This window comes from Electrophorus electricus, chromosome 8 (assembly GCF_013358815.1).
Source record: "Electrophorus electricus isolate fEleEle1 chromosome 8, fEleEle1.pri, whole genome shotgun sequence".
NCBI classification, from domain to species: domain Eukaryota; kingdom Metazoa; phylum Chordata; class Actinopteri; order Gymnotiformes; family Gymnotidae; genus Electrophorus; species Electrophorus electricus.
The window spans coordinates 1,312,759-1,373,706 of record NC_049542.1 but is presented as its reverse complement, the minus strand read 5'-3'; the positions used below and the strand labels follow the sequence as shown (position 1 = coordinate 1,373,706).

General features: G+C 41.1%; 7 protein-coding genes across 7 annotated transcripts; all 7 read right to left on the bottom strand.

The window, feature by feature from the left end:
* Positions 1–670: 670 nt before the first annotated feature.
* Positions 671–1,687, bottom strand: LOC113567760 (trace amine-associated receptor 1-like). The gene has a single exon (XM_035529039.1). It carries the CDS (start codon positions 1,685–1,687, stop codon positions 671–673), a length of 1,017 nt encoding a protein of 338 aa, XP_035384932.1.
* Positions 1,688–9,011: 7,324 nt separating this feature from the next.
* Positions 9,012–10,031, bottom strand: LOC113568317 (trace amine-associated receptor 1-like). Its single transcript, XM_035529036.1, has one exon. The coding sequence runs from the start codon at positions 10,029–10,031 to the stop codon at positions 9,012–9,014; it is 1,020 nt and encodes a 339-aa protein (XP_035384929.1).
* An 11,648-nt stretch (positions 10,032–21,679) lies between these two features.
* On the bottom strand, positions 21,680–24,063 carry LOC118241831 (trace amine-associated receptor 1-like). Its single transcript, XM_035529134.1, has 3 exons — positions 23,943–24,063; positions 23,701–23,835; positions 21,680–22,719 (listed from the first exon to the last, which is right to left on the bottom strand). Exons 1-3 carry the CDS (start codon positions 24,061–24,063, stop codon positions 21,680–21,682), a joined length of 1,296 nt encoding a protein of 431 aa, XP_035385027.1.
* Positions 24,064–26,008: 1,945 nt separating this feature from the next.
* Positions 26,009–27,031, bottom strand: LOC113568318 (trace amine-associated receptor 1-like). The gene has a single exon (XM_026996507.2). The coding sequence runs from the start codon at positions 27,029–27,031 to the stop codon at positions 26,009–26,011; it is 1,023 nt and encodes a 340-aa protein (XP_026852308.2).
* A 4,691-nt stretch (positions 27,032–31,722) lies between these two features.
* Positions 31,723–32,739, bottom strand: LOC113568315 (trace amine-associated receptor 1-like). Its single transcript, XM_035529133.1, has 2 exons — positions 32,430–32,739; positions 31,723–32,372 (listed from the first exon to the last, which is right to left on the bottom strand). The coding sequence occupies exons 1-2, from the start codon at positions 32,737–32,739 to the stop codon at positions 31,723–31,725; spliced, it is 960 nt and encodes a 319-aa protein (XP_035385026.1).
* Positions 32,740–39,254: 6,515 nt separating this feature from the next.
* Positions 39,255–40,277, bottom strand: LOC113568314 (trace amine-associated receptor 1-like). The gene is made up of 2 exons (XM_035529132.1): positions 39,958–40,277; positions 39,255–39,885 (listed from the first exon to the last, which is right to left on the bottom strand). The coding sequence occupies exons 1-2, from the start codon at positions 40,275–40,277 to the stop codon at positions 39,255–39,257; spliced, it is 951 nt and encodes a 316-aa protein (XP_035385025.1).
* A 12,504-nt stretch (positions 40,278–52,781) lies between these two features.
* LOC113569205 (trace amine-associated receptor 1-like) lies at positions 52,782–53,807 on the bottom strand. The gene is made up of 2 exons (XM_035529131.1): positions 53,485–53,807; positions 52,782–53,412 (listed from the first exon to the last, which is right to left on the bottom strand). The coding sequence occupies exons 1-2, from the start codon at positions 53,805–53,807 to the stop codon at positions 52,782–52,784; spliced, it is 954 nt and encodes a 317-aa protein (XP_035385024.1).
* Between the last annotated feature and the right edge of the window lie 7,141 nt (positions 53,808–60,948).

Below are 60,948 nucleotides of genomic sequence, written 5' to 3'. Positions count from 1 at the left end.
AGCCAGTGCATTTGATTGTTGTGGATGATAGGCCGATTCGTTTGAATGTACACCTGTAAAATGTAAATATAGGATTAGTATTGCTAATAAAGAAGTCTGTGAGCGAAGGTGCAGGGTAGGTGTTTCTAATAAAGTCAGCAGTGAGTGTACTATTCTCACATGTATACATGCTGTATTTGTAAACAAAACATTTCAGGACTATATTTTTAGACATCTTATACAGTACTGGACATTTTTTTATGTGTCTCTTCAGTTGATTTATGTAGATTATGCATGATTGTAATGGAAACACAATTTTATTTTTAAGGAATTGTTCATAAATATTGCACAAAGTAAAATAAAGTGAGCTGAGAGTGTACATCAAATACTGTATACATACCATATTTATAAGGTAAACCTTTCAGAACAAAATTGTTGTAATTATAAGGCAGTTTTATGCTTGAGCAGTATTTTCTATCAGTTTTACATAATATAATAACTTAGTAAAATAAAGTCAGTTATTATAATTATTATTCACATTTATATAGGGCCAAATTGAAGGACACCTTACAGACAGTTGAGAGTCTAAATCAAATTCTGTATACATGCAATATTGATAAGGAAAACCTTTTAGATAAAACTAAGTCATGCATTATTCTAATTCAAACAAGAAGGGCTTTAAATATTCTACTCAACACAACTTTATTCTGGAGGAATGTTTTGTACAAATTTTGCCTAATAAAATCACTTTGATGGCCTTTCTAAACCATCTATAGAAGAAAGCATACACAATAGGATTACATGCTGAATTTGAATAGGCAATCCAAGTAACCATTTCCAACAACTGTGGTGGACTACTGGAAACCGAAAATGTCTCAACTGTGCTGTAGATACAAAATGGTGTCCAAAATGATAGAAACGCCCCCATAACAACAGCCAGTGTTTTAGTGGCTTTTCTCTCTGCCTTACTAACGGTGGGCTGCACTCTGCATGTATTTAGTTGAGAAAGAGTGTTGTGGATTAATCGTGACTGTCTCTGGGCAACAACATATATTTTCATATATATGCTCACCATGATAACAGAGGGGATGTACAAAGAGAACAGAGACAATATCAAAGCTGTCACTGGTCCTATAACTATTGTACACCCCCCCTCACATATAACATCACCGTAGTGTTCAGTACCAAAAATGTTTAGTTCAATGACAATAATTCCCACTGAAACAGAATAGCTCCAGCAAACAACAATCATGAACAGTGTAGTCAGAGGAGTGATTATTTTGTGGTAGAGCAGGGGGTGAAACACTGCATAATAGCGTTCAAGAGAGATAAATGCTAGATTTATAACAGAGGTAGTACACAATATAGCATCAAGACTGCTGTGTATTTTACAGAATAATGTCCCCAAATACCAGCAGGTCTCCACAGAGCGTAACATACTGGGAGGCATCACAACCCCTCCTACAAGTAGATCAGTTACAGCCAGAGAGAGAGTGAAGTAGTTAGTTGTTGTGTGGAGCTGCTTAAAATGAAGGATGGCTATGATGACAAGAAGGTTTCCAACTAATGTAAGAAGTATAACAACAGTGAGGATAAAGTAAATCACGACTCTCATAGCCATTGGATAAATGACCTTCTGACACGAATTAGCATGATGTTCATAACAAAGAGAAATGTTTCCTGTGCTCCAATTTTGTTTCATGTCCATCACTCGCTTTCCTTTATCTGCAGAGGAATATGGCATCATCAACAAATATTATTTATCAATAAAGAAACTTTTAAATGCAAAGGTAACATGAAATACTTCTGCAAATTATTTTTAAAAACCACAACCATCATTTATCATGTCCCTTTAACTGTAAGGATTTCCCCATAATGCCTTTCATGTTCATCCTTACCTCTCTCTGCACACCAAGACAGTTCAGCACTGATCAGTGATCTACTTTCATTTATAGTACCACAGTCCAGCAGCAGGAACGCCTTCTACTTTATCACACCTCTGTGCTGATCACATGACTCCCTATCTGACATTCACGTCACATACAGCAAGAAGCTGGACCTGCAAATGTGGATTAAAGTGGAGGAGTCTGAAAGATTCACTTACATTTATGACATTTAACAAATGCTTTTATTCAGAGCCACTTACAAAAGTGCTTATTTTTCTACACCAGCTAATTCTAAAGAACAAAGAAGATTCCTAATAATATATATTTATTAAATTCTGGCATGCATCCCCTATCAATATGTTGAACATGTCAGATATAAAGTTGCACAATATATTGCATTCGAACCCATGAGTTGTGTCTCTGCAAATCGTGAGCTACATCCATCCCTGTTGCCTATGCAACACTGTGGGGAGGCGACATATTCAGGGAAATGTAACCTTTCCATAAGACAGCTCACTTAGATTTTCAGCCCAATCTTATCAATTACATCACCAGTTGTTCCTTGCATTTATGAAGAATTGGTCCCTGAAGGAGTGAGAAATAACTTGCATTTATGAAGAATGCTGCGTAAAGCCCTTTTTCTGCAGTGCAAGTTGCAGAGCGAGACCTGAACCCCTCGTGACAGTGAATTGAGTGCCTGCTTCGGGTGGGCACTGGTGCTCTTTAGTGAGTGGGTATATGGCACGGAGACAGTGGCAGAAGCTCTCGGCGTAACCTTCCCTGGGCTTGCTTTACCCCACTGACTGATGGTGAGGCTCTTGACCCTGCGGCTGAACATTAAGAAAAGCGGAGCAAATCCTACGCAATACAGTGAACAGTGTGGCACACTAGCAGGACTAGGGGCAGGTCATGCTGATGTTGAATGGTGAGTGTGTGGCCGAAGCTCTCTACCAGACCAGGGTGGAGCAGTCTCTGGGTCTCCAGAACAGCCATCCAGTTGCCGACCTCAGCCAATACTGCCGATTGGAAGGGATGTGACTGGTCTGGCAGCTCCTACTTCACTTTGTACTGGTCGCAGCCTTGCTCAAGCTGAGTGGCTCCAGCAACTGTCACTAGCACTGCCAGAGGTCTGGCTCCTCCCACACATGGCACAGCAGGAAGTTGTTCCACCCATTACCGAGCACCTTAGCTGTGGGCCTGTATGGTGTAACGTCCACCGCCCTGCCAGGATGAAACAAGCGCTGATTCTCTCTCCTCAGTATGTGCACCATAGGGGTATTTTTAGTTTCCACATGGGTGGTGAGACAGGACGTCAGTGTTTTTCTGCAGGCGTCCAGTGTGGTGATGTATATGGAAGTGCTTTTCCTGTAATGCCACGCTCCACATAGGCACTGACTCCTCAGGCTCTTTAAACTGCATGAACCCTGTCAGCCTGCAGGATGAAGGCCAACCCAAAGATTTAAAGCCAGAAATGACAGCTATCAGGCATGTATGTGACAATTGGAAAAGCACTCTCTTCATTTCAGTCATCCTAGTACTCATGTAGGTTGATTGCACCCTAGTGCACCAATCTGAGGACTCCATGCATTTTCCTGCAAGAAGGATAAACATAATAGAACAGCAAGATAAAAATCATCAGTCCACAAACGTGCACATATTTGTGTAGTAACTACACTGAGAGCAATAATACTGCTCAGTTGGTGGGAGGGATGCCATTGCTCCACTTCACTCTCCACTGCAGCACTAGCCATTCATGGCCATCTGTGTAGTACCTTCAGAGTATTTATCAGAGTATTCATCAGAGTATTCATCAGAGTATTCATCAGAAAAATGACAGAGTACATTTTGAAAAAAAATTATAATGCAAAAAGCAATGTCTGCAATTTACACTTATCAGTATGACAAACAGAGCATGTTATACTTAAAGCATGTCAAACGGCTCATTAAGAAAAAGTTGTAACCACATGGTCATCAAAATACCACAGCTGCACCACCCACAAAGACAAAAAAACCACACCAGCCAGAACAAGAACCAGAACATTGGCATGACAAAACCAAAAAACAAGGAAAACAGACAAAGAAAGTCAGATTGGGTAAAAATAGAGAACAGCTAATAAGTGTGTCCCGATTCAGCTTGACTGAAAGGGTGAGTGGATAAATAAAGGGTTGTCATGGACTAAATAAACTACTCATCCCAGCGCTGTCATACTCACCTCTTCCCACCGACATCTCCAATCTGGTTTGCCGGAATATTAATTCAACAGACCTGTTGTCTATTCTCTCCTTTACAACCCTTACAACCCAATTTGTCTTCCTGGTTGTACAGACCTTGTCTCCTGCTTGACCCCTGACCAAGATCACCAGCTAACCCCCACTTACCTGACTTGCAATGCTCAAGACCCTGAAACCACTCCCTTCAAATCCCCCCTCCTCTGGACACTAAATAAAATTTCTAGAAATTGGATCCTTTCCTTCATCTGTGTGTGCCTTCATTACAGAATACTTCGCCAAAGCATGGATCCAGCAGAGGTTGAAGCCAGACTCACCCAGTAAGAGGCGACCATCACTGACCTATGAGAAATGGTTCAGAGACTGTCCCAAATGGTTCCTACCTTAGCTGCAGTGTTGTCCTCACCGTCCAAAGCTGCTACACTGAGAGCAGTGATTTCTTCACATTCTAAAACTGCTCCTCCTTGTATCCCTGTAGCTATTCCAGAGAGGTATGATGGCTCAGCAGACCGTTGCAAGAACTTCCTCATGCAGTGCTCCATGTACCCCCCATCATGTTCCACAATTCATCTCTGAGGAACAATTCATTCATTTTGTGTTATCTCTGTTGACTGGTCAGTCAGGTGTGTGGGGACCATCCTGTGGGACAGTCAGGACCCAGTATTGCAATCTGAAACTGGATTCTACAGTCTTTCAAATCAGTTTTCCAACATCCTGCTGACAGAAATGAGGTAGGATCTGTTTTGTGTGAAATGTGCCAAGAGAAATACACAGCTTCCAAGTATTCCAGAAAATTCCATACAATTTCCGCTGGTAGTGGCTGGAGCACTGAACATTAAGTTTCATCATGGACAAGGGAACGTGCTTGCCGAGGGAAATCAGCCATGCTAGATGAACTTGCTCAGCTGTGTTTCTCTCTGCTTTGGTTGACTGTGGAGCAGCAGGCAAGGTTTTAGATTTTGGGTTATCTGCCCAGCTAGGAATCAATACACTGTAGACACCCTTATGTGTTAATTTTCCTAATGGCCAACCTATTGGAGAAGGTGTTAGCAGACAACAAACTTCCATTCACTCTTCAAGTTGACCTATTTCATAGTGAATTGATTCAATTCATGCTTCTCCCCATGTCTTGTAATTCTGTTATACTAAGCTTTCCCAGGCATTCTGCCCATGACCCAAGCAATTCTTACTGAACTGGTGTCCTGGAGTAAACACCATTTCTAACACTATATGTCCTTGACAGTCCTGTCAATTTTTATATAAAGCCCCGAGTCCGCAAATTCACAGTCCATCCCACCACCCTATAAGAACTTGTCAGATATGTTCTGTAAAATTAAGACCACTGAACTTCTGCCCCATCAACTTTGGGACTGGGTGGTGAAACTCCTTCTTGGGGCTCCTCTACTATAGAGAGTCAAGCCCTATTCACTTTCCCAACCAGAGCAGGCCTCTATGGGCAGCTTATGTTTCTGAGTCGCTTCAACACAGATTTATTCAACGCCCGCATCTCTCCAGCAGCTGCTGGATTTTTCTTTGCTGAGAAAAAGGGAGAAGGATTAAGAGCTTGCATTGACTACTGGGCCCACAATGAAGTGAACCTCAAATACTCCTACCCACTTCCTCATTTTTATGACTCGTGAATGTCTGCAAGGAGCCACAATCTTCACTAAATTAGATCTCCATAGTGCGTGCAATTTCATACGCAAATATGAGCCTGACGAGTGGAAAGCAGCCTTCGTAACATTGTCGAGACACCAGGAGTACCTAATCATGCCTTATGATCTGTCCAATAGACCCACCCTGTTTTCCATGCATTTATAGATGAAATCTTTCAGGACATAGTAAGCAAATTCCTGATTGTTTATATTGATGTACTTATATTGATGTTCTAATTCAGAGGTAGAACATGTTGAACATGTCACAGCCATCTTGACACATCTTAGGCAGCATCATCTGTATTTCAAAGCAGAAAAATCTGAATTCCATCATCAATCCGTCACTTTTTTAGATTGCATCATCAAGCCAGGCATCATCTACATGGACCTGAAAGTATCAGCAGGCTTGAATTAGCCTAAACCGAACACTATCAAGGAACTACAATTATTTTTAGGTTTTGCAAATTTTTATAGGAGGTTCAAACGGGAGTTGGTACCATCTCAAGGAGCAGGGCACTAAGATCTATCAGTGGACTACGGTTGCCAACCAAGCTTTCCAAACCTTGAAAAAAGCTTTCACTTTGGCACATGTCCTCCATCAGGCTGACCCTTCTCTGCCCTTTTTCGTAAAGGTCAATGCATCAGAAGTAGGAATAGTGGCTGTTTGTCCAAAAGACATAGCACCCCACCATGTCTGTACCCCTGTGGCTTCGACGCAAAGAAACCACAAGCAGCCAAGAGGAATTATGATATAGTTAACTGTGAGCTTCTCGCCATCAAACTAGCTCTAGAATAATGGATATACTGATTGGAGATAGCAAAGCATCTCTTCTTGGTTTATACAGACCACAAAAACAAGGAATACCTCAAGTCAGCTTGGCGACCCATCCCAAGGCAAGCCAGGCGGGTATTGTACTTCTACTGGTTTCATTTTACTGTCTCTTACAGCCTAGGCTATAAGAATCAGTAGGCTCGTGCCAGAATCCAGATTCCATTCCAAATAAGTTGCTTCCTAGCTCCTATACATGGGAATTCATCACAGACTTGCCATCTTCTCAGGGATATTCTCCCATAATGGTAATGTTGCCTCATTCCTTTTCCACACTTACCAATTTTTGTCGAGGACCCATCCTGTGACTTCAAACAGTTCAGAGCATCTGGGTTTCCACTTGCAGTATGTGGCTCAGACTCAGTCCCCACTGACTGACTGCGGGGGGGTTCTTTCATGGACTCCAGGATCAGTGCTCATCCCAGCACTGCTAGAAGTTCATGAAGATGCATACATTGATGATGATGCATTTTCATTACTTTCAAACGATCAGTTGGAGACCTACATTTGCTTTCTGCCCTTTTCTGCACATTCTTCACTCAAAACAGAAAGAACAACGGTTTTAGGAAGCTGCAATCTCCCATTTGTTTATATTCCCCTCAATTTTTGTTTGTGTGTATGTGCACATCTTCTCTCACCCATTTCAGCAAGGTCAGAATCCTGTCGTATTCATGTGATATTCCTTTGACCTCTTTGGGGTTCGCTTCATCCTGAAGAACTTGGTAGATGCAGCTGGAGGGTCGGGGAGGCTCCATGAAGCAGATACAATTCTGTGACATTATCATGCAATTTGTACCTCTGATGTCACTAGAAGAAGAGCCAGGAAGAGCCAGGTTTAAAGCCATGCACACTATCTCTGGAGCGACTAGGGATTCTGGAATCCCCATGGCTCTGGGAGTTGGGCTCCCTGCCGCAAGCACCTGTCAGTCATTTCTGAATGTGTACTTTTTTATTCTTTCCACTTACCCCATGTTTCCCTCTTACCCATGTAACAAAGACACACACAGACGCAGGAGAGGATCCAGTCGCTAGAGGTTTTATTTAGTGTACAGGCTCGGGGGGGTTAATTGGCAACAAAGAGTCATGTAGTTCTGGAAGCCTCAGACCTGAAAATGCCAAACAAAATGCCTTGACTGGAGGCTTAAACAACGAAGGTAACACGAGGTGCAGTTGACAGTAATGATCATTAAGGGTCAGTGAGAACGTGGAACTGATCAAGGGATGTGATTCATAGATAGGCTGGTAATTGACAGGTTGGAGGAGTCTGATTGATAGGGGCTGGAGATGTGTGGATAATTGGCTCTGTGTGTGTTTGAGTGCTTGTGGGCTAGAGCATGACAAACATAGGTTGCCATGGACAGTTAAAATTAGCCATTGTCTGTCATTTCAGTTAGTGTCTGATCACAGGACAGCTTCTGCCTAAATGATTAGAATGGCAGAGCACTGTCAACAACACAATGTCATGTACAAAACCTACCAAATTGTATTTGTTCTGCATATTTAGTAGAAACTGACTCAGTAGGGATGACAAACTGTAGGGTGACAGGCAGATGTACAATTAGCTAAAGGGCTGAATGTACAAATATCACTTGCTTTAATATAAAACTTATAAAGCACCCTGTGATTATATGTGATTATGGCTGGTTCTAATACAGTGAGAGCTGAATGGACAAATTTCACCTCCTACACACATTCCAAATATTTTGTTATTCTATTTAAGACAGGTGCCGTACTATTTTGGAAATAATAATGAAGTCAGTGCATTTGATTTTTGTGGATGATAGGCTCTTCTATGCCGATTCGTTTGAATGTACACCTGTAAAATGTACATATAGGATTAGTATTGCTAATAAAGAAGTCTGTGAGCGTAGGTGCAGGGTAGGTGTTTCTAATAAAGTCAGCAGTGAGTGTACTATTCTCACATGTATACATGCTGTATTTGTAAGCAAAACATTTCAGGACTATATTTTTAGACATCTTATACAGTACTGGAAATTTTTTTATGTGTCTCTTCAGTTGATTTATGTAGATTATGCATGATTGTAACGGAAACACAACTTTATTTTTAAGGAATTGTTCATAAATATTGCACAAAGTAAAATGAAGTGAGCTGAGAGTGTACATCAAATACTGTATACATACCATATTTATAAGGTAAACCTTTCAGAACAAAATTGTTGTAATTATAGGGCAGCTTTATGCTTGAGCAGTTTTTTCTATCAGTTTTACATAATAAAATAACTTAGTAAAATAAAGTCAGTTATTATAATTATTATTCACATTTATATAGGGCCAAATTGAAGGACATCTTACAGACAGTTGAGAGTCTACATCAAATTCTGTATACATGCAATATTGATAAGGAAAACCTTTTAGATAAAACTAAGTCATGCATTATTCTAATTCAAACAAGAGGGGCTTTAATTATTCTACTCAACACAACTTTATTCTGGAGGAATGTTTTGTACAAATTTTGCCTAATAAAATCACTTTGATGGCCTTTCTAAACCATCTGTAGAAGAAAGCATACACAATAGGATTACATGCTGAATTTGAATAGGCAATCCAACTAACCATTTCCAAAACCTGTGGTGGACTACTGGAAACCGAAAATGTCTCAACTGTGCTGTAGATACAAAATGGTGTCCAAAATGATAGAAACCCCCCCATAACAACAGCCAGTGTTTTAGTGGCTTTTCTCTCTGCCTTACTAACGGTGGGCTGCACTCTGCATGTATTTAGTTGAGAGAGAGTGTTGTGGATTAATCGTGACTGTCTCTGGGCAACAACATATATTTTCATATATATGCTCACCATGATAACAGAGGGGATGTACAAAGAGAACAGAGACAATATCAAAGCTGTCACTGGTCCTATAACTATTGTACACCCCCCCTCACATATAACATCACCGTAGTGTTCAGTACCAAAAATGTTTAGTTCAATGACAATAATTCCCACTGAAACAGAATAGCTCCAGCAAACAACAATCATGAACAGTGTAGTCAGAGGAGTGATTATTTTGTGGTAGAGTAGGGGGTGACACACTGCATAATAGCGTTCAACAGAGATAAATGCAAGATTTATAACAGAGGCAGTACACAATACAATATCAAGACTGCTGTGTATTTTACAGAATAATGTCCCCAAATACCAGCAGGTCTCCACAGAGTGTGTCATACTTGGAGGCATCACAACCCCTCCTACAAGCAGGTCCGTTACAGCCAGAGAGAGAGTGAAGTAGTTGGTTGGAGTGTGGAGCTGCTTAAAATGAAGGATGGCTATGATGACAAGAAGGTTTCCGATTAATGTAAGAACTGTAACAAAACTAATGATAAAGTAAGTCACAACTCTCATAGGCAGGGGATAAAGGACCTTCTGACACGAATTAGGATGATGTTCATAACAAAGAGAAAGGTTTCCTGTGATCCAATTTTGTTTCATGTCCATCATGCGCTTTCCTATATCTGCAGAGGAATATGACATCATTAACAAATATTATTTATCAATAAAGAAACTATTAAAAGCAATGGTAACATACTTCTGAAAATTATTTTAAAAACAACAACAGCCTTCATGTTATCATGTTCCTTTTACTGTAAGGTTTCACACATAAAGCCTTTCACGTCCATTCTTACCTCTGTCTGCACACCAGGACACTTCAGCACTGATCAGTGATCTGCTTTCATTTATAGTACCACAATCCTGCAGCAGGAACACCTTTCTACTAAATCACATCTCTGTGTTGATCATGTGACACTCTTCTCAACAGTGAACCAAAATACATTTACCACTTGTCTTATTTCTGCTTCCAGAAAAATATAATTTATTCCCTAATGCACCAAATTCAACTTCCCCAGTATAATGTGGAAAACATCATGCTATTCCTTTAGAAAAAACTTTTGGATTTAGGAGCACTCTTTGCAATTTAGATATTGCAAAAATTCCTTGATTTTCCCATTTATTCAGTTTATTTCTTATCAGAAATATAGATTGGCAGCTGGAGACGTCCTGTAAAAATGTTGTTTTTTTTAATGTATGTATTTATGCATAAGTATATAACAATAGCAGAGCACATAATACAAAAGTAACAATGTTTTAAATCCTCACAAGGCCTACAGATTGATCTTACAGATGTAACTTAATACATTATATGTATAAGCACCTTTCAGGATAGTCAAGACATGTTACAGTACATAAGTGAAAACATAATAAGAGTTATAAGAAGAGAATAGTAGGGTAAAACACAAGAACAATAAAATGAAAATGCAGTGGGTACATGAAAATAAAATTAGAGATTAAGACATGGTAAGAGGTACAGTAAGAGAATGGCAGGACAAAATAAAACTATGGTAAAATAAAGCTTTGGGACAATAATAAGAAAATAAGATTCAATTCCATAGTTTGGGCCTGCAACGCTAAAAGCTATATCACTGGCAAACTGGAGCGACCATGATGGATTTTGTCTGGACAAGAGAGCAAAGAGGTAATCAGGAGCCAGACCATGTAAAGATTTAAAGATCAGGAGTAAGATTTTATAATGAAGGTGATAATAGACCATGAGCCAGTGTAGGTTTTTTAACTTAGGTTATGCATTCCCATGAGCTGGATTGTGTGAAAACTCTTGCCCGCTGAATTCTGCATGTATTACAGCTTCTTGAAAAGACCTGTTTACTACTCCGGTTTACTACTATTAAGTTTGGGCCAAGCACTGAACCCTGAGGTACACCATTAGCAAGAGCAGAAGTATCTAAAACTGCCAAGAGTGACCAATCTTTGCCTGTCTGAGATATGACCTAAACCAAGCAATTGCCGTGTCAGTGACATCAGTCCAGGTCTGGAGCCTGCATTATGATCTAGGACAACAAGGATATTCTGTAGACCTGCATCAGCTGCCAATAACAGATCATTCATGACCCTTACGAGAGCAGTTTTAGTGCTGTGATTTACTCTGAATCCACACTGAAACTGTACAAAAACACTGAATGTAAGATGATCCTTGAGTTGGGCTGACACTACACATTCCAGTATCTTTTTGAGAAAAGGAAGGATTGATAAAGGATGGTAATTGTAAAGATTATGTGGGTCAAGGCCTGACCTTCTCAGGACTTGGGTAAGAGCAGCTAGTTTTAAGTTGGCAGGAACATGACCTGAGCTAAATGAGGCATTGGAGATCGAGGTGATGAGTGGGCAAAGTGAAGACTGACAAGCTTTAATCAGAGGGGTAGGCAGAGGGTCTAAAATACAAATAGTTGCTTTAGAGCCAATGATGATCCTGGTTATAAAACTCTCACTGACATGCTGAAAAGAGGAAAGGAGGTTAACAACAGGAGGGCAGGACATCAGCAAATGTGAGAGAATTGAAACTAAGTGTTGTTGACCTTTTCACTGAAGAAAACCAAAAGGTCATTACAGAGGGCAGTTGAGGGGATTAAAGGGAAACTGTAAGCAGGCTGTAGCAAGTTATTAATTATAGAAAAAATGGCTCTTGGATTACCACAGAATTTGGTAATATTGTTGGCGTGAAAGCCAGTCTTGGCCTTTTGCAGGGCAGTTTTATAGGACAGAACGTGTTCCTTATAAGCAACTGCATGAACTGTTAGGTTAGTTTTCTTACCAAGGCATTCCAGTTGATGGCCTCTTGCTTTCATTAATCTAAGTTCAGGGGAAACCATGGGGCAGGGTGATGGAAATTCACAACTTGTGTTCAAAGCGGTGCATGCTGGTTAAGCGCAATTGTACAGAAAAAGATTTGGGCAGGTGGTAAGGAAGTTGTTGGGTGAATGGACAAACTATGCCCCTTATAAATAGATCATTAGAGAACTGCTAGTCCAGCTCTACAACCCATGGTATGTGGCTGATCCATATACTGAAACCCAGGGGTTGTGGATTCATTCAGCACTAGATATTCCCTTGCTTGCTGCCAGGTTTCAGACAACAAAATGAAGTCAGTATTATGATCCGATATGACATCCCACAATAAATGGTGCTTTGTTTGCAAAGCAAAGGTTGAATAAGGTGAACTTTGTGTTCATGTGCACAGAAGAAACAGAGGCAGGCATAACTGACCAGTCAGTAGTTCTAGGAAGTTGCAGCCATAATGATTGGTCAACTGATCACTGGGCAGGGTCTACTTAAGGCTCAGATGTCGACTCCAACCACTGCACTACCGAATAGGCACATGTGACTGAATTTTGCCTCATCTCTCTATCAAAATATCACAGAAAAAACAATAAAAGACAAACAAAGCAATAGCAACAATGCCTGCAGCAGGAAGAGATTTCTTCTGCTGTGTACAACTGAGAGAAGGTGGGGAACTCTTACCAGAAGTAATAGTGAAACCAAGACACGAGAGAAGACTGTCCTTCACAGCACAGGTAAGAAAGACCTCCCACTTGAAATGACCATTTAGCAGCAAGCTTAGTGCATGTATGACACACACCAAGGCTTCGTTAAGAATGCTCTTTATGAAGCTTTTCTCTCATACCAGAGTCCCTACATCACTCAGGTCCCCACTTGCCAACTCGGCACAAAGTTAGTATCCATCATGTGGTGATGGGTCCTTTTCTATCAGACAGGTCTTCCTTATCTTGTATTTGCACTACATTGCTGAGGACCCCTGTGTGGGACACAGTCCCTCTTGTGACTGGGTCCAGAATAAATGTGTTTTACATTGACAGGCATCCTCTTCTGTCAGGATGAACATCATAGGCCAGACAGCAGAAATAAAGTACTCCTTGTGGCCAGACATGGTCCTGAATGCAATCTTCCCCAGTACTCTACATAAGGCCTCAGCCTTCCATCTTTTTCCTTCATGACAAAGACACTGGCTGAGGCCAGGGAGGTGGATGGACTTATGTAACCCTGGGCTAGGGCCTCACTGATGTACTGATCCATGATAATAGTCTTCTCTGTCAAATGCACCTTACACTGTGGATGGCAAACCTCACCCATCAGGTAGATGGAGTAGTTTGTGGCCTGTGAGAAGGAAGCTGAGTGGTCTTACCAGACTGAAGACCTCATACAGGTCCTTGTAGAGTGCTGTGAAGGATACGGATATTATCAGTATTGGTTGGAAGAATCTGATTGGGCGGGTGCTGGAGATTGATTGACAGGTTGGAGGACTCTGATTGGGTTTGTGCTGGAGACCATTTGTGGAATTATATCTGTGTATGTTTGACTGGCTGTGGGCCTGATCATGAAAAACATCAGAGTAATAATAAAGAGGCCTATGAGTGTAGGTGCAGGATAGGTGTTTCTAATGGAGTCAGCAGTGAATATAATATTCTCACTTGTATACATCCAACTACATGTATTTGTAAGCAAAAAATATCAGGGCTCTACTTAAAGCAGTACTGTGCTGGAAACATTTATTATCTGTCAGGTGATTTATGTAGATTATACATTAGTGTACTTAGAACACAACTATATTCTTGAAGAATTGTTCATAAATATTGTACAAAGGTAAATAAAGTGTGCTGAGAGTGTACATAAAATTCTGTATACATGCCATATTGTTCTGAAAACCTTTCAGAAGAAAATTATTCTACTTCTAACAACTTTATTCTTAAGCAGTACACATTCCTACACATTTTGCATAATAAAATGTAGTAAAATAAAGTCAGTAATTATTATTATTAGTCACATTTATATAGCACGTTTCTCAAACTCAAGGACACTTTACAGACAGTTGAGTACATCAAATTCTGTATATTGTTCTGAAATTGTTCCATATTATATATTGTATATTGTTTCATATTGTTCTGAAAACCTGTCAGAAGCAAATTATTCTAACAGCTTTATTCTTGGGGAGTATTTTCTACAAATTTTGCCTAATGAAATCAGTAAGTCAGTAATTATTATTAGTCACATTTATATAGTGCCTTTCTGATTCTCAAGAACACTTTACAGAAATTGATGTACACTCTCAACTGTCTGTAAACATGCCATATTGAAAAGGAAAACCTTTCAGAATAAATCATGCATTATTTAAATTAAAACAAAAGAATTAATTATCCTACTCAGAACACAGCTTTATTCTGGAGAAATATTTTCTACAAATTTTATGTAATAAAATAACTTTGATGGCCTTTCTAAACCAGCTGTAGAAGAAAGCATACACAATAGGATTACATGCTGAATTTGAATAAGAATGCCAACTAACTATTTCCAACAACTGTGGTGGACTACTGGAACCAGAAAATGTCACAACTGTGCTGTAGATACAAGATGGCGTCCAACACGACAGAACCCCCCCATAACAACAGCCAGTGTTTTAGTGGCTTTTCTCTCTGCCTTACTAATGGTGGGCTGAAGTCTGCATGTATTTAGGTGAAAGACAGTATTGTGGATTAACTGTGACTGTCTCTGGGCAACAACATATATTTTCAAATATATGCTCACCATGATAATAGAGGGGATGTACAAAGAGAACAGAGACAATATCAAAGTTGTCATTGGTCCTATAAATATTGGACACTATGAAATAGGCCAACTTGAAATGGAAGACGGGCTTCATAACATCATGGAGACACTAGGAGTACTTAATTATGCTTTATGAACCATCCAATAGACCCTGTTTTCCAGGCATTAATGGATCAAATATTTTGGGACATAGTAGGCAAATTCCTGATGGTTTACATCGATGACTTCCTTTTCCACACTTACTAATTTATCAACTGTTATCGAGGACCCACCGTCCACTCACAATTTGTGGCTCAGACTACCCAGCAGGAAGCTCAGTCCCCACTACATTGGGCCATTTAAAGTGCTCAAACAGATCAACCCAGTGTTATTCAGGCTTCAGATTCCCCCATGGTACCAGATGAACACCACTTTTCATCTGTCTCTGTTAAAACCTGCATTCTACAACCCTGTATTTGCAGCTATCACCCCTGTCAACACTCCGGCCCCAGTGGAGATTGACAGTTAACCTTGATATGCTGTTTGAGTGCTTCTGGATTCCCACTGACTCAGGGGAGGCCTATCGCACAGACTAGAAGGTTTATGGACCCAAGAAACAATCTTGGGTACCTGCGGCTGACATCATGGATTCCTCTCTGATAGCAGAGTTTCACACAGCTCACCCAGATCATCTGGAACTTGGGGCTGTGGTAGCCTCAGGAATACCCATTCTCAGTTGTCAGGACCTGCTCATCAGATGGGGGGGGGGGGGGGGGGGGGTGTTCTCTCACAGAATCCATGAACAGTGCTCATCCCAGCACTGCTACACTCACCCCACCAATCTGGCATGCCAGAATATTAATCTAACACACCTTTAGTTTAGTTCTCTCCCTTACATCCCACTTAGGTAAGTTCCTCTCTCTTGCACTCTCTTGCACTCTCTTTGCCACTCTCATGTTGCATACCAAGCCTTCCTTGTACATGTTTGTCTTCCTGATTGTTTTACAGACCTCATCTGTAAAACAGACCTTGCCTGACCCCTGGACACCTTTTGGATTCTGCCTCATGTTTTTGACCTTGAACCAGCCTGACCAAGATTAGCTGCTAACTCCCTCTTTTCTGTCTTGCAATGTTCAAGGCGAGACACATGGAAAGTAGGGTGGACTCTCAATGATGGGGGAAGGGCAAGGCTATAAGAAACAGGGTTAACATGGTGAAGGACCTTGAATGGCCCGATGTAGCGAGGGGCAAGTTTACAGAGATAAACATGCAGAGGCAGGTCCTTGGCCAATAGCCAAACCCGCTGTCCTGGCCGATAAGTCCGCGCTGGTTGCCGTCCCATCAGCGTAACGTTTTTGAGCCATGGCAGCAGATAAGACAGCCCTGCCTGCCCTTTGCCGGCAGCACCTGTCTCAGCAGACCATACACCTATGTCAGCCTCTTGGTCAGGAAACATGGGAGGAGCATACCCGAATTGGCACTCAAAAGGTGACATGCCTAAGGAGGAGTGCCACAGGGTGTTGTTGGGTGAACTCTGCCCATAATGGGTGCTCAGACCAAGAGGATGGGCAGGAAGAGGCCATACAGCGGAGGGTGCACTCCAGGTCCTGTTAACCCTCTTGGTCTGGCCATTGGATTGAAGCCGGAGGACAAGCTGGCTTCTGCCCCCAATGACCTACAAGTGAATTGAGGCCCGCGGTCTGACACAATGTTGCTAGGCAGCCCATAAAGATGGACAACCTGAGTAAGTAATAGTTTAGCTGTCTCCTTTGCAGATGGCAGTTTTGGCAGTGCAACGAAGTGGCCGGCCATGGAGAACCTGTCGACAACCACCAAAATCACAGTGTTGCTCCTTGATGGGGGCAGCCCCGTGATAAAATCGAGCGACAGATGAGACCACGGGTGCGAAGGGACAGCCAGTGGGTGTAACAGACCAACGGACCTTGTCCTGGGGTCCTTGCACTGAGCGTAGGTGCGACAGGAGTTCACAAACGTTTGGATGTTGGGTTCCATTCATGGCTACCAAAACCACCGATGGAGAAACTCAAGCATCCATGTGACTCCTGGGTGCACTGAAAAGGGGGATGCATGTCCCCACTCAAGGACCTGAGCTCTAACCGCCTTAGGGACATACAGCCATCCTGGTTCAGCAAGGAGAGCCTGACGTACTGCCTTCTCAACCCCTCACTGGATTAGCGCTATGACGCAGGCCCTGGGGATAACGGTCAAGGGAAGAGCAGAAGGCGGCAAGGATTCCCACTGGTTGGAGAGGGCATCAGGTTTAATGTTCTTAGTGGCCGGCTGGTATGATAAGGTAAAATCAAACCAGGCAAAGAACAGTACCCTTCTGGCCCGGCGCGGATTAAGTCGCTTGGCATGCTGTACGTAGGCCAGGTTTTTGTGGTCCATCCAGATCAGGAATGGGTGTTTTGCCCCATCCAGCCAGTGCCACCACTCCTCGAGCGCAAGCTTGACTGCCAGTAATTTGCGGTCACCCACGTTGTAGTTCTGTTCTGCTGGGGACAGACGTCAAGAGAAGTAGGCACAGGGATGCAGTCTTTTGTCCTCTGCAGATCATTGGGACAGAACTGCACCAACGTCCACCTCAGATGTGTCCATCTCAATGACAAACTCAGCATCAGGGAGCTGCAGAATAGGAGCCTTGATCAGATGGCTTTTCAGTTCTTCATACATCTGCTGGGCCTCGGTGGCCCAACAGAACTGATCCGACACCTTCCTGGTCAACATAATCAGTGGGGCTGCAACCGCACTAAACTTCCTAACAAACCTGCAGTAAAAATTTGTGAAGCCCAGGAAGCATTGGACCAGACGCATCGAGGTGGGTCTAGGCCAGTTCTCTACAGCTCGCACCTTGGCGGAGTCCATGCACAATTTATTGTGGGAGATGACAAATCCCAAAAAGGAGATAGTATGGGCATGGAACATGGACTTCTCCTGCTTGACAAAGAGGTGGTTCTCGAGCAGAAGCTGGAGGACCCGCCTAACATGGGTAATATGTTCGTCTGCCGTTTGGCTGTATATTAGGATGTCGTATAAGTAGACGGACATATATCTTTCAAGGGCCTCCCTTAGGGCCTCGTTGATGTACCGTTGGAGGATGGCAGGTGCGTTCATCAACCCAAATGGCATGATCAGGTATTCGTAGTGCCCAGAGGGGGTGATGAATGCTGTCTTCCAGTCGTCTCCCTCTCGGATTCTCACTAGGTTGTAGGTGCTGTGCAGGTCCAATTTAGTAAAAATGGAGGCCTGCTGCAGTGCCTCAAATGCTAAGGTCATGAAGGGCAATGGATTCGGTGTGGATTCGGTTCGGTGTGTGTGCCAACTCACAATGTGACTGGACGGGTCTGATGACAAACAACCCCTGGCTCAAGGGACCGGCCATCAATGGCAGTAATGGGTAGGGGTTCGTCCAGTGGGACAAGTGGCAGGGCTAACTTGGCCAAAACAGCATCAAGAAAGTTGCCTGCTGCCCCAGAGTCCACAAATGCCTGGAGACATGTTTCAGATGTTCCCCAAGCCATTGTGGTATTGAGGAACAACCCCTGAGCTTGTGGAGGACTGGTTGAGTCCATCAGAGGTCCTCTTTCCACTGACGGACGTTGTCTTTTCCCTGTAGTTCAGGACAAGCTAGGCAGAGATGACCCGAGCTTCCGCAGTACAGACACCTCCCTTCTCGCATCCGAGTGTTGCGCTCACGTTGGGAAAGGTGGGTGTATCCAAGCTGCATTGGCTGGGATCCGGACACCCCCTGCTTGTCAGGCCCATGAACAGGGCTAAGGGTGTCAGGCCCCTCCAGCAACTGGATGGTTGAAAGTTGGCTAAGGGCAGCAGCGAACTCTGCCGCAGTGGAACATATGTCTGTTTGGTGCTCCCAGACCAGGGTGGCCCATGCCAGAGCCCAGCCGGTCAGAAGGAAGATGATGTATGCCACCTTTGCTCATTCTGTGGGGAACCGACAGGGCTGCTGCATGAAAGCCAGTGAGCAGTGAAGGAGGAACCCCCTACAACCTCCTGCCTCGCCGGCATAGCTCTCAGGGGCAGGGAGCAACGACGTCATACGTCAAGAAAGCAAGTCCCAGCTCCTTCTAATGCTGCTTCTCATGCACAAGCATGTGCAGACCTACATGCACGCGTGTACTTTCCTTCCCTTTTGCACACACACATGCACACACACCACCTTTTAGCTTGTTTCACTGTAAATATACTGATTGTTGATGCTGTTCTTTGTGAGTTAGAGTAGTTGTGTTAGTAAATGTATCATTTACCCTCACCAAGTTGTCTGTCTTGATATTATTCAGATTGTGGTTGTTGCCAATGTAAGAATCCGAGACCATACATTCTGTTAGGCTCATATCCCTACCAGGGCAATTAACTTACCATCCCACAAATTCACAAAGTAACAATTTACCATTTAATCTACTATTATATATTAAATAATCAACCAATAATGTATGGGGATTCTAATATAATCTCCAAATTGTGATGTGTGCTCATGTTATTTTGAGTACCTCGTCGCATTATTTCATATTTCTTTATTTTCTGTATAATTGATTCGTAGTGGATCATATGTATTCCTGTAGCTCTTAAATTCTTTCCTCCAAATCGTGAACAGAGATTAATGAATATGCATGATCTATGCAGGCCTCATTCCTTCCAAGCTATAATTGACAAATTCTACCCTCTCTGAGGTGAAGAGGAGAAAGAGTGTCCAGTCCAGCAGTCTAGTCTGGCGTGGTCTGAGGTGTGAACTGCGACTGAAACAAGGGGGAGGCAACCTCCCCACTGAGCTTTGGCAGAGACAAAGATTTTTTAATTTTTAAATTTTTTTGCGATTTTTATCTGTTTGCTGTTAACTATACACATAGAGAAAAAATAAACCTGAAAGAGATGACGGATGTTTTAGGTCTAACCTTGTTGCAAGAAAAAACAGAGAGAGAGAATGAAGTTCTGTTGATCACGGTATTAAAAGACCTAAATTCTGTGTGCTTTTTGATATACCCTCTGATGCAAGCTTGCTGTATGCATTGCTGATGGTGCTGCAATCATTAATGTTATATTCTTTGGTTCTAAAATCAGTACTGTGATCGCTCTTATTTGAATATATGAGAAATAAATTATGAGACTGATAAACTGATAAACTGAATAATGAATGAGACTGATTAATAATCATGACACACAGTATTTATACATCATGTGCTTTAGTAGCTAAAACCCCCAACCTTTATGCAGTGTTAGGAGAACAAATCGCCACACATGATCACTGCTTATTATCTCTGAGGAAGCTGAGAAGTGAAGGCCCCAGCACTGAGACCCCCTGCTTTCATAGCACACCAACTGCCCCTGCTGGTTGCTATTGGCACAGCCTGGGCCCTCACAACCTTAGTTTAATAGAACCTAAACACCCTGCATCTTTTAATTTTTTTTTTGTTTTAGAGTTATTAATATTTCCATCTTCTATTTATTTCTCAAGTGACCATAAGGTTAAAGCGTTTATTGTGAAAATGAAGCAGATGATGAATCTGGCCTGCTTACATACTCCTCACTACGGTCTACATATTTCTTGAGCTTCTGTTGAGATCAGGAAACTCTCACCTAGGTCAAGTAATGGTTGAATCATGATAAGGAAATCTTTCCCTACTTCACCTGGGTTGTGAGAAGTAGGATTACAAAAATGTGCAGACCCCAGGACTCTGAAACTGGGCATGAAAAATAACTCATTAAATAACTAATCAAATTTAATTAAGAAATTAATCAATCATTTATTTATTTATTTACCTTACAAAATTGTCCTTTTAGACTGAAAATCAGCATTCATTATAAGAATTCCAGTCTTGCCAATGTGTGGACTTATGGATTTGTGCTTTAATAATCTTTGTTTATGTGTGTCACGTATCTGTGATAAATAATGAATTGTAATCAAGCAAAGCTGTCTCTTTTCATCATTCAATACTGTAATAGTGTACACTGTCACCATCTTAAATATTCTTTCACATATCATAATGATAGTTTTACTGTATCATCAGTGTAGTAACAGAGATCGTCAATATTATAGAATGGAAGTAGCAGTAAGGGCATAAATATGTAAAATATATGCAATTATTCATTAAATAATTATTTATTTATGAATTATATAAACATGGTTTGAAACTGGTCAGACAGGAGTTTTGTTGCTGTGCACAATTAGACATTCTCTAGTATTTCAGTTCAGTTTCTGACCACAGAACCATTGTAAGCAGGATATTTTGGATGGCAAGCAATTTCAACCCAACAGCACTGATGTGTATAAAATCCAGCAACACAGCTGTGCCTGATACATGCATAACAGTGCAAAATACTTTACTATGAATCTGCAATGTCAGAATAATTACTATGTTGAGAATGGCCTGCCATCCAAATATGATTTGTTCAGTACTGGTTAGACACTGTACACAGTGACAGATGGGCTACACTCTGTAGCCTATGGCTCTGCATGCTTATCAAATGCACCTATAAAAAAAGGTGTATCTAAGAATGGAGTTAAGTGGTGGGTGTTTCTAATAAAGTGAGTGACAATTATAAATGTTATATCAGCAAAGAAAACATTTTCAAAACATTACTTATGACAATGTGTGCAGTACTGCATTGGAAACGTTCATTTTCAATAAGTTCACTTCATTTTTTGAAGAAGGTCAATTATTCTACTCAGGACATAGCTTTAGTCTTGAGGAACGTTTCTTGAATATTTTCCCTGATAAAATAACTTTGAGAGCCTTTCTAAACCAGCTATAGAAGAAAGCATACACAATAGGATTACATAGTGAATTTGAATAACCAATCCAACCAAACACTTCATACAGCTGTGGTGGAGCACTAAAACAAGAAAAAGCCACAGTTGTACTGTAGAGAGAAAATGGTGTCCAGAATGATAGAAACACTCCCATAACAACAGCCAGTGTTTTAGTGGCTTTTCTCTCTGCCTTACTAACAGTGGGCTGCCCTCTGGATGTGTTTAGTTGACAGAGAGTGTTGTGGACTAAACGTGACTGTCTCTGTGCAACAACATATATTTTCATATATATGCTCATCATGATAACAGAGGGGATGTAAAAAGAGAACAAAGACACTATCAAAGCTGTCACGGGCCCTATAACTAATGTACAGCCCCCCTCACATATAACATCACCATAATGTTCAATACCTACAGCACTGAGGTAGATGACAATAATTCCCACTGAAACCGAATAGCTCCAGCAAACAACGATCATCAACAGTGTAGTAAGCGGAGTGATTATTTTGTGGTACAGCAGGGGGTAACACACTGCATAATAGCGTTCAACAGAGATAAATGATAGATTGAAAACAGAGGCAGTACACAATATAGCATCAAGACTGCTGTGTATTTTACAGAATAATGTCCCCAAATACCAGCAGGTCTCTATAGAGCGTAACATACTGGGAGGCATCACAACCCCTCCTACAAGCAGATCAGTTACAGCCAGAGAGAGAGTGAAGTAGTTAGTTGGAGTGTGGAGCTGCTTAAAATGAATGATGGCTATGATGACAAGAAGGTTTCCAACTAATGTAAGAAGTATAACAACACTGATGATAAAGTAAATCACGACTCTCATAGCCAGTGGATAAATGACCTTCTGACATGAGTTAGGATGATGTTCATAACAAAGAGAAATGTTTCCTGTGATCCAATTTTGTTTCATGTCCATCACGCACTTTCCTTTATCTGCAGAGGGATATGATGACATCACCAAGTAATCCCGGACAGTTCATCACTGATCAGAGAGCTGCTTTCATTTATAGTACCACAGTCCTGCAGCAGGAACACCTTTCTACTAAATCACTCCTCTGTGTTGATCATGTGACACTCTATCTAACAATAGCAGCAAATCAAAATACATTTAACATGTCTTTTTTCTGCTGTCTGAAAAGTGTCATTTATTTCCTAATCTTTTAGAAAAAAAAAAAGTGGATTTAGAAGCACTTGTTCAAGACTCTTCTCTGGACCAGGCTTTTTAGATATTTCTAGTATGACCCGTATTTCCCAGAAAATGATTTTTGACAAAGATACATATTTTCTTCAGGGGAAATCCCTTGTTTCACAGCAGATATTGCATTATATTGCTTTTGCCACTTGTCAGTGCAATCACTGCCCTGCAAAAATTATCCATTGTATTTATTTATATATGATAATATAAAATAACTGAGCACTTTACACAAAAGCACCAATATTTTAAATTCTCACAAGGCTCACAGTTGGAGCCATATACCAGATATATGCTGGAAAATGGAAGTTCTATTGCTTATCCCTGTGTAAGTCATGACATTATGTGTAATCAACTCAATAAAGTTCTTTAATGCTGAAACAACCTGCTTTGTTTACCATTTGGCCAAAATTTTGGTTTACCTTAGCAAACAGGCAGCATATTGCATACATTACAGGGAATTGTTGTTAGCAATCTATACAACTAGCCGGTACTTCTCTCCAGTTAGTGAGTACAAAATACTTCCTGAACGCTACCTAATACATGGAGAGAGAGGGATAGAAAATTATTGAGGGGGGTGGGAAGAAACAGAAAGAACACCATAGTGAACCTGAGCGATTCCAGGTCCTCCTTGTCGGTAAAGACTAAAAACAGGTGCCCTCCCTGTAACCAGTGTCACTAGTCCTATAATGCTATCTTGCTAGCTATTTGTTCACAGTTACCCATGTTGTAAATCCTTTTAGCTGACTGGAGTTTCATGGTGTAGATGGGCTGTTCCTGCTGGGGTGAGGGTACTCTGCCTGGCTGCATGGGTTCAGGAACCTCAGGACTCTGCTGTAGAATGTGTGGTGCAGCATCTGGAGAAGTCATCATTTGGAGGTTCAGTAAAAGCTGAAGCATACACCTTATATATTATGCACTGTGATGGCCATCTGAATAAGTTCTAACGAAGTTAATTACTCACCCCGGCAGGTTAGTTCAAGCTGCTGTTCCTTGGAGAGACCACAGCAGAACTGAGTTCTGAGAACAGGTTCATTGCAACTGCTCCCTTCTGCTATGGTGCGGAACTCTAGGGCATAGGTCATGGTGGTGCATCTACCCTGGTGCATCTCACATTTAACAGGGTAGACACACCACCTGGATCCCTGCCTACTGCTGGGAAAGCTTAAGAGGTTATAAAACTGACTTAAACAGGTTATAAAACTGATTCAGTGCACAATGCTGTGTCTTGGTTGTGCCATAAAGCAGTCCCCCAGGTACTTAAACACTTCACAAGTGTTTTCCAGACACAATCGGTGTGATTGGCAGCTGTTTCAACAATTGGAGGTCACTTAGTCAAAAACCTAGACACGTCACTTGCATTATATTGTCACCCAGTGAGTGAGCTAGGGCAATGCACACAGCAAAACATTGCTTGTGCATTTTAACCAGATAGACTATAGGGTATGCATGTGACACTGTTTGGTAAAACCGATGCAATCATGGATATTGTTTTTAGTGAATAATTTGATCACCAATAGTTTTGGACATCATGGAAAGGCAGAGGCTTATTTTAGCTGAAGTTTATATGGAGTTGTTTGGGTGCAGTTGTGTGCAAAAGTCCTGAATGTGAATGAGTGTGTTGGCCTTAGTGTCTAATTCAATTTGAATCTTGAATGCTAATTGTGCTATATGTACAATTTCAGATCACTAGAGTTAAAGTGTACAAGTACAAATCATTCAAAAAAGAGCTTAAAATTGGAGGTGCAGCAACCAGTGTGTATCATGGGACGCTCCCCCCCCCCCGAATCATGTGGTACAGCCTGCCGCGTGCAGGGGGGTTCACCCATGTTTATAGCCACACCCCCGTGAAGGCACACACCTGTACGGGGTTATGTGTTAATGTGTGTCTGTTTATTTAAACCCCTGTGAGTGTGTGCCTCACCATTGGTCATTGTTTCTTTGCTTGTTAGTGTCTGAAGTTGTACGTTTGCATTCAGGTTTGTGTAGCCGTGGTATATGTTTGTTTAGCCCTTGTTAATTGTTAACATAAGTGTTCGCTATTACTGTTATGTGTGAGTGCCACCATTGCATATATGTTTGTGTCATTAAATGTTTCACAATGTCGAGAGAGTTTGTGCATCCTGCTCCTCGCCCTGTGGCACTCAGGCACCATTACAGTGTGGTACTCAAAATACATAACAATAAATGTATCATTTATGTTCACCAAGTTGTCTGTCTTGATATCATTCAAACTCTGGTTGTTGCCAATATTTAAAAGAAATCACATTCATTAAATCATTCAATTGTCAAATCATTAATGATATTTTCCTTAGTTAGAAATTAAGTATTGTGAACATTTTTATTTGAATATATAAGACATAAATTATTATATGTTTTTGCATTCATACACACTCATTAAAATTTCAAGTAAACATAGGTAGGATATTTTAAGTGTAAAATGTCACTGTATATCACCAAAACAACCATACCTATGTAAAAGTTTGATACCAAGATATACATTTTGAAAATTACTTGTAAGTAGTAATTGTTTTGTCAGTAGGAGTTTTGCACATCAAAGGAAATGTAACGATAATTTTATTGTATTATCATTATAGTTTTAAATGGAAGCAGCAGTAAGGGCATAAACATGTAAAATATATGCAATTATTCATGAAATAATAATTTATGTATTAATTATACACACATGGTTTGGACCTTGTCAGACGGGCGTTTTGTTGCCATGCACAACTACAGTTAGACATTCTCTAGTTTTTCAGCACAAACTGTGCACAGTGATGGATGGGCTGTAATCTGCTGCTTTTGGCTTTGCACACATATAGAATGCACCTATAAAACAGGTGTATCTACTAAAGGGGCCAGTGAATGCAGGTGCATGTGAGATGTTACTAATAAAGTAAGTGCCCTGTATACATTTTAAATCAGAAAACACTTCAAAACACTACGAATGACCATGTGTGCAGTGTGGCATTCAATCTGTGTGAGTTCAGTTGATTTTTGAGGAATGTGAATTCAACTCGAAGATGACTTCTACTCAGAACACAGTTTTATTCTTGAGGAACGTTTCTTGAATATTTTGCCTGATAACATAACTTTGAGTGCTTTTCTAAACCAGCTGTAGAAGAAAGCATACACCATAGGATTACATGCTGAATTTGAATAAGTAATCCAATTAATTATTTCCAACATCTGTGGTGGGGCACTATAACCAGAAAATGTCACAATTGTGCTGTAGATACAAAATGGTGTCCAAAATGAAAGAAATCCCCCCATAACAACAGCCAGTGTTTTAGTGGCTTTTCTCTCTGCCTTACTAACAGTGGGATGCCCTCTGGATGTGTTTAGTTGAGAGAGAGTGATGTGGACTAAACGTGACTGTCTCTGGGCAACAAAATATATTTTTATATATACACTCACCATGATAATACAGGGGATATACAAAGAAAACAGAGAAACTATCAAAGCTGTCACTGGTCCTATAACTATTGCACAACCCCCCTCACATATAACATCACCAAAATGTTCAGTGCCAAATATGTTTAGCTCAATGACAATAAATCCCACTGCAAAAGAGTACCCCCAGCAAACAACAATCATGAACATCATAGTAAGAGGAGTGATTATTTTGTGGTACAGCAGGGGATGACACACTGCATAATAGCGTTCAACAGAGATGAATGCCAGATTTAAATCAGAGGCAGTGCACAATATAACATCAAGACTGCTGTGTATTTTACAGAATAATGTCCCCAAATACCAGCAGGTCTCTACAGTGCGTATCATACTGGGAGGCATCACAACCCCTCCTACAAGCAGATCAGTTACAGCCAGAGAGAGAGTGAAGTAGTTGGTTGGAGTGTGGAGCTGCTTGAAATGAATGATGGCTATGATAATCAGAAGGTTTCCAACTAATGCAAAGAGTATAATGACACTAATAACAATGTAAATCACACATTTTACAACCTGTGAGTAAATGAGCTTCTGACACGAGTTAGAATGATGTTCATAACAAAGAGAAATGTTTCCTGTACTCCAATTTTGGTTCATGTCCATAATGTTCTTTTTCTTATCTGTTAAGGAATATGACATCACATAGTAATTTTATTTATTAAGAAAAATTCACGATAGTGATAACAAACCGCTGATTCTAGCAATTATTTTTAAAAAGAGCACCCTTCATTTATCATCTCCCTTTTTCTGTAAAGTTTCCCCCATAATGCCTTTCATGTGCATCCTTACCTCTGTCTGCACACCAGGACAGTTCAGCACTGATCAGAGAGCTGCTTTCATTTATAGTACCACAGTCCTGCAGCAGGAATGCCTTTCTACTAAATCACTCCTCTGTGTTGATCATGTGATACTCCAGATGACAATAATAGCAAATCAAAATACATTTAACACCTACGTCTTCTTTCTTCTTTCAGAAAATTGTAATTTATTCCCTAATGTATCAAATTCAGCTTCCCTATTACAATGTGGAAAAGGTCATGCCATTCCTTCATAAAAAAATGTGGATTTAGGAGCACTTTGTAGTGAACATAGAATACAAATTATATATATTTTGAAATGTTGACCTGCTCAGGGTGGGCTTTTTCTCACCCTTGGGCCATGGACAGGATCCAGGACCCCTCTGGTACCATGAAGCTGATCACCAAAGCCATAAACAGACTAGCTTATGGTTTACTATGCTTGTCTAGCTTTCTGACCTTCCCCCTCTTCTTAGGTGTTATAAAAGCCACAGATTGGAATGGGAGATGCTCATACCTGCCTGGTTATACTTCAAGGACCTGTGACCATAAATTCCATCACACACAATCCCTTAACAAGACAATTAACTTTTCTCATCCCACAGAGATATTTTACAGATAAATATGGTTCTCTTTCCCATAGATTCACAAAGAAACCATTGCCATTTAAACTAATATGATGTCAAATGGTAATCAGCCAGTAATATATGGATATTTTAATATGATCGTAAAAATTATGATGTTTGCTCCTGTTATTTGATGTCTATCTCTTTGATTATTTGTTGTGAATCTAACTATAAGTGTCCATTGTTTCATTCTGTTCCTTATTAATTCATATTATTCATCCTGATCATCTTTATGTTGCTTACCTCATGCTTATTGTAAACAAATTATTAATCACTCCCAGTTGTCTTTACTAGAAATTGTACATGAACCTATTAGTAATTATATTAGTCAGTAGTTTGTAACTTCTAGAATGACATGAAAGGACATGAGGTTGTTACCTCTCCTCCCTAATTCCATGATGCGGCCCAATGTTCTGCATGAACACATGAAGGTTAATGTGCAAAATAGAAAGAGCACTGTAATAAAAACCCCTGATAGCCTGCTGGATTGCCATCATGCTTCTCAGGTAATGCAATTCGAAATGGAAACGAAAACGGTTTACATGGGAACATGCTTGCAGCACACGCCAGATTATGCTCACTAGTAGTAACCAAAGCTAGCTGCTAAATTAATTAATTCAGCAATGTACGTGAGATGCTGGGTCTGCCTGGATAACTCATCAACCTGTCAAACTTTCATAATTAACCTTGGGCTGTTACCTGGTCCAATACTGGTTCAGATTCTGTCGACTACATTGTATATGGCAAAGTCTTCTGTCAGGTTTAGCTGGAAACAGAGGTTGAGTCGCTCGCAGATAATTATGATAGTTTTAATCTTTCAATAACAAAAGGGGATGTCCAAAAATCACAGTCCAAGAATCAGAGCAAACATTTGCAACAGAGAAGGCAAAACAGACAGATATAAACAAATCCAAAGGAGCAGGCAACAAATCACAGAACAAAAAAAGTGCAAAAAATTGAAGAACAGGCAAAAGGTCTAATACACAAGAATGGATAAGTAATACAAACAGGCTCAGCAACGCGTGGTCTCCAAAGTGTGACATTCCCTTTCATGTGAACAAATTGTATTTGAATATTAAAATTCTTAGCTTTTTTTTGGGGGGGGGGGGGGTTTGGGGGGAGTCCTAGTGGTCTGTGGGCTAAGACTTATACCCTTCTTCTACCCTTTCCCTACTACATAGTGACTTTGCTACCAAACTTGGTGATCAGTTGTGCTCTGTTCATGACTTCGTGCTTTCAAGGTTGGTGACAAAGTACTGGCTCTTGTGACTGTAATCCGGTCTTCCCTGTGTGCTAGGTTTCTGGCCCCTATGTAATACAGTCAAATTTGTCCCTGAGTAACTACATGCTTGCTACTCCAGACCCTCAGTGAAAAATCCATGTTTGTCATATCAGCATGTTGAATTCTTATATTGGCTCTAACACACGGCATGTTGTAGAGTCCCTTGTTGCCCCGTTGTCTCCCACTCATGTTCCGCTCACTGTAAGAGGTTTTTGTTGTTGTTTCTGTAAGAACTGCTTGAAAACTGTGTCATCTCACACTAACCTACTTTGTTAGAAAACCCGTTTGTCTGGTCTCAAGCTTGTCAGATCAGCTGAGATTTTGTAAAGGTTTAATTATGGATTACGTATTATGCTCCTGTCCTTGCAGGACCTGATTTTTCTCATCCATTCAAACTAGAAGTGGACACCAGTGGTAATGGTGCTGATACTGTCCTTATACAGGGACTGTATCATCCTGTTAGCTACTTCGAAAGTTCATTAATCATCAGCTGGCATGCAATCCTAGAGAAGCAGAAGAAAGCATTAGCGCTTTAACCTGTGCTGCAACATTTTGTGGTGTATATCGGTGGATGTTCTCAGCATATCACAGTATACATGGATTATAATCCACTAGTGTTCCTACAGCATATCCAGAATAATCCAACTCTAATTCTACAATTCATTAAACACAGGAATGGCACAGAGAACATAGTGGTTGATACCCTGTCCAGATCTTGATTCTCTCTCTTAGATGTGTTATGGGGTTGTTATGTCCATATGTGTGGTGGTTTCTTGTGGTTTCTTGTAGGTCCTGTACCAGGTTTTCCCCCTTGGCACTTTTACATTTACAGCATTTAGATGATGCTTTTATCCAAAGTGACACAATTCTGACAGTATGCAACTTGAGCAATTGAGCGTTAAGGATCTTGCTGAGGGGTAATGACACTGACTGACAAAGATGCACACACCAACAGTGGTTTAAATACACACAAACATTGCAACACTAAACCATGTGCAGGTGTGCGCAGACAGCAGGGGCCTGGTTACAAACAAGACAGACAATGAACTCCCCTTGCTCGTGGCGGGCGAACCACGTGACCAGTGGGAAAGGGAGCAGTCTGTGACAGACGGCATTCAAATTATGGTTGTTACCAATATATAAAAGAAATTGCATTCATTTGTCATATAATTAATGTTATTTTCTTTGGTTATAAATTGAGTACTGTGATCATTTTTATTTGAATATATGAGACCAATTATGAGACTGATAAACGGAGACTGAATAATTAATGAGACTGATTAATAATCATGACACACAGTATTTATACATCATGTGCTTTAGTAGGTAAAACCCCCAACCTTTATGTAGTGTTAGGAGACCAAACCCCCACACATCATCACTGCTGAAGATCTCTGAGGAAGCTGAGAAGTGAAGGCCCCAGCGCTGAGACCCCCTCTCTCATAGCACACCTACTCCCCCTGCTGGTTGCTGTTGGCACAGCCTGGGCCCTCACAACCTTAGTTTAATAGAACCTAAACACCCTGCATCTTTTAAGTGATTTATTTTTGAGTTATTAATATTTACAGTTTTAAGAGTGTCTTCGATTTATTTCTAAAATGACAACAAGCAGTTCTCATTGTAAGAATTCCAGTCTTGCTTATTTGTGGATATATAGATTTGTGCTTTAAAAATCTTTTTTATTATCTATTTATCTTTTTAATATAATTGTCATTTATTATATTATAATCAAGCAAAGCTGTCTGTGTTTTCATTATTCAATAGTTTAATAGTGTACACCGACACCATCTTCAGTATTCTTTCATACATTAAAAACATTCATTGAAATAGTAATTTTTGTTGTAACTCAGGGTTTTGCACGAGAGGAAATTTAATGATAGTTTTACTGTATTATCAGTGTAGTAACAGAGATTGACAATATTATAGAATGGAAGTAGCAATAAGGGCATAAACATGTAAAATATATGCAATTATTCATTAAATAATTATTTATTTATGAATTATATAAACATGCTTTGGAACTGGTCAGACAGGTGTATTGTTGCTGTGCACAATTAGACATTCTGTAGTATTTCAGTTCAGTTTCTGACTACAGAACCATTGTAAGCAGGATATTTTGGATGGCAAGCCATTTCAACACAACAGCACTGACGTGTATAAAATCCAGCAACACAGCTGTGCCTGATACATGCATAACAGTGCAAAATACTTTACTATGAATCTGCAATGTCAGAATCATTACTATGTTGAGAGTGGCCTGCCATCCAAATATGATTTGTTCAGCACTGGTTAAAAACTAGCCAGTGATTAATTGCTCAGGGGATGGCTAACAAACTGTACACAGTGACAGATGGGCTGCACTCTGTAGCCTATGGCTCTGCATGCTTATCAAATGCACCTATAAAAAAAGGTGTATCTAAGAAAGGAGTTAAGTGTTGGGTGTTTCTAATGAAGTGAGTAACAATTATACATGTTATATCACCAAAGAAATCATTTTCAAAACATTACTTGTGACAATGTGTGCAGTACTGCATTGGAAACGTTCATTTTCAATAAGTTCACTTCATCTTTTGAAGAAGTTGAATTATTCTACTCAGGACACAGCTTTATTCTTGAGGAACGTTTCTTGAATATTTTGCCTGATAAAATAACTTTGAGAGCCTTTCTAAACCAGCTATAGAAGAAAGCATACACAATAGGATTACATAATGAATTTGAATAACCAATCCAACCAAACACTTCATACAGCTGTGGTGGAGCACTAAAACCAGAAAATGCCACAATTGTGCTGTAGATACAAAAAGGTGTCCAAAATGATAGAAACCCTCCCATAACAACAGCCAGTGTTTTAGTGGCTTTTCTCTCTGCCTTACTAACAGTGCGCTGCCCTCTGGATGTGTTTAGTTGAGAGAGAGTGTTGTGGACTGAACGTGACTGTCTCTGTGCAACAACATATATTTTCATATATATGCTCATCATGATAACAGAGGGGATGTAAAAAGAGAACAAAGACACTATCAAAGCTGACATTGGCCCTATAACTAATGTACAGCCCCCCTCACATATAACATCACCATAATGTTCAGTGCCAAAAATGTTTAGTTCAATGACAATAATTCCCACTGAAACTGAGTAGCTCCAGCAAACAACAATCATGAACAGTGTAGCAAGAGGAGTGATTATTTTGTGGTAGAGCAGGGGGTGACACACTGCATAATAGCGTTCAACAGAGATAAATGCTAGATTGAAAACAGAGGCAGTACACAATATAATATCAAGACTGGTGTGTATTTTACAGAATAATGTCCCCAAATACCAGCAGGTCTCTACAGACTGTGTCAAACGTGGAGGCATCACAACCCCTCCTACAAGCAGGTCCGTTACAGCCAGAGAGAGAGTGAAGTAGTTGGTTGGAGTGTGGAGCTGCTTGAAATGAATGATGGCTATGATGACAAGAAGGTTTCCAACTAATGTAAGAACTATAATGAGACCAGTGATAAAGTAAATCACAAATTTTGCAGCCAATGGATAAATGACCTTCTGACATGAGTTAGGATGATGATCATAACAAAGAGAAAGGTTTGCTGTGCTCCAATTTGGGTCCATGTCCATCAGGCACTTTCCTTTTATCTGTTTAGAAATATGATATCACAAAGCAATTTTCTTTAACAATTAAGAAACTATTGTATATAGTGGTAACCAAAAATCCTTATTCTACCAGTTATTTAAAAAAAATAACAGCCTTCATTTAAACATGTCCATTTTTCTGTAAAGTTTCACACATAAATCCTTACCTCTGTGTGCACACCAGGACAGTTCAGCACTGATCAGAGAGCTGCTTTCATTTATAGTACGACAGTCCTGCAGCAGGAACGCCTTTCTACTAAATCACTCCTCTGTGCTGATCATGTGATATTCTACCAGACATTCAAAACCTGAGAAGAATCATCCCACAGGTATTCTCATCCTGTTCTCTTAGGAGCTTATTTTAAAGGAGATCAATTATACCCCCTTTACACAAGTTAATGCAGTTCCCTGAACTGTCTGGGACACAATTTCTTACAGCATTCTAATGTCACTAACCTCAAATGACCTGAGTCCAACACAGCTGTTCCTTTTCTTCTCATGTTTTTCATGTGTCTGCAAGATGAAGTTCATCTTAATTTTGGCGATTACCTTTAATGTAACTGTGGATCCTGCAGCGAGTAATGTCAATAACATTCTAAAGATTCAAATCTCATATAAAATCCCAGCTGTTTGTGAAACATGAATAGCGTAATTACTTTTGTGGATATGTACAGTTCCCTCATCTGCTGTTTTGCCAGGGGCATTTGGCAATTACCCCTAGTTTTGTAAAAGGATCATTTCCAGTGCTTTGTTGTATGTACTGACCCAGTTTGTAAAAGCAGTCAGATAAAATTGGTTAGCACAGAGTTTTTGGTTTTGTTTTTTTTTCCAATTTTGCCAATATCCTCTCATCTATTTTGTTCCCTTGCTTTCTTCTTAGCTTCAGCATAATCACACCTGCCAAAATTAGGCTGTGAAAAAGAGATTTTCCAGTTTATCGGCAAATGACCTACGCTTAATGCCCCACCTCCATTATAAGCTTATAAACCCTAACCTTTATAAAACAGTTATACAATTAATACAAATGTCTACATCTAAACTTTGCATCATAGAAATATCACTTGCAAACATTGTGAGTTGAGTGTGTTGAGGAGAGGTTAATATACTCCAAAACACATGGTGTTTCCTGGTGTGGCTAGCAGATCAAAAGGGCAAGGTCTTGCACCAAGTGGACATTACGTGAACACCCCCTAACACGATTCAGGCAAAGTTTTTGATCGCATCTCTACCACACAGAAACAGAGGAAAAGAACATTTGATTTGTATTACATTTCATTTGTATCACTATCAAATCGGGAGATAATTTAAAATCAATTTAATCAATTTAACAGAAAGGGTTTGTCACAATCAGTCCCTCCCAACTTCTATGTTCCGTGTTTTCCCTGTCTTGTGTACCTTAGTTCCTTTCCGTAGTTTCATTTTCTCCTTCCATCATTTAATTTTCCACACCTGTCCCTTGTTTCGGGTCTTGTTAAGTTCATGCAGTTAAACCCTGTCTTGATCCCTGTGTTTTGGCTGTTAATTTGAATGGTTGTATGTTTATTTCCTATGGTTGTCTTGGTTTGTACTCCGTGTTTCCTAGCCTTTGTGTTTCCTAGTGTAACGGTTTTGAGGTCGAGGGCGAACACATGTGCGGAGTACCACTACCGTTGACATGAGAGCGGGCTGAACTCAAAATATGGGAAGCCATATTGAAGGCGATAATAGATTTAATAATAGAAACAGGCAAACAAAAACTGATCAAAGAACAGACAGAACAACAGGCTAACAAGGTGAATAAGGGATCCGGGAAAAAGGGGCCTACACTAGGAAAAACTAACAGAGAACAACAATGATAAATAATGGCGAGTGTAAAGACTTAAACAAGTGGGAATAAAACAGAACTGGGCTACGTAAGATAGACAAAACAATATTCACAACGATGAAACAGGTAATAGAATTGATCAAGGAAAACAACAGATAGCGAAAGAAACGAAAATCAGAGAACAAACGAGACCTAACTAGAAATACCACGAGCATAGAGCAGGAGAAGTAAACCTGAAACCATGAAAGACATTCTTTGACAAAGACAATGACCAACAAACAAGATACGTAGGGACGGGGTTTTTATAACACTACAATCTGGGACAAACTAGAAACAGTTGATGTGAAAGGGGAGGAGAACCATGGAGGAACCATGGAGACAAATGAAAACTCAGAAGTAACTAGATTGCCCGGGAAACGGGGAACATTCCGGTCTGTGGATGTTACACCTAGCCCTGAGTTTTCCTAGCGTCTTTTTTTAGCCTGCTTCCCCTGTTTGCCTTCATTTATCCTAGCCCTTGTCTTGTAAACATGTATCCCCGTACACTCCGTGTAGGCTCTTTGACCCCATGATTCTAGATTTGCTCTGAATAAATCTCATTCTTCTCCGCACATGCATCTGCTTCCTTACTGCTCAGCATTGCAGGGTTATGCATGAACAGGTATTCTTATGTTACCCTTAATGATGTTTATAAGGGAGCCAAGTCTGAACTGGACTGAAGCTATGGTGAAAAAGAGGTGCAGTGCTTCCTGAGCTGCCCTTTCTGTGGTTATGCTGAAGCACAGGCTGAACTAAAGCTGCTTTGGCCTGTTCTTGACTTGCCTTCGTAATCCCTGCCAGTATAACTGCCAAACGGCCGGTGCACCGCACTCAGCAGAATTTTTCCTCAGCGGGCATGGCACCAGCAACTGCCATACATGCTGCCTGGGAACTGGTTCCTCCCACCAAGCACTAAATCCACATCCTGGCTGAAAAGGAAGTCTTCATATTTCACAGGTGGTCCTCTTTATCACTTCGCTCTCTCCCTGAGGCAGTGCCGGCACTCTTCAGGGACAACAAGAAAAGGCTGCATGCAGGCTTCCTCAATGTTGGAAGTTGAAACAGTTTTCCTTTAGTGCTGTGATCCACCTCAAAGCCTGGCCGTCAGGCTCTTTCAACTGCATAAACCAAGAGTGATCAGGATGAATGGGATGCTATAGAAGTAAATGGTGTAGCCCTGTCAACAGCACACAGCCTATACTGTCAAATGGCCCAGCTGGTTCTTCTCCACAAAATAAATTTCAGCTTTAGGGCTTGGAATGGTCCTGCCTGCCTGTGTAAAACATCAATCCCATTCTGGATCCACCTGCTGTCTTCACCGTCATGCTACCCAACGGTCTTCTACCTCACAGGCCACCTTCATGGACCTGATGCACTGTGGCCTCCTGGACCTGTCTGTCCCAATCCCAGCACCTGCTCTGCCTCTAGTCCTGACCCTGCTCCTTCTCCAGTCCCAGAGCTTAGTCTTCTTGCTGCCCTCTCTGCCCCTGTTCCTGTTTGGCCCTGGACTCAGGTTCTGGCCCAGCTACTGTCCTGGTTCCTGCTCTTGACCTGATCCAGAATTCCATACATCAGCTGATTCCTGGCCTGCCTCCCATATTCCCTCTTGCCCTAGGCCTTCTTTTGTGCAACACCTCAGGCTGGAGGGGGTTTGTCATGGTTTTATCCATCTAATATCATGGTATCCATGGCAACATTGCCATGTTGTCTGTGATTTGTTCCTGATCTTGTCTCCGTATTGTGTCCCATTTTATCCTCCCCACCCTTTATTGTGCTTATCTGGGTCTTGTTTATTCCTTGTTAGCCTGTGTGTCACTCTTTTTGGTTTCCACTCCTTATTGTTGTTTGTTGTTTGTGTTGTTTTCCTATTCCTATTCACATTCATTTGCACTTTTTTTCAAGAAATATCCTTTCTTACGTATAGTCCCTGGTTTTTCCATAGTTGTATGTTGGATTTGTTTGCTTGTAAAGTTCCTGTCCACCAAGGTCATGAAGCTTTACTCAGCCCTGGGTAGGGCTTCCAGTAATGCTCATTGGAGTTTACACTTGAATTCTGTATACTCAGCATTAACATTGCAAATTAGATAATATGAATTTTTGGCCTTGATGCAAGGCATTATGTGTAGTACAAACACAACTCATCACCCTAAGAACACCACCCCCACAGTGAAGCATGGTACAACCCAAAACACTGCTCATCACCTTGAGAACACCAACACCAACCTGAAGCATGGTACAATCCAAACATTGCTCATCACCCTGAGAACAATATCTCCACAAGGTGGGATACTGCTCATCTGCATGTACTGGGAAACTGTTCAGAGCTGAAAGGAAGATGTATGGAGCCAAATACATGGAATTTCTTAAAGAAAACCTGATACATTCTGCAAGGGACTTGAGATTATAAACCTAAACATACTGCCAAAGATATACGAGTGTGACAGACTGACATCACTAACATGAACACCATCACGCCTATACAGAGACAATCTGAGCAGAGCCAAAGACAAATTTGTTCATCTTCTTCGGAGATCTATTAAAGGGGGTCAAGGAGGTGAATTCTAATGTACATTGCTGTACATTAGGATAGGTCAGTTGACTAATAAATCACATATAGATTAGTCCTTAATGAGTTTTGACAATTGGTGAGTTCTTCTGGGAGTTGAATGCTTTCCACATTTGTGGTAAGCTTAAATAAACTTGTGTAATCTACTTGGTAGTAAGGACTGCATTTAAGTTTTCAAAAAAGAATTATGAAAAAACTATTTTTTTTAATTAATTGTAGCAAAAACAATGGTTTAGAGTTGTGATTGCATGTAATTTTCCAATCAACCAAGTGCTCCAATCAACCTCTTTTCACTTTTAATAAATTGAATTCAGTCTTTAAATAATTAATTAGTATCTTTTGTGCTTTTGCCTAATTGGAATGGAAAAACCCATGGCCAGAGATTACAATATGTCACCAGTCTGCCCAATTGGTGTGTCTGCAGTGTTCTACCTCTCACATTACTAGCAGATGCGTCTTGTTTCACATTCATTATGAAACAATATTGAGTGTCTTTTATAACTGTTTCCAATCAAATGTTTTGAAAATGTTATATAGTATAATTTCCGGGCCCATACATTAGCATTTATTCATGAAAATCATCCTAGTTTTGGATTTACCTTCATCGACTTCCCAACCTTTCCACCATATCCAAATGTTTTTTGGCAATATTATTGATATATGATTATTATAGTTGTTATTAAACATCTGTTATTACCATTAACATTCATATCATTGTCATTACAGAAGTCTTGACCTGATCTATAGATACTGCAGATGGCTGAGAGCTGTCAACGTCCTGTTGCAACAATATCAACTGGGCCAGCAGCATCAAACCTAGAACCATTTATTGCACTCTATCACTCTATATTTGATCATCCATTGAAAAGCAGAGAGTCAATTCTCCGTTAGCACAAAAAGGTAAAGCTGGGATATGGATTTGCTACCCTGATATCATATTCCAGCTAGAATGACTGATCACTTATAACAATGACTTTCTACTCCCTAGACCAGCTTACCTGGGTGTCCACCTTGACAATCTGCCAATCTGCTGTGTAGGAAAGCACTATTGTTCCAGAGTCCCTTCCCACCAATAGCCAGCAAGTTTCCCAAGCAAAACATCTCTCAGCTTCTGGTGAGTGTTCAAGCTCCACTAAACAAAGCCAATTCTGATTAATACATTCTACAATTATTGCGAGTCCTTTATTTTGAAGGAACTTATATATAATTTTTTAAAATGTATTTAATATTTTGTATTTTTTATTAATTTATTGTGACTGTGGCAGCAAGTGAGGGGAGTCAAATTCAAGAGAATCTTTATTTTCTATAGTCAACTCAAGCAAAACGTTTGAAGAACAGGTGATGCCTTTAGGTGCAGGATGATTGAGAATGTGCAGTACAGACAGTAGGAACCTATAGGCAACAAAAGAGAGCAAACAAGGAACAGGAGTGTGTGTGTGTGTGTGTGTGTGTGTGTGTGTGTGTGTGTGTGTGTGTGTGTGTGTGTGTGTGTGTGTGTGTGTGTGGGTGTGTGTGTGTGTGAGTGGGCATGTCCCTCCAGCTGGGTGCTTGTAACATTAATTAGCTGTTAAATAAATGGGACCAACACTGGATCAATAGAACAAATCTTCACTGTCCTTACCAAAGTGCATGCACAACGTTATTATGGTAATTTATCTAAATTTATCTAAATTTACTTAACTGCAAAAAATAAATAAATAAATAAATAATTAAAATACGTATGAAAAAACAGATAATATTCAAAGGTAGAAGGGGATACAAACTGACAAACCACACGATCACAAATTTTATTTATTTATTTATTTATTTTTCACAAACATCCCCAGGGAAGGGTACCTAATTCATTAAGGGCTGGTGTCATTTTATTATAAACACAACCGCTGCAGTGCTGGGCCTCATACGCACTACCATGTTACTGCCATGTTAGTGTAGAGAACAAAGAACGCTGATGACATCACAATACAGCTACTAATCTACAATTTTGTTCAAATTAAATGTTCTTTCAATTAGGATTATAAACAATGCTTGTATTAATGACTAAATGTTCTTAGAAGGCTGTTCAGTTCATTTTGTTGCTTTATTCTACTATGAACACAGATTTAATCTAGGTGAATTTTTCTCAAATATTTTTCCTGATAAAATAACTTTAAGAGACTTTCTAAACCAACTGTACATGAAAGCATACACAATAGGATTACATGCAGAATTTGAATAACCAATCCAAACAAACACTTCATACAGTTGTTGTGGACCAATATAACCAAAATATGTCACCATTAGACTGTAGATAAAAAATGGTGTCCAAAATGATAAATACACTCCCATAACAACAGCAAGTGTTTTAGTGGCTTTTCTCTCTGCCTTACTAATAGTGGGCTGCCCTCTGGATGTCTTTCGCTGAGAGAGACTATTTTGTACAGAACGTAGTTGTCTGTGTGCAACAAGATATATTTTGAAATATATGCTCACCATTACAATAGAAGGGATATAACAAGAGAAGAAGGCAACTATTAATGAAGTAATTGGCCCTAGAAGTGCTGAACAGTCACCCTCACATTTAACATCACTGTAGTGTTCAATGCCCAGAGTGTTTAACTCCATGACTAAAACTCCCAGAGCAGAAGAATAGCCACAACAAAGAGCAATCATGAACAGAGAAGTAAGAGGAGTCATTTTACGGTGGTACAGCAGGGGATGACATACTGCGTAATATCGCTCAATAGAAATAAATGTCAGATTTAATACAGAGGCTGTGCACAATACAGCGTCAAGGCTGCTGTGTAATTTACAGAATAATGTTCCCAAATACCAGCAGGTCTCTATAGAGCGTATCATACTGGGAGGCATCACAAGTCCTCCTACAAGCAGGTCAGTTACAGCCAGAGAGAGAGTGAGATAGTTAGTTGGTGTGTGGAGCTGCTTGAAAAGAATGATGGCAGTCATGACTAGAAGGCTTCCAAATATTGTAAGAATAATAACAGCTCCAATGACAAAATATATCACAACTTTCACAGCCAGAGGATAATCAATCTTCTGACACGAGTTAGGATGAAACTCATAACAAAGTGAAATGTTTCCTGTGCTCCTATATTGTAGGCTTGAGTCCATCGTGCTTTTATCCTTTATCTGTAAAGTTGATTTAAAATTAGGAAATAATGTGTTTTCCATAATAAAAATGGCCATGTAAAGCAGAACTTGTTTCTAAGAAATCTTTACAAACAGCATTTGAAAACATTTGTTAAGCATGAGCAGTACACAAAGAAAATATCTGTGAATACCTGCTGAAATAAATAACATATCATATATAATACAGTTACATGCTCAGTATGTACAGATGTATAACAATCAGATTTATTCTCTATTGTTCATGTCAGCAAGGATTGCCCCATAATGCCTTTCATGTACATCCTTACCTATATCTTCACATTAGGACAGTTCAGAACTGATCAGAGAGCTGCTTTTATTTATAGTACCACAGTCCTGCAGCAGGAACGCCTTTCTACTGAATCACTCCTCTGTGCTGATCATGTGATAATCTGAAAATGTACAAACAGGAATTTAAGTGATAAAATATGCCAACTCTCACAGCCAGTAGATTTATGATTACAGTTAAAGCATTTATCTGACACTTTTTCCAAATCAGCTTGCAATTCTGACAGAATACATCTTGACCAATTGAGGATTCAAGGTCTCGCTGAGGGGCCCAACAGTGGCAACTTGGCAGTGGTGGGGCTTTAACTGACAACCTTCTGATTACCAGATAAGTTCCTTAACCACTGAGATACCACTGTAGATATGCTACTGAAGAGAGATAGTGATAAGTGAAGAATGCTTCTCACTTTTACTATTAGAGTGATTTATAATAATGCATGTAGTACCTGTACTAAATACTTACATTTTTATCAGCATTTCAGTTTCTGACCACAAGAGCAGATATATGGGTGGTGGACCATTCTCAACATTACAGCGCAACTCACAGATTAGTGATATGGTAGTGGTCTGAATATACTGGTATGGATAGATCATCAGGAGAGTTACTGTAATTCATACATTTTAGAGAAATACCCCAACACCTAATTAAATCTTGTGAGAAATAAAATGTATTACCTTTGCAAAGGTAGTTCTCAAGCCATGAGTGGAGATACTCATATGGGGTGAATATAAATCTAATATAATTCTAAAGTCTCCTATACTGATGTGTATAAGGGGACCAAATCTAAATGGCTTGTGTAAGGATGACAATAAATGACCAAACAATGCTTACCTTTATGCTTACGATGATTTTAAAGTTTAACTAATGCACACTGGAGAAATACAGATCCAAACAAATTCTTACTATTAAACATGAATTAATAATCCCTAAGTATATGAGACATTGTAATAAATGATTGAAGCCATACTCATACACTGCATTGTCAGCAGCTAAGAGAACCACAAAACATCATTTCTCCTCCAAAGGAATGCTCATTCATTTTAAAGGCTTTTTTAGTTCAACAGGTACCTAGCCTTGAGTCTCACACAGCTGGTTGCAGATGTCTGAGATTATTCATGAAGTACTTTATAGTTATGGGGACATAGCAGTTCCCAGCATCAGTGGTCGTCCAGAACGGCACTCTTTATGGGTCCAGGAAGTCCAGGACGGCCCTGACTATGGGCCAGGATGTCCAGGACGACCCTGCCTATTCGCGCAATACGTCCAGGGTGGCCCTCTGTATGGGCCCGGGATATCCAGGGTGACCTTGTCTAAGGGCTTACTGGAGCAGAAGGACTGAAGCTGTGCATATGATGCTGCTTCAGCACCTTCTTGACTGTGCATGTAAAGCTGTCCATCACTGCAAGCGCCTGCCTATATAATCACTGCTTCAGTGATTTTCTCATGCTGAAATTTCACATGCAATTGGGCCACTGTGCTGCGCCCAGCGGACTTTTTTCGGGTTGCATGTCACCAGCAAATGCCACACACACTTCCTGGGAACTGGCTCCACCCACATACATGCTGCCTGGGAATCGACTCTTCACACATACACACTGCCTTCACGTAGAGCAAGACAGGGCATCAGCGTTCACATGCAGACATGCGGCGCAGTGTTGTAGGGTGCAGCAGTATTCATGTAGGGCTGTAATACACTCCATTGCCTGCCCCTTTGTACTGCATAAGTCATGTGTACTGCATGGTGATAAGAGATGGATATTAATAGTAACAGGTAATGAAATGATAACAGATAATGAACAATATTACTTATATGTAACTAATATAACAATATAAATAATATTAAATATTTTAATTATAACACTACATCTATGCTAAGTATAATGTAATAAACCTCTGGTCATTAATGGCCAATGTGGACGGAAACGCAGGGTCAGCATCCAGCATTCCTGTAGCTGAATTCTGAATCTGAATAGATGCCAGATGGTGCCAATGAGGTTGGCTGCCGTCACGACTGCTCCGTCTATGCTGCACTTTTTTCGCTCTTTTTCACTCTTTGTGCTATTTTTGCCATCTCTTCTCCCTTTAAAACCCTTCTCACTGCACCATGATGCACATCACATACAGCAGAGATACTCATATTTCTCAAGGTCTACATAACACTCACTTCAAGCGGTCTCTAAACCCAGACCCAAGCTGGCTGAGTGAGATCCTGAGGGAGAACAAAGGACGTGACGGGAGGAAACAGCCTCGAGGAAAACTGAGGAACAAGCTGAGGAACAAGCTGAGGGCTCGGGCACACCGAGCTGCCTTACCTAGCATCTTGCTAGCCAATGTCCAGTCTCTGGATAACAAGCTCGGCAACCTACAGGACAGGATAAAGATCCAAAGGGACATTTGGGCAACCTACTCTGCTTCTCGGTTCACCGCATGGACAGGATGGCAGATTCGAGGAAGGCAAGAGGTGGTGGAGTGTGTGTGATGGTAAACAACAGCTGGTGCAATGCCAATGTTGTTACTCTCGCCCACTGCTGCTCACCCAACCCGGAGCTGCTCGCCCTCAAGTTTCTACCTCTCTAACTTCCTCGTGAGTTCACCTCGGTCATGGACAACACCGTGTGCATTCCACCTCAGGCCAACACGGACACTGTGCGAACTTCATGAGGCTCTCACACAGTTTCAGGTACAACACTGGGACCTTCTCGTGTTTGGGGATTTCAACAGCGCTAACCTCAAGTGTGAGGTGCCCAATCTTTACAAGCATGTAACCTTCCCCACCAGGGGAAAGAGGACATTAGACCACTGCTACACACCATACAAGGACAATTACATGGCACTAGCTCATCCACTGTGTGACCACACTGCTATCTTCCTCATACCAAATTATAAACAAAAGCTGAAACAGGAAACTCAGATTCAGAGGGTGGTCGAGTGTTGGACAGACCAATCAGTGGCCGCTTTGCAGGATGTTCTGGATGACGCAGACTGGTACATGTTCCGGTGCAGCATTGATGTCAACAAGTTTACAGAAGCAGCAGTAGGGTTTATTGGGAAACTGGTGGATGATATGATCCCAAGAGCCACCATCAAGATGTTTCCCAACCAGAAACACTGGGTGGACAAAACCATCCGTGAGGCTCTGAACTCTTGCACTGCTGCCTACAATGCTGCCTAAAATATTCAGTGGGAACATGGATGAGTACAAAGCTATGGCATACGGAGTGTGCAGGGTTGTGAGAGAGGCGAAGCGGCACTATGGGAAGAAACTAGAGTCACAGATCCAGCAGAGTGGCTCTAGATCCCTGTAGCAGGAAATACAGATGATCACAGATTACAAGAGCCCACCGTTCAGACTGATGAGCGCAGATGAGTCTCTGCCAACAGTGCATGCGCAGGGACCGCCATAGGCCAGCGCCCTCTCATCATCACAGAGAGTGATGTGAGGAGAGTGTTCAAAAATGTGAATACCAGGAAGGTGGTGGGTGGTGGGCCCAGATAACATTTGTGGTCGAGTCCTCAAAGCCTTTCCAGACCAGCTAGCCCTGGTATTCACTGACATCTTTAACCTCTCCCTGACGTTTGGTATCGTCCCATCCTGTTTCAAACTATCCACCATAGTCCCGGTCCCAAAGAAACCTTGGCCTTCTTGCCTCAATGACTACCACCCTATTGTCCTCACATCGGTGGTGATGAAGTGCTTTGAAAAGCTGGTCAGAGACTTCATCACCTCTTCACTGCCGGCCTCCATCGACCCACTGCAGTTTGCAAGCTGCCACAACTGCTCCACTGATGATGCAATTGCAAATCTGCTCCACACCACACTGACCCACCTGGACAAAGGAAAGGGGTAATTATCTTAAAATGCTGTTTGTTGACTACAGTTCAGCATTTAACACTATCATCCCCTCCAGACTCACCACCAAGTTGGAGGATCTAGGACTACATCCATCCAAGTTTGACTGGATTGCCAACTTCCTAACAGGCAGACCACAATCAGTACTGGTGGGCAACTGTGTCTCATCCACCCTCACCCTCGGCACTAGAGCTCCCCAGGTTTGTGTTCTAAGCCCCCTGCTCTACTCACTGTACAACTACGACTGCGTGGCCACTTCCAGCTCTACCATCATCGTCGAGTTTGTTGATGATACCGTCATCATAGGCCTGATCTCGGACAATGACGAGAGGGCCTATCTGGAGGAGATTAAACACCTGCTAAGACAAGACAAAGGATTTTGGACTGCAGCAAGAAGCAGGATTGGAACTACCAACCTGTTAGGATCAAGGAAACCATGGTGCAGAGAGCAGACAGTTTCAGGTACCTAGGAGTTCACATCTCGCAGGACCTGTCCTGGTCCCGCCACACCAACTCCCTGGCAAAGAAGGCTCGTCAACGTCTTTACCATCTCAGATGCCTAAGAGACTTCAGACTGCCCTTGAAGGTGATGCGGAACTTCACCACCTGTACTATTGAGAGCATCCTCACGGGAAACATCTTGGATCTGGATTGGGAACTGCACTAAGCAGGACAGACAAGCACTCCAGAGGGTGGTGCATTTAGCAGATCGCATCGCTCACACAGAATTTCCTGACCTGCAGACCATATATTGCAAGTGGTGCCAGACCAAAGCTAGGAGGATTGTGAAGGACCCCACCCATCCCAATAATAGGCGCTTCTCTTTGTTGAGGTCAGGGAAGCGCTTTCGCTCCCTGAAGTCCAACACAGAGAGACTGAAGTCGAGTTTCTTCCCACAGGCCATTCGGGACCTGATTCAGGGCAATTGATGGAACTGATGGGACTACTCTCTGTATGATGTACACAATAACATCATAAAAAAATAAACTGTAAAAACTGGAAAATGTACATTGTATATATGCATAGCATACATCCCCTCTTCATTCATCATAACATATTTCTTTATTCATTAAATCGCTTCCATTTCCCTGTATCTCTCCTCGGCCATTAACAGAGCAGTTACATAAAGCATTTCACTGCCAGTTATGCCATGTTTGACTATGTACATGACAAATAAACTTTGAACTTTGAATTCAGTGCTCCAGTCATCTGGTGGTTTGTTAGTACACTATTGAGCACAACATAGTTAGCCACTCTTTCCTCTTCAAGATGGAATACCCCCTGTATGTCATCATGCTGAAGAATGTACTTTTCAGTTTCAACTGGGAATAGACTTTTTATGATATGGAACCTATTTATTTTGGTAGAAATGTGCCAAGTGGTCCAAGGAGTGAGTAGAACTTGTGCAAGGGGACAATTAGGCAGAAAACTGGCTTTGCTTCTTTCTGATGTCAGTGGCTCATTTTGAACCAATGCCAGGGTGCAAGGGCCAGTTCAAACTTTGCCACTTCTGCCCTGCTGCCTGGGATCCCAGTTGCTCCCTCCCTGTGGCACACCATTCGGGACTGACTTGCTGAAAACCATGTAGGTGAACATGTACAACAGGTTACACATATAAAACGCTATACTACTGTGACATGAACATAGCCAAACAGGAACAAAGACTGACAACTCTGCACTCTCCTTGTCATGATTATTCCCCACGATTAGTCTTGGGTCTGTCTCTCTCCCAAGGCTTCCCTTAGCCATTCAAGTTCCTCCACATTTTCTGGTTTTGTATGGGAAGTTTTAGTCTAGTTTTCCCCAGTGCTTCGGGTTTGTCATTTCTTCCAGTGGCATCCTTTGTTCTCCCTTTTTTCATGCTTGGCATGGTATTTAGTTTTTTCCTTTTGTTTTACCTGATCCAAGATCTAACTGTTCTGCACAGAGGCCCACCATTATTAGAGCATCGTTGCTTACTCAGTAGGCTGTTGGTGTCATTATTAATTATATTTTATATTTGTATTGTATATTCTATTTTTGTTTTTAATATTTAAAAAAAATTTTTTTATAATAATTTATTGTGACTTTGGCAGAAATAAGGCAAAATGTTTGAAGAACAGAATCTGCACCAGCAACTGCCATACATGCTGCCTGGGAACTGGTTCCTCCCACATACTTGCTGCGAGAGAATCAACTTTTGTCACATCCTGTGCAGCACGTTTTCCCAGCCAGCAAGAATCGCTTTAGCTGTATAGCCAGCTACCAAACAAAGCGTTAAATCCACATCCTGGGTGCAGAGGAAGTCTTCACAACTCACAGATGGTCCTCTTTATCACTTCGCTCTCTCCCTGAGGGCAGGGCCAGCACTCTTCAGGGACAGCAAGAAAAGGCTACATGCAGGCTTCCACCATGGTGGAAGTTGACAGTTTTCCTTTAGTGCTTTAGTTTCCTTTAGTGCTGTGATCCACCTCAAATCCTGGCCCTCAGGCTCTTTGAACTGCACAAACCAAGTCAGCAAAGAGTGATCAGGATGAATGAGATGCTATAGAAGTAAATGGTGTAGCCCTGTCAACAGCACACATCCTATACTGACAAATGGCCCAGCTGGTTCTTCTCCACAAAATCAATTTCAGTTTTAGGGATCGGAATGGTCCTGGCTGTCTGTGTAAAACACCAATCCCATCCTGGATCCACCTGCTGTCTTCACCGTCATGCTACCCAACGGTCTTCTACCTCACAGGCCACCTTCATGGACTTGATGCACTGTGGCCTCCTTGACCTGTCTGTCCCAATCCCAGCACCTGCTCTGCCTCTAGTCCTGATCCTGTCTCCTGCTCCTTCTCCAGTCCCAGAGCTTACTCTTCTTGCCACCCTCCCTGCCCCTGTTCCTGATTTGGTCCTGGACTCAGGTTCTGGCTCAGCTACTGTCCTGGTTCCTGCTCTTGACCTGATCCAGAATTCCATACATCAGCTGATTCCTGGCCTGCCTCCCATGTTCCCTCTAGCCCTAGGCCTTCTTTTGTGCAACACCTCAGGCTGGAGGGGGTTTGTCATGGTTTTATCCATCTAATATCACGGTATCCATGGCAACATTACCATGTTGTCTTTGATTTGTTCCTGTACTTGTCTCCACCTTGTGTCCCATATTATCCTCACCACCCTTTATTGTGCTCATCTGGGTCTTGTTTATTCCTTGTTAACCTGTGTGTCACTCTTTTTGGTTTCCACTCCTTATTGTTGTTTTTGCTTGTTTTCCTATTCCTATTCACATTCATTTGCATTTCTTTCAAGAAATATCCATTCTTATGGATATTCCCTGGTTTATCCATATTTGTATTTTTGGATTTGTTTGCTTGTAAAGTTCCTGCCCACCAGGGTCATGAACCTTTACTCAGCCCTGGGTTGGGCTTCCAGAAATGCTCATTGGAGTTCATACTTGTATTCTGTCTACTCAACATTAATATTGCAAATTAGATAATATGAATTTTTGGCCTTGGTGCAAGGCATTATGTGTAGTACAAACACTGCTCATCAACTTGAGAACACCACCCCCAACCTGAAGCATGGTACAATCCAAACATTGCTCATCACCCTGAGAACAATATACTGATCATCTGCATGAACTGGAAAACTGTTTAGAGCTGAAAGGAAGATGTATGGAGTCAAATACATGGACATTCTTAAAGAAAACCTGTTACATTCTGCAAGGGACTTGATATTATGAAGGAGGCCCACCTTCTAAGCAGAAAACAACCCTAAACATACTGCCAAAGATACAGGAGTGTGACAGACTGACATCACTAACATGAACCCCAACACACCCATGCAGAGACAATCTGAGCAAATCCAAAGACAAATTTGTTCATCTTCTTTGGAGATCTATTAAAGGGGGTCAAGGAGGTGAATTCTTATGCGCATTGCTGTACATTAGGATAGGTCAGTTGACTAAGAAATTACATTTAGATTAGTCCTTAATGAGTTTTGACAATTGGTGAGTTCTTCTGGAAGTTCAACGCTTTCCACATTTGTGGAAAGCTTAAATAAACTTGTGTAATCTACTTGGTAGCAGGGACAGCATTTAAGTTTTCAAAAAAACTTATTTTAAAAAATTAATTACAGCAAAAACAATGGTTTATATTTGTGATAGCATGTAATTTTCCAATCAACCAAGTGCTCCAATCAGCCTGTTTTCACTTTTAATAAATTGGTTTCATTCTTTAAATCATTAATTAGTATCTTATGTGCTTTTGCCTAATTGGAATGCAAAAACCCATGGCCATATCAGAAATTATAATATGTCACCAGTCTGCCCAAAATGGTGTGTCTTCTGTGTTCTACCTCTCACATTAATAGCATATACATCTTGTTTCACATTCATTATGAAACAGTGTTTAATGTCTTATAACTTTGTTTGCAATCAAATGTTTTGTAATTGTTGTATAGTATAATTTCCGACCCCATACATCAGCATTTATTCATGAAAATCATCCTGGTTTTGGATTTACCTTCATTGACTTCCTGTAACGTGCTGCCCAAGTACCGAAGTACGTAGAGCAGGACTCGCAGACTCCCTCAAGTTTGTTAGACATTTAATAACATTGAACTGGGCACTCACACATAATAAAACATTGAACATAAACACGACTGAACAGTATTACACAAAGTGAACATTTAACACAGACTATCTACACAACGATGACGACTGACTTACATACGCACGCTACCTTAACATTGATATTGACAATGACCAACGACGTGGTGCACACTGACACCGGTTTAAATAGACATACAAACACTTAACGTCAAAACCCTATACAGGTGTGCGCCCTCACGGAGGGTGTGGCTACAAACAAATGAACCCCCTGCACGCAGCAGGCTGTACCACGTGACTTGTAGGGGGAGGAGCATCACGTGACACGTCGCAACCTTTCCACCTCATCCAAATGTTTTTTGCCATTATTATTATTATTATTATTATTATTATTATTATTATTGTTGTTGTTGTTGTTGTTGTTGTTGTTAAACATTTGGTATTACCATTCACATTCATGTGATTGTCATCACAGAAGCCTTGACCTGATCTATAGATACTGCAGATGGCAGAGAACTGCCAACATCCTGCTGCGACAATAGCAACTGGACCCGCAGCATCAAACCTAGACTCATTTATTGCACTCTATCACTCTATATTTGATCATCCATTGAAGAGTAGAGAGTCAATTCTCTATTAGCTCAAAAAAGTTAAATTAGGAAATGGATTTGATACCCTGATATCACATTCCAGATAGAATGACTGAACAAATGTAATAATGACTTTCTGCTCCCTAGTCCAGCCTACTTGGGTGTCCACTTGGACAATCTGCCAATCTGCTGTGTAAGAAAGCGTTATTGTGCCTGAGTCCCTTCCCACCAAAAGCCAGCAAGTTTCCCAGAGCCCTTGGAACTTAGACATATCAGACTGTAATTGTCTTGCAGGAGCTTGCCCTGAACCCAAGCAAAACATCTCTCAGCTTCTGGTAAGTGTGTAATTGCCACTAAATAAAGCCAACACCTCTGGGTTCTGATTAATACATTCCACAATTATTTTGAAGGACCTTATATACAGCGGGTGAAATAAGTATTGAATACGTAAATATATTTCTAAAGGTGCTACTGACATGAAATTGTCAGTAACAACCCATCCAATCCACACATGCAAAGAATTATACCATAGATATCCATAAATTAAGTCATGTGTAATAATGAGAGGTGCAAAAAGCCATGGAAAGTGATGACACCAGCTGAAATCTATCAGTAATTAGAAAGCAATCCTGCCACATAGTGCAAATTATTATCAGCTGGTTCAACTGATGGCCTATAAAAAGGTTTCTCATTACCAAGGTGCCACACAAGAAACATGTCATGATGGGTAAAACCAGTGAGCTCTCTCAATACCTTCCCAACCTTATTGTTGCAAAACATACTGATGGCATTGGTTACAGAAGAATTTCTAAACTACTGAAGGTTCCAGTGAGCACTGTTGGGGCCATAATCCGGAAGTGGAAAGAACATCATTTCGCCATAAACAGGCCACGACCAGGTGCTCCCTGCAAGATTTCAGTGAAATGAATTATCAGAAGAGTTGTCCAAGAGCCAAGGACCACGTCTGGAGAGCTACAGAAAGATCTGGAATTAGCAGGTACAATTGTTTCAAAGAAAAAAATAAGTAATGCATTCAACCTCCATGGCCTGTATGCACTCACCACGCAAGACTCCATTGCTGAAGAAAAAACATGTAGAAGTACCTTTAAAGTTTGCTCAACAACATTTAGACAAGGTTGTGAAATACTGGGAGAATATAATCTGGTCAGGTGAGACCAAAATTTAACTCTGTGGATGCCATAATACACACCATGTTTGAAGGTCAAAAGGCACTGCATATCACCCCAAAAACACCATACCGACAGTGAAGTCTGGAGGTGGGAACATCATTGTGTGGGGCTGTTTTTCAGCATACGGCACTGGCGTGCTTCATATGATTGAAGGAAGAATGAAAGGAAAATTGTACCGAGACAGCCTTGATAAAAATCTGCTGCCATTTACAAGGATGGCAAAGATGAAATGAGGGCGGACATTTCAGCAAGACAATGATCCCAAACACACAGCCAAGGAATCTCTCAATTGGTTTCAGAGAAAGAAAATAAAGCTGCTAGAATGGCCCAGCAAATCACCTCACCTGAATCCAATTGAAAATCTATGGAAGGAACTAAAGTTCAGAGTTTGTGGAAGGAGCCCACAGAACCTACAGGATTTGAAGAGTGTTTGTGTGGAAGAATGGGCCAAAATCACCCCTGAACAATGCATGCGACTAGTTTCTTCATACAGGAGGCGTCTTGAAGCTGTCATCAGCAACAAAAGCGTTTGTACAAAGTATTAAATAAATTTCAGTAAGCGTGTTCAATAATCTTTCCCTGTGTCATTTCTCATTATTACACATAACGTAATTTATGGACATCTGTGGTTTGATTTCTTTGCATGTGTGGACTGGATGGGTTTTTACTGAAATCTGGTGAGAATTTCTTGTCAATAGCACCCTTAGAAATATATTTACTTAGAAAATTGGTGACATGTTCAATACTTATTTCACCCGCTGTATGTATGTGTGCATATATATATATATATATATATATATATATATATATATATATATATATATATATATATATATATATATATATATATATATATATATATATATACACACACATTTAATATTTTTCAGCTTTTATTAATTTATTGTGACTGTGGCAGCAAGTGTGTTGAGTCAAAGTCAAGAGAATCTTTATTTTCTATAGTCGACAAAATGTTTAAAGAACAGGTGATGCCTTTAGGTGCAGGATGATTGACAATGTGCAGTACAGACAGTAGGAACCTGTGGGCTTAAATAATAGGGAGAACTAAAGAGAGCAAACAATGAACAGGAGTGTGAGTGTGAGTGTGTGTGAGTGTGTGTGTGTGTGTGTGTGTGTGTGTGTGTGTGTGAGTGGGCATGTCCCTCCTGCTGGGTGCTTGTAACATTAATTAGCTGTTACAGAAATGGGATCAACACTGGATCAATAGAACAAATCTTCACTGTCCTTTGCAAAGTGCATGCACAACGTTATTATGGTAATTTAATTCTCTAAGCTTTGGGCAAATAGTAATATGGTAAAACACAGACTACAATGCTTATAAATGTCTCATAACATATGTTACATGTTACATTATAGTGCATCAAAATAGTCATAATAATAATGTACAAAAGGATTTAACGGTTCTGTTTATTAGTAGAATTAACATTATTTAGATATATTAAAGTCCTTCAAAAGATATGTCTTGCAATAATGGCATTCGAACAGGATCTAAATACATCTACATTTACTTGAATGCAAAAATAAAAAAATAAATAAAATAAAATACAATAAAATTAAAATTAAAATACATATGAAAAAAACAGCTAATATTCAAAGGTAGAAGGGGATACAAACTGACAAACCACATGATCACAAGTTGTATTTATTTATTTATTTATATATATGTTGTTTTTTTTTTACAAACAACAAGCCCAGGGGAAGGGAACCTAATTCATTAAGGGCTGGTGTCATTTTATTATAAACACAACCGCTGCAGTGTTGGGCCTCATACACACTACCATGTTACTGCCATGTTAGTGTAGAGAACAAAGAATGCTGATGACATCATAATACATCTACTAATCTACAATTTTGTTCAAATTAAATGTTCTTTCAATTAGGATTATAAACAATGCTTGTATTAATGACTAAATGTTCATAGAAGGCTGTTCAGTTCATTTTGTTGCTTTATTCTACTATGAACACAGATTTAATCTAGGTGAATTTTTCTCAAATATTTTTCCTGATAAAATAACTTTGAGAGCCTTTCTAAACCAACTGTACATGAAAGCATACACAATAGGATTACATGCTGAATTTGAATAACCAATCCAAGCAAACACTTCATACAGTTGTTGTGGACCAATATAACCAAAATATGTCAGCATTACACTGTAGATAAAAAATGGTGTCCAAAATGATAAATACACTCCCATAACAACAGCAAGTGTTTTAGTGGCTTTTCTCTCTGCCTTACTAATAGTGGGCTGCCCTCTGGATGTCTTTCGCTGAGAGAGACTATTTTGTACAGAACGTAGTTGTCTGTGTGCAACAAGATATATTTTGAAATATATGCTCACCATTACAATAGAAGGGATATAACAAGAGAAGAAGGCAACTATTAATGAAGTAATTGGCCCTAGAAGTGCTGAACATTCACCCTCACATTTAACATCACTGTAGTGTTCAATGCCCAGAGTGTTTAACTCCATGACTAAAACTCCCAGAGCAGAAGAATAGCCCCAACAAAGAGCAATCATGAACAGAGAAGTAAGAGGAGTCATTTTACGGTGGTACAGCAGGGGATGACATACTGCATAATAACGCTCAATAGAAATAAAGGTCAAATTTAATACAGAGGCTGTGCACAATACAACATCAAGGCTGCTGTGTAATTTACAAAATAATGTTCCCAGATACCAGCAGGTCTCTACAAAGCGTATCATACTGGGAGGCATCACAAGTCCTCCTACAAGCAGGTCAGTTACAGCCAGAGAGAGAGTGAGATAGTTAGTTGGTGTGTGGAGCTGCTTGAAATGAATGATGGCAGTAACGACCAGAAGGCTTCCAAATATTGTAATAATAATAACAGCTCCAATGACAAAATATATCACAACTTTCACAGCCAGAGGATAAACAATCTTCTGACACGAGTTAGGATGAAACTCATAACAAAGTGAAATGTTTCCTGTGCTCCTATATTGTTGTAGCCTTGAGTCCATCGTGCTTTTATCCTTTATCTGTAAAGTTGATTTAAAATTAAGAAATAATCTTTCCATAATACAATTGGCCATGTAAAGCAGAACTTGTTTCTAAAAAATCTTTATAAACAGCATATGAAAACATAACATTTGTTAGGCATGAACAGTACACAAAGAAAATATCTGTGAATACATGCTGAAATAAAGAACATATCTCATATAAAACAATGACATACTCAGCATGTACAGATGTATAACAATCAGATTTATTCTCTATTGTTCATGTCAGCAAGAATTCCCCCATAATACCTTTCATGTACATCCTTACCTCTGTCTGCACACCAGGACAGATCAGCACTGATCAGAGAGCTGCTTTCATTTATAGTACCACAGTCCTGCAGCAGAAACGCCTTTCTACTAAATCACTCCTCTGTGCTAATCATGTGATAATCTGAAAATGAACAAACAGGAACTCAAGTGACAAAATATGTCAACTCTCACAGCCAGTAGATTTATAAAAATAGTTAAAGCATTTAGCTGACACTTTCTCCAAATCAACTTGCAATTCTGACAAAACACATCTTGAGTAATTGAGGATTCAAGGTCTTGCTGAGGAGCCCAACAGTGGCAACTTGGAAGTGGTGGGGCTTTAACTGACAACCTTCTGGTTACCAGATAAGTTCCTTAACCACTGAGATACCACTGTAGATATGCTCCTGAAGAGAGATAGTGATAGGTGAAGAATGCTTCTCACTTTTACTATTAGAGTGATTTATAATAATGCATGTAGTACTTGTACTAAATACTTACATTTTTATCAGCATTTCAGTTTCTGACCACAAGAGCAGAGCTCATTCATTTTAAAGGCTTTTTTAGTTCAACAGGTACCTAGTCTTGAGTCTCACAATATGTCCAGGGTGGCCCTCTGTATGGGCCTGGGCCAGCCAGGATGACCCTGTCTAAGGGTATACTGGAGCAGAAGGACTGAAGCTGTGCATGTGATGCTGCTTCAGCACCTTCTTGACTGTGCATGTAAAGCTGTCCATCACTGCAAGAGCCCTGCCTATATAATCACTGCTTCAGTGATTTTCTCAAGATGAAATTTCACATGCAATTGGGCCACTGTGCTGGGCCCAGCGGACTTTTTTCGGGTTGCATGTCACCAGCAAATGCCACACACACTTCCCGGGAATTGGCTCCACCCACATACATGCTGCCTGGGAATCGACTCTTCCCACATACACACTGCCTTCACGTACAGCAAGACAGGGCATCAGCGTTCACATGCAGACATGCGGCGCAGTGTTGTAGGGTGCAGCAGTATTCATGTAGCGCTGTAATACACTCCATTGCCTGGCCCTTTGTACTGCATAAGTCAGCAAAGCATGATTAGTACACACAAAAAATGGGATGCCATGCTAGTCAGGCCAATCGCCAATACCTGCTCCGCTGTTCCCGAGAGCCTCGTCAATGGGAGAAGGTTTGAGCCAGACTTAGTAACAATATTGAACTACCATTAGTCCAGACAAAAATGCCAGCTACCATCCTTTTTTACTGGGACCATTGGCACTGTCCAGGGTCTGTTTGATGGCATGATAAACCCTCATAAAAAACTGCCATCTTTTTTACTTTTATTTTTATTCTGACATTTGAAGACACAAAGCATGAGCGCAGCTCATGGACTAATGATAAGATATATCTACTGCTACTTTTCTAGGGTAGCATGGGCTCAGCAATACAACCATGTGGGGAACAGAAAACCCCTTTGAGTTGTTACGTATGTTATTTTTATCCAAAGCGCAAGCTTGGACCAACTATTGGTGATAAGATATGGATATTAATAGTAACAGGTAATGAAACAATATTAATGTACCTAAAATAACAATACTAATAATATTAAATATTTTAATTATAACACTACATGTGTATAATGTGATAAACCTCTGGTCATTAATGGCCAATGTGGACGGAAATGCAGGGTCAGCTTCCAGTATTCCTGTAACTGAACTCTGAATCTGAATAGATGCAAGATGGTGCCGGTGAGGTCACCTGCCGTCACAACTGCTCCGTCCACACTTTGCACTTTTTTTTGCTCTTTTTCACTCTTTGCGTTATTTTTGCCATCTCTTCTCCCTTTAAAACCATTCTCACCGCACCATAATGCACGTCACATACAGCAGAGATGCTCATATTTCTCATGGTCTACATAACACTCACTTCAAGCTGTCTCCAAACCCAGACCCAAGCTGGCTGAGTGAGATCCTGAGGGAGAACAAAGGACGTGACGCTAGGAAAAAGCCTCGAGGAAACTGAGGAACAAGCTGAGGAACAAGCTGAGGGCTCGGGCACACGGAGCTCCCTTACCTAGCATCTTGCTAGCCAATGTCCAGTCTCTGGATAACAAGCTCGACAACCTCCAGTACAGGATAAAGATCCAAAGGGACATTTGGGCAACCTACTCTGCTTCTCGGTTCACCGCATGGACAGGATGGCAGATTCGCGGAAGGCAAGAGGCGGTGGAGTGTCTGTGATGGTAAACAACAGCTGGTGCAACAAAGCCAATGTTGTTACTCTCGCCCGCTGCTGCTCACCCAACCCGGAGCTGCTCGCCCTCAAGTTTCGTCCTCTCTAACTTCCTCGTGAGATCACCTCGGTCATGGACAACACCGTGTGCATTCCACCTCAGGCCAACACGGACACTGTGCGAACTTCATGAGGCTCTCACACAGTTTCAGGTACAACACTGGGACCTTCTCGTGTTTGGGGATTTCAACAGCGCTAACCTCAAGTGTGAGGTGCCCAACCTTTACCAGCATGTAACCTTCCCCACCAGGGGAAAGAGGACATTAGACCACTGCTACACACCATACAAGGACAGTTACATGGCACTAGCTCATCCACTGTTTGACCACACTGCTATCTTCCTCATACCAAATTATAAACAAAAGCTGAAACAGGAAACTCAGATTCAGAGGGTGGTCAAGTGTTGGACAGACCAATCAGTGGCCGCTTTGCAGGACGTTCTGGATGACGCAGCCTGGTACATGTTCCGGTGCAGCATTGATGTCAACGAGTTTACAGAAGCAGCAGTAGGGTTTATTGGGAAACTGGTGGATGATATGATCCCTAGAGCCACCATCAAGATGTTTCCCAACCAGAAACACTGGGTGGACAAAACCATCCGTGAGGCTCTGAACTCTTGCACTGCTGCATACAATGCTGCCTAAAATATTCAGTGGGAACATGGATGAGTACAAACCTATGGCATACGGAGTGTGCAGGGTTGTGAGAGAGGCGAAGCGGCACTACGGGAAGAAACTAGAGTCACAGATCCAGCAGAGTGGCTCTAGATCCCTGTAGCAGGAAATACAGATGATCACAGATTACAAGAGCCCACCGTTCAGACTGATGAGCGCAGATGAGTCTCTGCCAACAGTGCATGCGCAGGGACCGCCATAGGCCAGCGCCCTCTCATCATCACGGAGAGTGACGTGAGGAGAGTGTTCAAAAGTGTGACTACCAGGAAGGTGGTGGGTGGTGGGCCCAGATAGCATTTGTGGTCGAGTCCTCAAAGCCTTTCCAGACCAGCTAGCCCTGGTAATCACTGACATCTTTAACCTCTACCTGACGCTCGGTATCGTCCCATCCTGTTTCAAACAATCCACCATAGTCCCGGTCCCAAAGAAACCTTGGCCTTCTTGCCTCAATGACTACCACCCTGTTGTCCTCACATCGGTGGTGATGAAGTGCTTTGAAAAGCTGGTCAGAGACTTCATCACCTCTTCACTGCCAGCCTCCATCGACCCACTGCAGTTTGCATGCTGCCACAACTGCTCCACTGATGATGCAATTGCAAATCTGCTCCACACCACACTGACCCACCTGGACAAAGGAAACGGGTAATTATGTTAAAATGCTGTTTGTTGACTACCGTTCAGCATTTAACACTATCATCCCCTCCAGACTCACCACCAAGTTGGAGGATCTAGGACTACATCCATCCAAGTTTGACTGGATTGCCAACTTCCTAACAGACAGACCACAATCAGTACAGGTGGGCAACTGTGTCTCATCCACCCTCACCCTCAGCACTAGAGCTCCCGAGGTTTGTGTCCTAAGCCCCCTGCTCTACTCACTGTACAACTACGACTGCGTGGCCACTTCCAGCTCTACCATCATCGTCGAGTTTGCTGATGATACCGTCATCATAGGCCTGATCTCGGACAATGACGAGAGGGCCTATCTGGAGGAGATTAAACACCTGCTAAGACAAGACAAAGGATTTTGGACTGCAGCAAGAAGCAGGATTGGCACTACCAACCTGTTAGGATCAAGGAAACCATGGTGGAGAGCGCAGACAGTTTCAGGTACCTTGGAGTTCACATCTCGCAGGACCTGTCCTGGTCCCGCCACACCAACTCCCTGGCAAAGAAGGCTCGTCAACGTCTTTACCATCCCAGATGCCTAAGAGACTTCAGACTGCCCTTGAAGGTGATGCGGAACTTCACCACCTGTACTATTGAGAGCATTCTCACGGGAAACATCTTGGATCTGGATTGGGAACTGCACTAAGCAGGACAGACAAGCACTCCAGAGGGTGGTGCGTTTAGCAGATCGCATCGCTCACACAGAATTTCCTGACCTGCAGACCATATATTGCAAGTGGTGCCAGACCAAAGCTAGGAGGATTGTGAAGGACCCCACCCATCCCAACAATTGGTGCTTCTCTTTGTTGAGGTCAGGGAAGCACTTTCGCTCCCTGAAGTCCAACACAGAGAGACTGAAGTCGAGTTTCTTCCCACAGGTCATTCGGGACCTGATTCAGGGCAATTGATGGAACTGACGGGACTACTCTATGTATGATGTACACAATAACATCATAAAAAAATAAACTGTAAAAATTGGAAAATGTACATTGTATATATGCATAGCATACATCCCCTCTTCATTCTTCATAACATATTTATTTATTCATTAAATCGCTTCCATTTCCCTGTATCTCTCCTCAGCCATTAACAGAGCAGTTACATAAAGCATTTCACTGCCAGTTATGCCATGTTTGACTATGTACATGACAAATAAACTTTGAACTTTGAATTCAGTACTCCAGTCATCTGGTGGTTTGTTAGTACACCATTGAGCACAACATAATGCTCTCGCTAGTTAGCCACTCTTTCCTCTACAAGATGGAATACCCCCTGTATGTCATCATACTGAGGAATGTACTTTTCAGTTTCAACTGGGAATAGACTTTTTATGATATGGAACCTATTTATTTTGGTAGAAATGTGCCAAGTGGTCCAAGGAGTGAGTAGAACTTGTGCAAGGGGACAATTAGGCAGAAAACTGGCTATGCTTCTTTCTGATGTCAGTGGCTCATTTTGATCCAATGCCAGGGTGCAAGGGCCAGTTCAAACTTTGCCACTTCTGCCCAGCTGCCTGTAATCCCAGTTGCTCCCTCCCTGTGGCACACCATTTGGGACTGACTTGCTGAAAACCATGTAGGTGAACATGTACAACAGGTTACACATATAAAACGCTATACTACTGTGACATGAACATAGCCAAACAGGAACAAAGACTGACAACTCTGCACTCTCCTTGTCATGATTATTCCCCACGATTAGTCTTGAGTCTGTCTCTCTCCCGAGGCTTCCTTTAGCCATTCAAGTTCCTCCACATTTTCTGGTTTTGTTTGGGAAGTTTTAGTTTAGTTTTCCCCAGTGCTTCGAGGTTTTTATATCTTCCAGTGGCGTCCTTTGTTCTCCCTTTTTTCATGCTTGGCATGGTATTTAGTTTTTTCCTTTTGTTTTACCTGATCCAAGATCTAACTGTTCTGCACAGAGGCCCACCATTATTAGAGCATCGTTGCTTACCCAGTAGGTTGTTGGTGTCATCACCTAACTGATCTGGGTTTGAGCCCACCTTACGGAAGTTACCAGCTAGGAGCTTAGCTCAAAACTTTGGCAAAGACCCAGCACTGGGCTTATATAAATTCTAGGTCTGTTGGGTGTTAAGCCTGATTAGTGCTGTGGTTGACTCAAGGCCTCCCTCTGGTGGCTGGAGGGGGCCTCAGCCTGGTGCCAACCCTTACACTCCTGCAATGGCTTAAATACATACAGACATTAGACACAGAAGCCGGTGCAGGTGTGCAACCATGGGCGTGGTTACAAACGAAAAGACAAACTCCCACATCATGCGGCAGGCCGTAGCACATGACCAGTGGGACTGGGAGTGTTTGGGTGTGTAAATTATTCATATATATATATGAATATATTTTCCAATCAACCAAGTGCTCCCATCAGCCTGTTTTCACATTTAATAAATTGGTTTCAGTCTTTAAATCATTAATTAGTATCTTTTGTGCTTTTGCCTAATTGGAATGCAAAAACCCATGGCCATATCAGAAATTACAATATGTCACCAGTCTGCCCAAAATGGTGTGTCTTCTGTGTTCTACCTCTCACATTAATAGCATATACATCTTGTTTCACATTCATTATGAAACATTGTTTAATGTCTTATAACTTTGTTTCCAATCAAATGTTTTGTAAATGTTGTATAGTATAATTTCCGACCCCATACATCAGCATTTATTCATGAAAATAATGCTGGTTTTGGATTTACCTTCATTGACTTCCTGTAACGTGCTGCCCAAGTACCGAAGTGCGTAGAGCAGGACTCACAGACTCCCTTAAGTTTGTTAGACATTTAATAACATTGAACTGGGCACTCACACAAAATAAAACATTGAACATAAACATGACTGAACAGTATTACGTGAAGTGAACATTTGACACAGACTATCTACACAACAATGAGGACTGACTTACATATGCACGCTGCCTTAACATTGATATTGACAATGACCAACGACGTGGTGCACACTGACACCGGTTTAAATAGACATATAAACACTTAACGTCAAAACCCTATACAGGTGTGCACCCTCACGGAGGGTGTGGCTACAAACAAACGAACCCCCTGCATGCACCAGGCTGTACCACGTGACTCGTAGGGGGAGGAGCATCCCGTGACACGTCGCAACCTTTCAACCTCATCCAAATGTTTTTTGCCATTATTATTATAATTATTATTATTATTATTATTGTTGTTGTTGTTGTTGTTGTTGTTGTTGTTGTTGTTGTTGTTATTAAACATT

Coding starts and splice junctions, on each gene's coding strand:
- LOC113567760 (XM_035529039.1), bottom strand. CDS start 1,687: ATGGACATGAAACAAAATTGGAGCACAGGAAACATTTCTCTTTGTTAT.
- LOC113568317 (XM_035529036.1), bottom strand. CDS start 10,031: ATGATGGACATGAAACAAAATTGGATCACAGGAAACCTTTCTCTTTGT.
- LOC118241831 (XM_035529134.1), bottom strand. CDS start 24,063: ATGACCTATGCCCTAGAGTTCCGCACCATAGCAGAAGGGAGCAGTTGC. Junction 23,836..23,942: donor GCTTGAACTAACCTGCCGGG/GTGAGTAATTAA, acceptor TGACTTCTCCAG/ATGCTGCACCACACATTCTA. Junction 22,720..23,700: donor TAAAAGGATTTACAACATGG/GTAACTGTGAAC, acceptor ATCCCTCTGCAG/ATAAAGGAAAGTGCGTGATG.
- LOC113568318 (XM_026996507.2), bottom strand. CDS start 27,031: ATGGACATGAACCAAAATTGGAGTACAGGAAACATTTCTCTTTGTTAT.
- LOC113568315 (XM_035529133.1), bottom strand. CDS start 32,739: ATGGACCCAAATTGGAGCACAGCAAACCTTTCTCTTTGTTATGATCAT. Junction 32,373..32,429: donor GTATTTGGGGACATTATTCT/GTAAAATACACA, acceptor TTTTCAATCTAG/CATTTATCTCTGTTGAACGC.
- LOC113568314 (XM_035529132.1), bottom strand. CDS start 40,277: ATGGACTCAAGCCTACAATATAGGAGCACAGGAAACATTTCACTTTGT. Junction 39,886..39,957: donor TATTTGGGAACATTATTCTG/TAAATTACACAG, acceptor TATTTCTATTGA/GCGATATTACGCAGTATGTC.
- LOC113569205 (XM_035529131.1), bottom strand. CDS start 53,807: ATGGACTCAAGGCTACAACAATATAGGAGCACAGGAAACATTTCACTT. Junction 53,413..53,484: donor TATCTGGGAACATTATTTTG/TAAATTACACAG, acceptor TATTTCTATTGA/GCGTTATTATGCAGTATGTC.